The sequence below is a fragment of the Chlorocebus sabaeus genome, chromosome 23 (genome assembly GCF_047675955.1).
Source record: "Chlorocebus sabaeus isolate Y175 chromosome 23, mChlSab1.0.hap1, whole genome shotgun sequence".
Taxonomy (NCBI): Eukaryota; Metazoa; Chordata; class Mammalia; order Primates; family Cercopithecidae; genus Chlorocebus; species Chlorocebus sabaeus.
The window spans coordinates 24,447,756-24,510,771 of record NC_132926.1 but is presented as its reverse complement, the minus strand read 5'-3'; the positions used below and the strand labels follow the sequence as shown (position 1 = coordinate 24,510,771).

At 43.0% G+C, this 63,016-nt stretch overlaps 2 protein-coding genes across 4 annotated transcripts; both read left to right on the top strand.

The window, feature by feature from the left end:
- Positions 1 to 20,836: 20,836 nt before the first annotated feature.
- THG1L (tRNA-histidine guanylyltransferase 1 like) lies at positions 20,837 to 30,790 on the top strand. 3 transcript variants are annotated; one of them, XM_008015152.3, is made up of 6 exons: positions 20,837 to 21,061; positions 22,264 to 22,440; positions 23,976 to 24,145; positions 25,253 to 25,341; positions 27,271 to 27,378; positions 28,699 to 30,790. In XM_008015152.3, exons 1-6 carry the CDS (start codon positions 20,871 to 20,873, stop codon positions 28,858 to 28,860), a joined length of 897 nt encoding a protein of 298 aa, XP_008013343.1. In that variant the 5' UTR covers positions 20,837 to 20,870; the 3' UTR covers positions 28,861 to 30,790. The 3 variants fall into 3 exon arrangements, with proteins under 3 accessions (XP_008013343.1, XP_037861426.1, XP_037861418.1); XM_038005498.2 differs by having other exon boundaries at positions 20,935 to 21,061; positions 24,071 to 24,145; positions 28,699 to 29,144; XM_038005490.2 differs by lacking the exon at positions 20,837 to 21,061 and adding an exon at positions 21,502 to 21,586.
- A 2,227-nt stretch (positions 30,791 to 33,017) lies between these two features.
- On the top strand, positions 33,018 to 50,265 carry LSM11 (LSM11, U7 small nuclear RNA associated). The gene is made up of 4 exons (XM_008015154.3): positions 33,018 to 33,552; positions 40,948 to 41,087; positions 43,535 to 43,618; positions 44,380 to 50,265. The coding sequence occupies exons 1-4, from the start codon at positions 33,105 to 33,107 to the stop codon at positions 44,788 to 44,790; spliced, it is 1,083 nt and encodes a 360-aa protein (XP_008013345.1). The 5' UTR covers positions 33,018 to 33,104; the 3' UTR covers positions 44,791 to 50,265.
- The last annotated feature ends 12,751 nt before the right edge of the window (positions 50,266 to 63,016 follow it).

The window sequence follows — 63,016 nt, the reverse complement described above, 5'->3', positions numbered from 1 at the left end:
TGAGATTACTGGCGTGAGAAACTGCGCCTGCTAATCAATCTTGAACACAAAGAGCAGAACATTTTTCTACCTGGGAAGTTGTGGGATCTGCTCAATATTCTAGGTTTTTGTGTTTGGGGTTTTTTTTGGGGGGGCGGGGGTTGGGGGCGGCAGGGAGAGACGGGATTCTCGCCACATTGTCCAGGCTGGTCTCAAACTCCTGGGTTCAAGCAATCTGTCCACCTCAGCCTCCCAAAGTGTTGGGATTACAGGTGTGAGCCACCGTGCCTAGCCATGCTCCAAGGAAATTGTTAAACAGTAAGAAAGGAGAACATGAGAGAACAGTTACTGGGAAAAATAAAGTTACTTTTCATTTATACTCCCCAATGAATTGAGACTTCCAGCAAACCAGTTACATATACAAAAAACAAAACCAAAAAAGGAATTTATCAGCTCAGTTATCCAACAGATATTTATTGATTGCTTCCCTTGTGTCAGGCACTGTTCTAAGCATGAGGGATTCAGCTTTGAAAAATATTAAGCAAAGTTCCCCTCTCCAGGAACTTGTGAGTCCAGGGGTAGCACTGGCTCCAAGTGTGGTGCTCAGTGTTATCATAGTTTTTGTCTCCATCTGTCCTATTTTCTTTCCTTTCTGTAAACGGAAATCTTGGGTGGTCCTTCTTGAAGGTAACGTGGCCACCAGTGTAACAATTCTAATGGGAAGAGAGCCTGTCTTTCCTGGTCATCCTAGCAAAGGGCCAGACTGTCTCACTGACCTGGCTTGGGTCACATGCACATCTCGTAACCTAACTGGCTAGGTCTCATTCATTAGTAAGGCCACAGATATTTGTGCAGGTTGTTCATTGCAAAAAGGACAAGCAAGGGCTGAAATCCAGCGAGGGCCGCATTCAGCAAGCCTTTATCCTGGTGCAGGACTGTGTGTGGCAGGAGAGAGGAATCTTTATCCAGTTCACACTAGGACTTGACAGTGGTCTTGGCCGTGTGCTCACCCTGGAGCAAGAGGTGAGGAGGGATTATCTCCACCTGGACTACATGGCCTGAAGGTGGGGAAAGGACAGTTGGGCTTCCCTGACCCAAAGTCAGAAAAAAGAAATGCTGGGCAGGCAAAGACAACAGCTATCTACTTCATTCCTTACAAGCATGGAAAGGCAAGGTGGCAGAGTGGAGGGGACCTTGGACTTGGTGTCAAAAGGCCTGGGTTCTAATCCTACTTTGGGAAGTTTTTGGACATTGGGCAAATCACTTAACTAATTCCCACAGCATTTCTTTCCTTTGTTATAAAATGGAGAAAATTGTTGTCTTACCTCCCCTACAGACTCATTGAGAGAGGAAAACAATGAATAACGTGTGAGAATATGGTTTGGAATAATTTTATTATACCCAGAAGGTATTATTATTATCAATTATATCCTCCTAGTCAGTACCTATGGACACAAAGTTCTTTTTTTTTTCTTTTGTCTATCTCTTCCATTCAATCAGTCCTGGATATCTGAAAAATCAGAATAGATTCTCAGTTGGCCCAGACACCTCACACATTGTCCAGTGCCCTCACACATTGAAGGGGCTCAATCAGTGTTTATTAATTGGCTGACCCATGATATAGAAATTCACACTACTCAGGGTTCCTTTCCAAAATCTTACACAAGCAAAATATTGTGGCAAAATGTTCACCCAACATTAAAATTCAAGGATTCCAGAAACCTGTAAGCCAGCTGTCTTGTGATCTCATTACTGGGTCTCAATGTAAGTACTGCTTCCTCAGGGGAAACTTCATGGACTATCCCCAGCCACACCCGCCCCCTGCCCCAGGTCTCCAGCCTGATTCACAACACTTCACTCAATTGTCTGTCCTCAGGTCTGTCTTTCCCAACTGACTGCAAACCCCACGGGGCAGGCAGCATGGCTGTCTGGTTTGCTGTTGCGTGATAGCCGTGGTGCGTGGTACATAAAAATAAATCAAGAAATACTTGTTAAATGAATGAGTACATTTGTGGAATTAAAGGGAACAAGGTCAAGTGGGACTACGCAACATACATTTAATTTCCTCTTTCTCTTTTCCTAACGTCTTTTTCTAAGCCCTCCATCAACCACTTCCTCATGAATTCTGGAACCCCTGTTAAGTAGAGAAAGAATCAGTAGTTAACTTGAATGTGTCCTTTTAAGGACACACAATCAATGACTCTTTAGAAATAAAATCCATTCCCCCTGACCTATGTAAGCAATGCCTCAAAAATGCAGGACAAATATAAGAATTACAACTCCCTATAATCATAAACTTATTTTGGAATAAAAGTTCTAAATTTTATATCCTTGTATATCCTGGTATGTCCTAATGCTTATACCTGCCTCAAAACCAAGACAGACCTAGGCAGTCATTCCTGGAAGCATATACATTACTCCAAGCCAGAAATTAGATTAGAGTGGTTCAGAGGAGAAAGGAAATTTTAGAGACAAATTATTTCTTCTTCTTTCCCCTCCTCACCATCCATTATGTAAATTTCATTTACATAATGCAGCTTTTAGCACAAACCAAATGAGTCAGCATCAGGTCAAATGAAATATGACTTTAATGCCAAAGGAAATTATTTTTCTTTGTGTCAGCCTGCAGTGAGCAAGTGATCTTCTAAGTAACAGAAAATTTAAAAAATAAAAATAGAGGCCAGTGTCCAGTTAGGTCATAAATACCTGTTGTGTGCAGATTTTTAATTTATTTTTAATTATGCTAAGATACACAGAATATAAAATTTACCATCTTAACCATTTTGAGTATACAATCCAGTAGTGTTAACTACATTCACATTGTTATGAATCAATCTGCAGAACCCTTTTCACCCTATAAAATGGAAACTTTGTACACATCAAGTAACAACTGCCTATTCCCTTCTCCCCATCCCCCTTGCAACCACCCTCGTACTTTCTGCCTCTATGAATTTGACTACTGTAGGCACCTCATATAAGTGCGATCACACAGCATTTGTCTTTTTGTGACTGGCTCATTTCACGGAGCATAATGTCCTCAAGATTCATTCATGTTGTAGCGTGTGTCAGAATTTCATCCCTTGTTAAGGCTGAATAATATTTCATTGTGTAGACATGCCACATCTTGCTTATTTACTCATTCATTAATGGACACTTAGGCTCCTTCCTCATTTTAGCTATTGTGGATAAAGTTGCTATGAACATGGCTGTACAAATATCTCTTTGAGACTCTGTTTTCAATTCTTTTGACTGTCTACCCAGAAGTGAAATTGCAGGATCAATGGTAATTTGATTTTTTGTTTGTTTGTTTGAGACGGAGTCTTGCCCTGTCGCCCAGGCTGGAGTGCAGTGGGGCGATTTTGGTTCACTGCCACCTCTGCCTCCCGGGTTCGAGTGATTCTCCTGCCCCAGTCTCCCGAGTAGCTGGGATTACAGGCACGAGCCACCGCACCCAGCTAATTTTTGCATTTTTAGTAGAAACGGGGTTTCACTATGTTCGTCAGGCTGGTCTCAACTCTAGACCTCGTGATCCGCCCACCTCAGACTCCCAAAGTGCTGGGATTATAGGCATGAGCCACTGCGCCCAGCGGTTGTTTTTGTTTTTGTTTTTGTTTTTTAGAGATGCGGTCTTGCTATGTTACCCAGGCTGGTCTTGAATTCCTGGGCTCAAGTAATCTTCCACACCCGGCCTCCCAAAGCACTGGAATTACAGGTGTGAGCCACCATGCTCAGCCCTATATTTAATTTTTTGAGGTGCTGCTAAACTGTTTTCCATAGCAGCTACACCATTTTAAAATCCCTGTGTGCAGAATTTTACAAAACGGTTTGTGAGTTTCAAAGAAATTTAGGGTTTACTTTTCCCCTTCAGTAACATTCTTCCTGGGGATTCTCACGGTGCTTTGTCTGTGGGAACTCTATGACACCCAGCATGTTTTCCCTTGTAGTATAGTCATCTAATCTTCTCCACCTGTCAGGACCCTGAGAGTAGGTAGGATCTAGGTAGAATTCATCTCTAAAGACAGTGACCTGGATGAGTCTCCCAGCCTCCCTGATTCCCCGTATATAGTAGTGCAGGAAGTTATTGTATCTCTTGTAGGTATCTGATAAGTAAGGAGAATAATGCCTGTCAACAAGACGGCTGAGAGGATGGGTCTAGATAATGTATCCTGAGTGCTTAGCACAGCACCAGGGACATGGTATGTGCTAAGTATTTTATGAAGCAGGAGAGTGTTGTGGCTAAAAGTGCAGATTTTTACTCCCTATAAGCCTCTGTTTGTTTTCTCATTTGTAAAACGGATTATTCTGAAGATGAAAAAGGATCACCTATACAAGGTTTATGCAGCATTACATGGCAATTTGTGAGTGCTCAAAAAAATGGCAGTTATCTTTATTGGAGCCACTTTCTTGATTCATCTTAGTTCAGTATTGATCTACTATGTTTCTTCTATCAGTTCATTCAAATATGCCCTGTCAAATCTTTCTGGTTCATCCCTTACCAACATTTGGCAGATTTCCTAATCTTCCTATCACTTTGATAATTTAAAGCTCAGTTTCTGTAGTCCAAATCTGTGATCTCAATTACTATTATTATTATTATTATTTTCAGACAGAGACTTACCCTGTCACCCAGGCTGGAATGTGGTGGCACCATCTCGGCTCACTGCAACCTCCACCTCCCAAGCTCAAGTGATTCTCCTGCCTCAGCCTTGTCAAGGACAATCCTTGACCTTTCTTGGCTTGTAGATGCATCACTCCAATCTCTGCTTCCTTCTTCAGGTGCTATTCTTCCTCTCTGTGTGTCTCTGTTTTCTTATAAGAAAACCAGTCACACTGGACTAAAGGCCCACCCTAATGACCCCATTTTAATTACTTACAGTAGCCAAGAGGGCAAAGACCCTACTTCCACATAAACTGACATCCACAGGTATATGGGTTAGGACTTCAACATATATTAGGGGAGTCACAATTCCACCCATAATGTGTAGAAAAGTTAAAAAAAAAATAATGAATACCCATAAAACCACCACTAGACTCAATAGTTAACATTTTGCCACTTTTGCTTTTACTACCAATCTACTCTTTTACTGTTACTATCTCATCCCTAAATACTTCTTAATGTGTCTCCTAAGATTAGTCTTTTACACATTACATTATCATACCTGTAAAATTAACAATTCCCTAGTATCCACTAGTAAAGAGTGGCAATAGATCGTATTATTACTCAAAATTATTCGCTTTCCTCTTCTTTATGGGAAGATGACACACTCCTGCCCTGTAATCTTAGCATTTGGCCATATTGCTTCAGCAAACATACTGTGAGCAGCAAGATGCACACTGTGCCGTGTAGAAGCTTTTCTAATCATTTCCTGGGTTTTGGGATAAGACACAGGGATCAAAACAGCTATCAGGAATATACCCATAGTCAACTGGCAGTACAAGTGACTTGAACAGGAAATAAACTTTTGTTTTACAAACCACTAAAACCTAGGATTGTTTGTAATTGCAGATTTCTCCAGTGAATTTAGAGCTGTTTTTAATGGTTTTTAGGCCAGTATCCAGTCAAGAGTTTTGCATTGTATTTGGTTGTTATGTCTCTTAAATCTCTTATGCTGGAACAGTCCCCACTTACCTTTTCTTTCTTTCTTTTTTTTTTGTGAGGGGAGACAGTCTTGCTCTCTTGGCCAGGCTGGAGTGCAGTGGCACAATCTTGGCTTGCTGCAAACTCTGCCTCCCAGGTTCAAGCAATTCTGCTCCCTCAGCCTCTTGAGTAGCTGGGATTACAGACATGAGCCACCATGCTGGCTAATTTTTATATTTTTAGTGGAAACAGGGTTTCCTCATGATGGCCAGGCTTGTCTCCAACTCCTGACCTCAAGTGATGTGCCCAACTTGGCCTCCCGAAGTGCTAGGATTACAGACGTGAGTCACCGTGCCAAGCCCTCCACTTACCTTTTCTTTCCTTCCTTGTTTCTCCTCCTTTCTCATTTTCTTCTTTTTTTTCTCCTAGGACACATGTTCAAATATATTGTTCTTCTTGATAAAATTTACTTTTTGAAGAAGCCAAGACAGTGATCTTATATAATATCCCACATTCTGAATATGTCTGATTATGTTCTTTTGGTGTGTGTTTTTTGTTTTGTTTTGTTTTTTTAAGACGGAGTTTCACTCTTGTCACCCAGGCTGGAGTGCAATGGCGCTATCTTGGCTCACTGCAACCTCTGCCTCCCGGGTTCAAACTATTCTCCTGCCTCAGCCTCCCGAGTAGCTAAGATTACAGGCACCTGCCACCACTCCCAGCTAATTTTCGTATTTTTAGTAGAGACGGGGTTTCACCACGTTGGCCAGGCTGGTCTCGAACTCCTGACCTCAGGTGATCCCCCCACCTTCGCCTCCCAAAATGCTGGGATTACAGGCATGAGACACTGTGCCTAGCCCTTTTGGTGTGTTTTAACATCTTCCTCTAAGCCAGTACTTCTTGATCTTGGTTGTATCTTGACATCACTTTGGGATCTTGAACAAAACACTAATGCCTAGATCCCACCTGCAGAGGTTCTAATTTAATTAGCTTGGGTGTAGCCTGGGAATGGGGAGCTTTAAAATGCCCTGAATTTATTTTAATGTGGGGAGAAGGTTGCGACTCATTGATCTAATGATTAGATCAGTCTTAACCCATGATTCTGTACCTGCCACACGGCAGGACATCAGGTGTTCTGCAGACTTAGGTTACATCGCTGTTTGTGATACTAAATTTGACAACCAGCTTAAAGTAGTGACAGACCTCTCCTTGTAACTGTATGTGTTTCTCTCTGTAAATTAGCAAATAATCTGTGGGGCAATATCATAACATTGGGGAATGTCCTGTTTCCCATTAATTTTTTAAGTGCTGCTTTTGGCATCCATTAGTGATCCTTGCTTGAATCAATTATTTCATAATATTTACAAAAAGCTGACTTTCTAAGTCTATCATTCTGCATTTTAAACTAGCCAACATTCTTTTTTGTTTTCTTTTGTTTTTTGTTTGTTTTTGAGATGGAGTTTCGCTCTTTCACCCAGGCTGGAGTATAATGGCGGGATCTCAGCTCACTGCAATGTCCATCTCCCGGGTTCAAGCGATTCTCCTGCCTCAGCCTCCCAAGTAGCTGGGATTATAGGCGCCTGCCACCACAACTGGCTAATTTTTGTATTTTTAGTAGAGACGGGGTTTTGCCATGTTGGCCGGGCTGATCTTGAACTCCTGACCTCAGGTGATCCACCCGCCTCGGCCTCCCGCCATCACACCCAGCTGCCAGTATGCTTATGTACAGAGTTTCCTTAATCAATTGAGGATTAACTATAATTCTCCATAAAAAGGCAAGGTAGGCCAAGCATGCTGGCTGGCCAGGCTTGGTGGCTCATGCCTGTAATCCCAGCACTTTAGGAGGCCAAGGTGGTTGAATCACTTGATGTCAGGAGTTTGAGACCAGCCTCACCAAAATGGTAAAACCCTTGTCTTTATGAAAAACATACAAAAATTAGCCAGTTGTGGTGGAGAGGGCCTGTAATCCCAGCTACTCAGGAGGCTGAGGCAGGAGAATCACTTGAACCCAGGACACAGAGGTTGCAGTGAGCCGAGATTGTGCCACTACACTCCAGCCTGGGCAACTGAGGGAGACCCTGTCTGAAAAAGAAAAAAGGAAGGAAGGAAGGAAGGAAGGAAGGAAGGAAGGAAGGAAGGAAGGAAGGGAGGGAGGGAGGGAGGGAGGGAGGAAGGATATTGCCTAATTCTTTCCCCTTATTCACCAGTTTTTACAATAACAACTTAGTGTAATAATCATCTCCAGCGGTGGCAAATGAGATTTTTTTTTCTGAGTATCGTTATGGACTTGGCGGATTTTTATTTATCTGATGTATTGCAGTCAATTGTAGTTACTACTTTTATCAATGCTCAAATTATCTCATATTTGGCCAGTGGGAACCCCTTAAAGCTGGTGCATCTTTTTTGAGATACACTCATGAGTCTGAGCATTTCCTTCCTTTCTGGGACAACACAATGTCCCAGGCTCGCCCAGAATTTTCTCTGCCACAATATGGAGGCAGCAATTTCTTCAAATAGTTCATTTTTATTTTCATGGGGAATGGTAATTAGAAATTAAGATCTGGATGCTTATTGCTTCTGGAGTGTCATTTCATCTCCACCCAATGGACAGAGCTGGGAAATACACTTTATTTTTTTGAGACATTATCTGGATCCGTTGTCCAGGCTGGAATGCAGTGGTGAGATCTCAGCTAACTGCAACCTCCGCCTCCCTGGTTCAACTGATTCTCATGCCTCAGTCTCCCGAGCAGCTGGGATTTACAAGCATGCCCCACCATGCCAGGCTAATTTTTGTATTTTAAGCTCAGTCATAGTGTCACCACATTGGCCAGGGTGGTTTCAATTTCCTGGCCTCAAGCAATCTGCTGGCCTTGGCCTCCCAAAGTGCTGGGGTTACAGGTGTGAGCCACTGCACTGGACCTGGAAAATACATTTTTTAAAATCATGAATTCAGGGCCAGGCACAGTGGCTCACACCTGTAATTCCAGCACTTTGGCATGTGGATAGCTTGAGCCTACAAGTTGAAGAGCAGCCTGGTTAACATGGGGAACTCCTGTTTTTTTCTTTTGCTTCTAAGGAGCAGAGAGTTTAATAGGCCAGAAGGAAGGGGGAAGACGGAAGAAAGAAGCTCTCCCATGCAGAGACACAGTGAAGGGACTCCAAAGCCGAAAGAGGATGTCCCCACCTGGCAGGGATACCAGCCAGGTATACATGCAGAGGCTGGAGGAGGTGGTGTTTGATTTGCACAGGGCTCAGGGGATTGGTTTGACTAGGCATGACATTCACGTAGCTTGTGAAAACGCTGGCCCTCCCACACTAGCCTTTTAATATGCAAATGTAGGACACCATGATGGTCTACACTCCTGGGGATATGTGGGGTAGCCATGTTGCCAGGAACATGTGGGGAAAGGGCAGGAAGGCCACAGGAATCTCCATGTTTGGGTGGGCCCACTTCCTAATGGTCTGTATTTGCATATCAAAGGTTGCTTGGCTGGCTCTAAGAGGGGCTTTACAAGAAACTTTTCTGGAGATGCTTTAAAAAACAAAAACTTCCCAAGGACTTCTCTTCCTACAACATTCCCCCTGTGGAGAGGCCACACTAATTGCTTAGAGGGTTTTGGGTGAACATTCTTTCTGGCTACTTCCTGCTGAAAAGGGGAGTCAAATGGGGAACAGCAGCTAGCGCTCCTCCTGGGGTGGATCTAAGGGGCCTCTGAAGGATGGTATCTCTATGTGTGTTTCAGTTTACAGCACCATTTTGAGTTTGATTGCTTCTAGGTGAGAAGAAACAATTTGAGTTATAGTATTGAGTATATAGGCTCCAAATATCAATACACGACATACAAGCAAGAGAGTGCTTAAAAAGGGGGTTAACCAATTCCATAAAGAAGACTGGAATTTATTAAAAAGGGATTGCAGCCACTTGGAGCTGAAGCTGTCATTGTTCCTGAGCCTGTCAACAATTATGATTTGATTTTTCTTTTTTTTTTTTTTCTGAGATGGAGTTTCACTCCTCTTACCCAGGCTGGAGTACAATGGCGTGATCTCAGCTCACTGCAACCTCCACCTCCCGGGTTCAAGCGATTCTCCTGCCTCAACCTCCTGAGTAGCTGGGATTACAGGCACGTGCCATAATGCCCAGCTAATTTTTTGTACTTTTAGTGGAGATGGGGTTTTGCCATGTTGGTCAGGCTGGTCTCGAACTCCTGACTTCAGGTGATCTGTTTGCCTCAGCCTCCCAAAGTACTGGGATTACAGGCATGAGCTGCCGTGCCTGGCTGATTTGACTTTTAAGTAACTGTAGATTTTCCTCTACTTTATTAGAGGTGTTAATCCAAAAGCAGCATGTTTAATTTAAAACTGCATTACTAAACCCAATAAAAAGTCCTAGCAGACTCTGTGATGGTGAAACTTTCATGCTTCCTTTTTGTCAACTATTATCCCTACTATAAAGATAATAATTAAGCAAAATACTACAACAATGGAAACTCCCTGTCCAATATTTCAGTTAAAAGGTGCTGGGAGGTCTGTTCCAAGATGGCTGAATAGGAACAGCTCCGGTCTGCAGCTCCCAGCGTGATTGACATGGAAGACAGTTGATTTCTGCATTTCCAACTGAGGTACGTGGTTCATCTCTTTGGGACTGGTTGGACAGTGGGTGCAGCCCATGGAGGGTGAGCCAAAGCAGGGCGGGGCATCACCTCACCCAGGAAGCACAAGGGGTTGGGGGATTTCCCTTTCCTAGCCAAGGGAAGCCATAACAGACTGTACCTGGAAAAACAGGACACTTCCGCCCAAATACTGGGCTCTTCCCACGGTCTTAGCAGCTGGCAGACCAGGAGATTCTCTCCCATGCCTGCCTCAGTGGGTCCCATGCCCATGGAGCCTTGCTCACTGCTAGTGCAACAGTCTGAGATTGACCTGCCAGAGGGAGGGACGTCTGCAATTGCTGAGGCTTGAATAGGTAAACAAAGTCACTGGGAAGCTCGAACTGCATGGAGCCCACCACAGCTCAGCAAGGCCTACTGCCTCTATAGACTCCACCTCTGTGGGCAGGGCATAGCTGAAAAAAAGGCAGCAGAAACTTCTGCAGGCTTAAATGTTCCTGTCTGACAGCTCTAAAGAGAGCAGTAGTTCTCCCACTATGGTGTTTGAGCTCTGAGAACAGAAAGACTGCCTCCTTGAGTGGGTCCCTGACCCCTGTGTAGCCTAACTGGGAGACACCTCCCAGTAGGGGCCAACAGACTCCTTATACAGGCGGGTGACCCTCTGGGATGAAGCTTCCAGAGGAAGGATCAGGCAGCCATATTTGCTGTTCTGCAGCCTCTGCTGGTGATACCTAGGCAAACAGGTCTGGAGCGGACCTCCAGCAAAATCCAACAGACCTGCAGTTGAGTGACCTAACCATTAGAAGGAAAACTAACTAACAGACAGGAATAGCATCAATGTCAACAAAAAGGACATCTACACCCAAACTCCATTTGTAGATCACCAATATCAAAGACGAAAGGTAGATAAAACCACAAAGATGGGGAGAAACCAGAGCAGAAAAGCTGAAAATTCTAAAAACCAGAGTGCCTCTTCTCCTCCGAAGGATTGCAGCTCCTCGCCAGCAATGGAACAAAGCTGGATAGAGAATGACTTTGATGAGCTGACAGAAGTAGGCTTCAGAAGGTCAGTAATAACAAACTTCTCTGAGCTAAAGGAGCATGTTCTAACCCATTGCAAGGAAGCTAAAAACCTTGAAAAAAGGTTAGACAAATGGCTAACTAGAATAAACAGTGTAAAGAAGACCTTAAATGAGCTGATGGAGCTGAAAACGATGGCACAAGAACTTTGTGATGCATGCACAAGCTTCAATAGCTGATTTGATTAATTGGAAGAAAACATATTAGTGATTGAAGATCAAATTAATGAAATAAAGTTAGCAGACAAGATTAGAGAAAGAGGAGTAAAAAGAAATGAATAAAGCCTCCAAGAAATGTGGGACTATGTGAAAAGGCCAAATCTTGTTTAATTGGTGTACCTGAAAGTGATGGGGAGAATGGAACCAAGTTGGAAAACACTCTTCAGGATATTATCCAGGATAATTTCCCCAACCTAGCAAAGGAGGCCAACATTCAAATTCAGGAAATACAGAGAACAGCACAAAGATACTCCTCGAGAAGAGTAACCCAAAGACACATAATTGTCAGATTCCCCAAGGTTGAAATGAAGGAAGAAATGTTAAAGGCAGCCAGAGAGAAAGGCTTGGTTACCCACAAAGGGAAGCCCAGCAGAGTAACAGTGGATCTCTTGGCAGAAACCCTACAAGCCAGAAAAGAATGGGGGCCAATATTCAACATTCTTAAAGAAAAGAATTTTCAACCCAGAATTTCATATCCAGCCAAACTAAGGCTTCATAAGTGAAGGAGAAATAAAATCCTTTATAGACAAGCAAATGCTGAGAGACTTTGTCACCACCAGGCCTGCTTTACAAGAGCTCCTGAAGGAAGCACTAAACATAGAAAAGAACAACTGGTACCAGCCACTGCAAAAACATGCCAAATTGTAAAGACCCTCGATGCTATGAACAAACTGCATCAATTAATGGGCAAAATAACCAGCTAACATCATAATGACAGGATCAAATTCACACATAACTCTATATATATATATACACACACACACACACACATATACACATACACACACACACACACATATATATATATTATATATATATATTTTTTAGAAGGAGTCTCGCTCTGTCACCCAGGCTGGAGTGCAGTAGCACAATCTCGGCTCATGAAAGCTCTGCCTCCTGGGTGCACACCATACTCCTGCCTCAGCCTTCTGAGTAGCTGGGAATACAGGCACCCACCACCACACCTGGCTAATTTTTTTGTGTTTTTGGTAGAGACAGGGTTTCACCATTTTAGCCATGATGCTCTCGATCTCCTGACCTTGTGATCCACCCGTCTTAGCCTCCCAAAGTGCTGGGATTACAGGCATGAGCCAACATGCCCGGCCCACACATAACAATATTAACCTTAAATGTAAATGTGCTAAATGCCCCAGTTAAAAGACACAAACTGGCAAACTGAATGAAGAGTCAAGACCCATCAGTGTGCTGTATTCAAGAGACCCATCTCATGTGCAGAGACACAAAAAGGCTCAAAATAAAGAGATGGAGGATGATCTACCAAGCAAATGGAAAGTGAAAAAAACAGCAGGGGTTGCAAACCTAGCCTCTGATAAAACAGACTTTAAGCCAACAAAGATCAAAAGAGACAAAGAAGGCCATTACATAATGGTAAAGGGATCAATTCAACAAGAAAAGCTAACTATCCTAAATATATATGCACCCAATACAGGAGCACCCAGATTCATAAAGCAAGTCCTTAGAGACCTACAAAGAGACTTAGACTCCCATACAATAATAATGGGAGATTTTAACACCCCACTGCCAATATTAAACAGATCAACGAGACAGAAGGTTAACAAGGATATCCAGGACTTGAACTCAACTCTGCACCAAGCTGACCTAATAGACATCTGTAGAACTCTCCACCCCAAATCAACAGAATATACATTGTTCTCAGCACCACATTACATTTATTCTAAAATTGACCACACAATTGGAAGTAAAGCACTCCTCAGCCAATGTAAAAGAACAGAAATCACAACAAACTGTCTCTCAGACCACAGTACAATCACATTAGAACTCAGGATTAAGAAACTCACTCAAAACCACTCAACTACATGGAAACTGAACAACTTGCTCCTGAATGACTACTGGGTAAATAACGAAATGAAGGCAGAAATAAAGATGTTCTTTGAGGCCAGTGAGAATACAGACAAAACGTACCAGAATCTCTGGGACACAAAGCAGTGTGTAGAGGGAAACTTATAGCACAAAATGCCCATAAGAGAAAGCAGGGAAGATAAAAAATCAACACCCTAAAATCATAATTAAAAGAACGAGAGAAGCAAGAGCAAACAAATTCAAAAGCTAGCAGAAGGCAAGAAATAACTAAGATCAGAGCAGAACTGAAGGAGATAGAAACACAAAAAACCCGTCAAAAAATCAATGAATCCAGGAGCTGGTTTTTTTTAAAAGATTCACAAAATTGATAGACCACTAGCAAGACTAATAAAGAAAAAAAGAGAGAAGAATCAAATAGATGCAATAAAAAATGATAAACGGGATATCACCACTGATCCCACAGAAATACAAGCTATCATCAGAGAATACTATAAACACCTCTACTCAAATAAACTAGAAAACCTAGAAGAAATGGATAAATTCCTGGACACATACACCCTCCCAAGACTAAACCAGGAAGAAGTTGAATCTCTGAATAGACCAATAACAGGCTCTGAAATGGAGGCAATAATTAATAGCCTACCAACCAAAAAAAGTCCAGGACCAGACGGATTCAGAGCTGAATTCTACCAGAGGTACAAAGAGGAGCTGCTACCATTCCTTCTGAAACTATTCTGATCAACAGAAAAAGAGGGAATCCTCCCTAACTCATTTTGTGAGGCCATCATCATCCTGATATCACAGCCTGGCAGAGACACAACAAAAAAAGAGAATTTTAGGCTAATATACCTGATGAACATCAATGCAAAAATCCTCAATAAAATACTGGCAAACCAAATCCAGCAGCACATCAAAAAGCTTATCCACCACGATCAAGTTGGCTTCATTCCTGGGATGCAAGGCTTGTTCAACATATGCAGATCAATAAACATAATCCATCACATAAACAGAACCAATGACAAAAACCACATGAATATCTCAATAGACGCAGAAAAGGCCTTCAATAAAATTCAACAGCCCTTCATGCTAAAAAGCTCTCAATAAATTAGGTATTAATGGAACATATCTCAAAATAATAAGAGTTATTTATGACAAACCCACAGCCAATATCATACTGAGTGGGCAAAAACTGGAAGCATTCCCTTTGAAAACTGGTACAAGACAAGGATAACCTCTCTCACCACTCCTATTCAACATAGTGTTGGAAGTTTGGGCCAGGGCAATCAGACAAGAGAAAGAAATAAAGGTATTCAATTAGGAAAAGAGGAAGTCAAATTGTCCCTGTTTTCAGATGACATGACTGTATATTTAGAAAACCCCATTGTCTCAGCCCAAAATCTCCTTAAGCTGGGAAGCAACTTCAGCAAAGTCTCAGGATACAAAATCAATGTGTAAAAATCACAAGCATTTCTATACACCAATAACAAACAGAGAGCCAACTCATGAGTGAACTCTCATTCACAATTGCTACAAAGAGAATAAGATACCTAGGAATCTAGCTTACAAGGGATGTGAAGGACCTCTTCAAGGAGAACTACAAATCACTGCTCAGCGAAATAAAAGAGGACACAAACAAATGGAAGAACATTCCATACTCCTGGATAGCAAGAATCAATATTGTGAAAATGGCCATACTGCCCAAGGTAATTTATAGATTCAATGCCATCCCCATCAAGCTACCAATGACTTTCTTCACAGAATTGGAAAAAACTACTTTAAAGTTCATATGGAACCAAAAAAGAGCCTGCATAGCCAAGACAATCCTAAGCAAAAAGAATAAAGCTGGAGGCATCATGCTACCTGACTTCAAACTACACTACAAAGCTACAGTAACCAAAACAGCATGGTACTGGTATCAAAACAGATACATAGACCAATGGAACAGAACAGAGGCCTCACAAATAACACCACACATCTACAACCATCTGATCTTTGACAAACCTGACCAGAAACAAGAAATGTGGAAAGGATTCCCTATTTAATGAATTGTGCTGGGAAAACTGGTTAGCCATATGTAGAAAGCTGAAAAATTAATTCAAGGTGGATTAAAGACTTAAATGTTAAATGTAAAACCATAAAAACCCTAGAAGAAAACCTAGGCAATACCATTCAGGGCATAGTCATGGGCAAGGATTTCATGACTGAAACACCAAAAGCAATGGCAACGAAAGCCAAAATTGACAAATGGGATCTAATTAAACTAAAGAGCTTTTGCACGGCAAAAGCAACTGCCATCAGAGTGAACAGACAATCTACAGAATACGAGAAAAATTTTGCAATCTCCCCATCTGACAAAGGGCTAATATCCAGAATCTACAAAGAACTTAAACAAACAACCTCATCAAAAAGTAGGCAAAGGATATGAACAGACACTTCTCAAAAGAAGACATTCATGCAGCCAACAGACACATGAAAAAATGCTCATCATCACTGGTCATCAGAGAAACGTAAATCAAAACCACAATCAGATACATCTCACGCCAGTTAGAATGGCAATCATTAAAAAGTCAGGAAACAACAGATGCTGGAGAGAATGTGGAAAAACAGGAATGCTTTTACACAGTTGGTGGGAGTGTAAATTAGTCCAACCATTGTGGAAGACAGTGTGGCGATTCCTCAAGGATCTAGAACTAGAAATACCATTTGACCCAGAGATCCCATTACTGGATATCCACCCAAAGGATTATAAATCATGCTACTATAAAGACACATGCACACGTATGTTTATTGTGGCACTATTCACAATAGCAAATACTTGAAACCAACCCAAATGTCCATCAGTGATAGACTGGATTAAGAAAATGTGGCACATTTACACCATAGAATACTATGCAGCCATAAAAAAGATGAGTTCATGTCCTTTGCAGGGACATGGATGAAGCTGGAAACCATCATTCTCAGCAAACTAACACAAGGACAGAAAACCAAACACCATATGTTCTTACTCATAGGTGGAACTAAACAATGAGAACACTTGGACACAGGGAGGGGAACATCACACACTGGGGCCTGTTGGTGGGTGGGGACCTGGGGAAGGGATAGCATTAGGAGAAATACCTAATGTAAATGATGAGTTGATGGATGCAGCAAACCAACGTGGCACATGTATACCTATGTAACAAACCTGCACATTGTGCACATGTACCCTAGAACTTAAAGTGTAATAATTTTTAAAAAAACTATCAGAATGATCAGTTAAAATTAAAAAAAAAAAAAAAAAAAGGAAGGTGCTACCATGTATAACCCTATTGCAAATAGTAGAGAGAGGACAGCAATTCCCACAAGTGTGGTGTGGCAGGTAATTTCCATCTAAAATTTTACTTGCCAAGATATAGAATTCCCCTTTGGAGGTCTATGAAGTTCCTTGATTTTATTTTCCCAACAAAGAAACCTCCATGTTATGGGCACATCACTCACTTTCATTACCTGGCAGAATTTGCAAGATAATTGCCCAGAACTAGCATATTGATTCACATTTTTATGTTACCCATCCCCCCCTTTTTTCCCCAAGCTGCAGAAGATTACCACTTGATTCACAAGAATAAGCAGGGTTAGTCTAAAACGTAGGCAAAAAGCTTAATAACAATAATGAGATTAGGATTTAATGACAAATGTATGATAAGCTTTGGAGCAAAATTTTTCCCTCTAGTCCTCATTTTTGGTAAAAACTAACTATGAATAAACTTTAGTCATATACTTGGCCTGATTATTTGCATAAAGTGCAGCAGGTTATTTTGACACAGGCCTTTTAGATTGGCTTTGATGAAACTGTTTCCCAAGGAATTTTAGGTAAGATCTTTTTTTTTTTTTTTGAGATGAAGTCTCGTTCTGTCACCCAGGCTGGAGTGCAGTGGCGCAGTCTCAGCTCACTATAACCTCCTCCTCCTGGGTTCAAGCGATTCTTCTGCCTCAGCCTCCCATGTAGCTGGGACTACAGTCGCCTGCCACCATGCCTGGCTACTTTTTGTATTTTTACTAGAGACGGGGTTTCACCATATTCGCCAGGCTGGTCTTGAACTGCTGACCTCAGGTGATCTACCTGCCTCAGCTTCCCAAAGTGCTGGAATTACAAGCGTGAGCCACTGTGCCCGGCCTTCAGATAAGACTTTTAAAGTCGAGCCCAGCCATGGGTTTTTATCCCCTAATACCTGTGAGTTGGGTGATCCTCTCCTCTTGAGGTCCCAAGATAAACTCAGAGCTTCCAGACTGGTTAGAAAGTGACATTCTTTACTAACCACAGGTTAGGAACCCTGTGTGGGGACTGTGTAGGCAAGGTATGAGGCCAGTTTTCCCCAAGGGGTTTTTATTGGCTTTGCATGTCAAGCTTGATTCCTTAAAGGGAAACACACCCTTTCAGTCAAATTCCTGGTTAAATAACAAGTTTTTCCAATTTTGTCCTGTTGACAAAGAAAAATAGATTCTTATTGCACTGAGGTAAACAACTATATTGCCATAAGTTAAGAGTACTCACAGATAGTTTTCAAATTCTAGAGGAACCAGGCAGAGAAAAATAAACATGCTCCAAATTTTCTTCACATGAGTATAACTTACTCAATTATTAAAGGCCATAAATAGTTTAAAATAAATTTCTTTGACTCTAAAAGTCAAAACAAAGATCAGCAATATTCCAAGCAAAAGTTAAAAAGATTGCTTTAACTTTCTGAGTGTAGTCCACTTAGCTAACTTTGATTTTGCTTGATATTTGTCAACATGTCAGTTCTTTATGAGTCCCTACATTCTTTATTTCAATGTTACAATTTTTGAAGCTATTAAAAGAGTGCATTTGTGAACACCTGTTAAAATCCTTTATATAGCTTGATTATAAACCATCTTGTGAGAAGGAACAAAGCAAGACAACAATTGTCTGTGAATGACAAATTTCCATTTGTGAAAGACAAATTGTCTGTGAATGACAAATTTAACCATTTTTATGGTTAAAAATATGACTGACAGTTTATTTATCTTCATGGTTTATAATAACTTTACCTTTAATTATAATTGATAGCATATACTTAGACATTAGAATTTTAGAAATCCCACACAATTTTGTAACATATATTAGTATTATTCATCAAAATATAACTTAAAGAAGATTGGACATCATTTTGGTAATCTCATGTGACTAAACATGTCAAATGATCCTATTTACTTCTTTTCTAAATGTTTTGGAGTCCTCTGAACCAGCCAAAAAGCCAGGCATCAGGAAGGACAATTTCCAGATTGCCATAAATTATTTTGCCAAAATGATGACTCAAAAGGCAAAAACCTTTCATTAGCCTATACTATGACATGAAAATTTTGTTCAAAGCAAAATTTTACCCTTGCATTAGTTTATTAATGTTAACCCCAATTCATTTACATGAAACCTTATAGATTATTCCATTTAATCCTAACCAACTTGACCATGAGATGAAAACTTTACAAACCTTTTATAACCCTTTTACTAAAGGGCAGATTAGCATCTTAAGACCTCCTTGCTATGCTTTTATTTTAATGCTTAATTTATGTAACAAACATATAGATGCTATGGGAGAAGACGGTGTAGCACTTCTACTACGCATTTCACTGCAAAGCAACCCAAAGCCAATTGGCTTGTTTTATAATCAGTCCATCCCTGATGCGAGTCTCATCTCCCACTGTGGGGTGGGGATGGGGAAACCCCATTTCTACAAAAAAAAAAAATATACAAAAATTAGGTGGGCGTGGTGGCACGCACCTCTAGTCCCAGCTACTAGGAAGGGAGATGGGAGGTTCACCTGAACCCAAGAGGTCTAGGCTGCAGTGAGCTGAGATCATGCCACTGTAGTCCAGCCTGGGTGACAGAGTGAGACTCTGTCTCGAAAACATACAAATAAAAATTTTAAAAATCATGAATTCATGTTGATAAGTAATTTTGAAAAATTCACCTAATGAAAGTAGGGCTCCTAGAGGAGGTAAGACTTGGTTGTCTCCTGGTCAACTTGGAGAGAGGAGTTTGTGGAAGTAAAAGGCGAGGAATGATCACCTACAGAAAACTGACTTCACAGCAACAGAAACAAAGAAAAGATGCAGGATGTCATAATTTATGTCTTGGTCCTGCCACATATGTGACCTTATGTAAATTACTTTTTTCTCTTTGAGTCTCAGATTTCCCATTTGTAAAGGTGAAATCCCAGTTCCTCTTTTGCATCCCTCTGATGTTACTGTGAGCATCAAAGGAGATGATGACTGCCATTTGTGGTACTATTAAGAGGATATACACACATACTGATATAGATCCCTGCATGGATACACAAAAAACTGGTAACAGTTACTGCCTAAAGTATGTTGTTAAGAATCAGTGAAAGACTTTTCATTACATATAAAAGGATTTATATTGTCTGAATATTTTTATTTTTCTTTAGAGTCAGATTCTTGCTCTGTCGCCCAGGCTGGAGTGCTGTGGCTAATCATGGGTCACTGCAGTCTCGAAGTCCGGGCCTCAAGTATCTTCCCACGTCATCGTCCCCTAGCTAGGACTACAGGCATGGGCTACCACGCCTGGATCATTTTTTTCTTTTTTGTAGGAACAGGGGTCTTGCTACTTTGCCAAGGTTGGTATGAATCTCCTGAGCTCAAGCAATCCTCCTGCCTCTGCCTCCCAAAGTGCTGGGATTACAGGCGTGAGCCACCGTGCCTGGCCTGAATATCTTTCCTGAGGATGAAAAAAAAAAAAAAAAAGCAAGTAGGTAATGAATTTGAAAATGCCTTGTAAATCCCAAAATATGACACAAATATTAGGATGTTATTGTTACTATTATCCACCAGCAACAAGATATCAAACACTGGTTCTGTGATTATTTAATGGTGAAAAAGTTGAATAAATGTAGTATACCCGTATGTTGGAATATTGAGTTCATTTTTCTTTTAAAAATCACACTTTGGAATAATTGGTATTGGCAAATGCTCAAGCTGAGTGGAAAACATATAAACATTGTATAGACGAATAATTCCAATCTTGTGTATTTCGTGTGTAAACCTACATATACAAAAACAAAAAAGACTGAAAGGAATCATCCACAATGCTTTGAGAGGGAAGATGGAGAAACAAAGTATTAATTTTCTTAGCTGTACTTTTCGTGTATTCCAGATTTTCTACAACGAATTAATAAATGCCACTAAGAAAAGGGGATATATCACAGCTACACCCTCAAACGTCAGAAAAAGAACTTTTTTTTTTTCTTAGGTAGGGGTATGATTTTGATCTGGGCACTAACGGGGACACTGATTGCTTTCGCTAGTGAGTCAAGACCAGCAGATAAAAAATAATTTTTAAAAACCTCGTGAGAGTGATTTGCCGCAGGACGGGAGGAGGAAGAAGCAGGCGTGGGAAGCGCTACCGGAGGAACCTAAACCTCCACCCTCTTCCCCCGGGAGGTTAAGAACTACAGGGAGAGGCGAGAGAGACTATGACCGCCGTATGGCTAGAGCGGCCGCGAAGAGAACACTTCCGGGGCGGGGCTATCTGGCTCTTTCCCTTCCGCGTGGAGAATGTGGGCAGCCTGTAAAGTTAAGGTTCACGATTACTTGGCCACCGCTTCCATCACTCTGAGACGGTGCCTGAGATTGGGGGCGACCATGGCAAAAAGCAAGTTCGAGTACGTGAGGGACTTCGAGGCTGACGACACCTGCCTGGCCCACTGCTGGGTGGTAGTGCGGCTGGACGGCAGAAATTTCCACCGGTGAGCGAGCTCGGCCCGGGGCGTCGCGGTGCGCCAGCGCTTCTGGGAAATCCGGCTTCTACCCTTCCAAACCCTCCCGGCCGCCCCAGTCACGGTTACCGGGGTAACGTGGTAGCCAATGAGTGCGCAGCATGGAGCATCGCCCCGCCCTGCGTGTTGGCTAGGATAGTGCTTGAACGCTGGCTGTTAGCGTAATTGAATGGGCGACGTGCTCCCCTGATGAGGATCTGGCTTGGAGTGCCCGTGTTAAGTGAACAGAGACCTGTTAGCAAGGACATGTTGTTAAAAGTCACTCTCATGCACAGTATTTAAGCTCTTAAGCGAATCGCCTAGCCTTCTGTTTGATATCTTTGAATGCTGACTGTTCAGAAGTCTGTGTAAGCCTTGCTTGTGGGCAATACTTATGTCTGTGCTTCATTATCAGTAACAGGCCACATGGACTATTTTCAACAGAAAGTCTGAAAAACAGAGAAGGCTGGGCGCGGAAGGCAGGAGGATCACTAAAGGCCAGGAGTTGGAGACCAGGTTTTTGTTGTTGTTGTTTCTGAAACTCCACCACTACAAAAACAGAGAGCGAGAGAAAGAAAGAAAAGCAAGAGAGAAAGAAAGAAAAATAAAAAAAATTTAATTTGCCGGGCGCAGTGGTGCACACCTATAGTCCCAGCTACTCGGGAGGCTGAGGTGGGAGGATCGCTTGAGCCTGGGAGGTCAAGGCTGCAGTGAGCGGTGATGGCACCATTGCACTCCAGCTTGGGTGACAGAGCAAGACCCTGTCTAAGGAAAAGAGAGAGGGGGAGAAAGAAATATAACAGAAAGGTGGTAATTTAATTTTTTAAAAGGGCTGCATTATTAATGATCATTATAACTAACATTTATTGAGCACTTACTAGGAGCTAGGTATGATTGCTTTTATCTTCCCCCTAATCTTCAGGACAACCCAATGAGGTAAATATTCTTTTATTCCCATTTCACAGAAAGGAGAGTTGAGGCTTAGCATTTATGTCTGTTTTTCTCAATTTCAGGGCAGGAAAAAAACTAAGTTCTTAAGGAAATGGATCAGGTTGTGGCTGGTTGAGCATTTGGGTTCACAGTGCTGTTACATTATCTTCCTCCAAACAGCCTCTGTTATCTAGCAACAGAGCTTGTTGTTAATGACAGGCTTCCATCCATGCTTTCTTCCCTTTTCTCTTCCCCCTACGAAGGTTTGCTGAGAAGCACAACTTTGCAAAACCTAATGACAGCCGTGCTCTCCACCTGATGACCAAATGTGCCCAGACTGTGATGGAAGAACTAGAGGATATTGTGATTGCATATGGACAGAGTGATGAGTACAGCTTTGTGTTCAAGCGGAAAACCAATTGGTTTAAAAGAAGAGCCAGGTAATTCCAGGACCTTCCTCCTTTCTTCAGAATATTTCCTACCAGCATTTGGTTTTGTTTATCTTAATCGCAGACTTACAGGCTACAGATGATGTCTGCAGTATTTGTAACTGCAGAGTGCATGTATATTTCCTGTTTAGATTGTTGTACTTCCATCTGATAGCCAAGCATTCTGTGTACCTCTTTATCTGATTCTTCCCCCTCATGCCCCATAAGACTAGTTTCTAGACTGACCTGGCATTGAACATTAAGATTAGAAGCAGAGAGCATAAGAATGTAATATTCACAATTCATAGGTTGGCTTTGGCCAGTGATAGTCTCTACATACATTGCATTACACTGTTCCTTAAGGGGGATCTCATTATAAAATAGACAAATCTGATATTTGATTTGGCAGTATTTTGAAATGCTGTATGGGAAATAAATCATACAATGAATTGGTTTTTTCTTTCTTTTTTTAATAGAGGTGGGGTCTCTCTGTGTTGCCCAGGCTGGTCTCAAACTCCTGGCCTCAAGCAATTCTCCTGCCTTGGCCTCTCGAAGTGCTGAGATTACAGACGTGAGCCACCATGCCCAGCCTGAATTGGCATTTTTTTTACAACAATGGTTTCCGTCCTTCCATGACTGTAAACACAAACAGGTCAAGCATGGTAGCTCACGCCTGTAATCTGAACACTTTGAGAGGGCGAGGGAGAGGATTACTTGAGCCCAGAAGGTTGAAACCAGCCTGGGCAAGATGGTGAGACCTCATCTCTACAAAAAATTTAAAAATTAGCTAGGCTCAGTGGCATGTGCTTATATTCCCAGCTACTCAAGAGGTTGAGGCAGAAGGATCCGTTGAGCCAAGGAATTTGAGGCAGCAGTGTGCTATGATTGTGCCAATGCACCCCAGCCTGGGGGACGGAGAGATTCCATCTTTTAAAAAATAAAATAAAATAAAATAAAAAGATACCCCTTGAATTATAAATTCATATCACATCCTGTAGGGAAAAATTTAGTATTGGTAGATTACTTAATAGAACTGGAAGGAGAGGCAGGCTGCATTTAAAATATGTAACTGGCGGGTGTGATGACTCACATCTGTAATCCCAGCACTTTGGGAGGCCGAGGCGGGCAGATGACTTGAGGTCAGAAGTTTGAGACCAGCTTGGCCAACATGGTGAAACTCCATCCCTACTAAAAATACAAAAATTAGCTGGGCGTAGAGGCCTGCGCCTGTAATCCCAGCTACTTGGGAGTCTGAGGCAGTAGAATCACTTGAACCCAGGAGGCGGAGGTTGCAGTGAGCCAAGATGGCACCATTGCACTCCAGCCCAGGCAACAGAGCAAGACTCTGTCCCAAAAAAAGAAAAAAAAAAAAAATACAGAACCAAGGTATTAAAATGGTGTTTCTTAGCCAAATGCATTTTATCTCCTGGCTTTCTGGGCAGTTTGTGTTATCTCTCTGTGGTACCCACAGGTCTTATCAGGGTGTTGAATTAATTCCATGTATCTTTCTTTTTCTTGCTCCACCCAATGTGCGTTACATTTTCAAGTAAGTTCATGACTCATGTGGCCTCCCAGTTCGCCTCCAGCTATGTGTTTTATTGGCGGGATTACTTTGAGGACCAGCCCCTTCTGTATCCCCCAGGCTTTGATGGAAGAGTCGTGGTGTATCCCAGCAACCAGACTTTAAAGGACTACCTCAGCTGGCGACAAGCAGATTGTGAGTGGCACCAAATAAACACGTGTAGTTAAACCACCAATTCCATGCCTTACAGGTGTTGATCTGATACAGGATTGGCTCACATATACTTTGTTTTGACATATACTTTGTATAGAATGCAGTATGTATGTTTTCAATTAGTTAAAAGTGTTTGAAAAATTAAATTTTATGTAAAAACTCCTTATCTCTCTTTTTTTTTTTTTTTTTTTAAAGACAGAGTTTCGCTCTTGTTGCCCAGGCTGGAGTGCAGTGGTGCGATCTCGGCTCACTGCATCCTCCACCTCCTGGGTTCATGAGATTCTTCTGTCTCAGCCTCCTGAGTAGCTGGGATTACAGGCATGTGCGACCATGCCCTGCTAATTTTGTATTTTTTAGTAGAAATGGGGTTTCTCCATGTTGGTCAGGTTGGTCTTGAACTCCTGACCTCAGGTGATCCGCCCACCTTGGCCTCCCAAAGTGCTGGGATTATAGGCACGAGCCACCACACCCGGCCGCCTTACCTCTATTTTTTAAAAAGATCAGATGTGGCAATACTGGATCTGCATTCTTAGTACTGGACAGAGCCTGTGCAGTGGCAGCTACCTTTACACACACATGCACACGCACACACACACACAAATGCTAGTGTGCCATAGTCTCTGCCATTCCCTGTTGTTCCTCTGGGGTCACCCACTGCTTTACACATTTATGTTCATACCAGTCTCAGTGGGTATTTGAATTGTGACCCTTGCCTTATGTGACTGTGATGATGTTTGTGAGACTTTCACTTGCTTGTTGTAGTTTGATTTTTCCAGAAGAACTGGAAAAGAGATTGGAATAATATAAATCAAGTAACTTCTAAAGTATTCCTAGGATTAACACACAAGTTAACAGATTTGTATAATGTATAACTAAAATGACCAAATAAAACTGTTGCTAGGGAGGAAGTTTTTTTCCTCCTGCTCCTTCCCTCCATGTTCCCTGTGTAGGACTTCGGGCAAGTCAGTAAATGTCTCAGATCTCTTTACTTTGAAAGAGGAGAGGGTCAGGGCTCTAGTATTCCTTGAAGAATGAATATTGAATAAAGATTTTATGTATATAAAAGTTACTATTTTGTTCTCCTCACAGGTCACATCAATAATCTTTATAATACAGTTTTCTGGGCACTTATACAACAATCTGGACTAACACCAGTACAAGCCCAAGGGAGATTACAGGTATAAAGATCTTACTACATTAATACTTAACTGGAGACAGTTCGCTGTAGGCTCTCCCATAACTTTTTTTATGTTAACTTTACGTTTTTTCTTTTTTTTTAAGATCCCTTTACAGCTTTGTTTTGAAAGGATGTAAAAATCATAATAGGAGCAGTTCTGCTGCCTGCTTGATCTGTAATCCTGGATGAATTACTGCTTCTCCCTGAGCCTTTGTGTTCTTGGTGGAAATGGAATTGACGACACTGGCTCTGCATGTGCTAACACTTGCCTAGAGCTGTTTATGACTGTATGACTGCGTGACTGCCGTCTTTAGTACCGACTTTTTTTTTTTTGAGACACAGATTCACTCTGTTGCCCAGGCTGGAGTACAGTGGTGTGATCTCAGCTCACTGCAACCTCTGCCTCCTGTGCTCAAACGATTCTCCTGCCTCAGCCTCCTGAGTAGCTGGGATTATAGGTGCACACCACCACAGCCAGCTAATTTTTGTATTTTTAGTAGAGACGAGGTTTCACCATGTTGGCCAGGCTGGTCTCGAACTCCTGACCTCAAGTGATCTGCCTGCCTGGGCCTCCCAGAGTGCTGGGATTATAGGCGTGAACCACCACACCCGGCCAGCACTGACTTTTTGTCAGTCCCACCAGGCCTCTTCCCTCATTGCAATTTTCCCTGCTGGGCACCTGTAGTTTCTTGGGTTTATGACCTCTGTGTATGGGAAGAGTTCGTGCTGAGTTTGTTACTTTCATAAATGTCATGACAACTACACACATCATGCTTCTGTGTAATTTTATCCTTTCTGCCTCAGTTCTTTATAGGTAAAATGTAGAAAATAGTAGTTTCTACCTCATAGGTTTATGGTGAGAATTAAATGGCATGATGCATGTAAAACAGGATATTATGAAGCACCTTGTAAGTGCTTAATAAATACTGGTTTTTGTTATAACAGTGCTACTTGTAGGATGACTGTGAAATGAGGTAATGTGTTGTAACATCTTTTATATGTATTTTATTTTATCTATTTATTTATTTTTTGATGTGGGTTCTTGCTATTTTCCCCAGGCTCGTCTTGAACTCCTGGACTCCAGCAGTCCTCCCACCTCAGCTTCCCAAGTAGCTGGGATTACAGGTGCATGCCACTGTGCCCAGCTCTAACAGTTACTAATACAATGCCTGGTACATTATGATTGCTCAGTAAATGGTTGTCATTTTTAATAATAGTAATGATAGAGATTTGTATATAGCAATAATAGGAATACTGGGGCCTGGCGTGGTGGTTCACACCTGTAATCCCAGCACTTTGAGGAGGCCAAGGTGGGCGGATCACCTGATGTCAGGAGTTCGAGACCAGCCTGGCCAACATGGTGAGACTGCTTCTCTACAAAAATTAGCCGAGTGTGGTGGCACACGCCTGTAATCCAGTGACTCAGGAGGCTGAGGCACGAGAATCTTGAACCTGGGAGGTGGAGGTTGCAGTGAGCTGAGATTGTGCCACTGCTCTCCAGTCTGGGCAACAGAGTGAGACTTTGTCTCAAAAAAAAGGCATACTGGTAGGTATATCCAGGTTTGGAAGAGTTAAGTTCAGATTTTGATTCTTTGTAGAAGAATAAGGACAACCTTTTAACTTTGGGCAATTTATATAACCTTTCTAAATTTTACTGGACCAAATATATAATATGTACTCAGTTAGTATCACTTCCCCCCACTCCCTTTCAGTCTTGACTTGTGAAGCCAGTGTTTGGTATAGGAGAGAATTTTATCTAAATAAGATCATAATTGCCCTTAAGATGAAAATTCACTAGTAACTATAAGATGTTTGATAAAATCCTTCCACTTCTTGATTGTGGAAGTTTAGGTTGTGGGTCTAATGGATAGTAGCATTAGGGGAGAAAGAAGACATGCAGAGCTTTTAATATCTATTTTTATTTCCTCAGGGAACTCTTGCAGCAGACAAGAATGAGATTTTGTTTTCTGAATTCAACATCAACTATAATAATGAGCCGCTGATGTATAGGAAAGGGACTGTGTTGATATGGCAGAAGGTAATGCTGTTATGTTCAAAGAAAAATGGAAGTCAGGAAAAAAGAGCCGGTGCCCATTCCAAGCTGTCCCCTCTTTGCTGCCTGTATGCTGATGTGACTCCAGTTGCTAACGCAAACCAGATCCTTTCCAAGAGGAGAGGCCATAGATTCTTATTTTTAATTACATTTTGTCAGTCAGTAGTGGTCCAAAATCTCCCATACATAAGTAGAATCACAGAATTTTAGAATTAGTGCCTTTATTTTTCTGTGTTATAAGCTTTCCTTGTATCCAATAAAATCCTTTTAAAAGGATACAGTACAGGTATGAGGATTTGTACATTCATAAAATACTTAAAAAATACTTTCACACTGGATAATACCATTAAATGGTCTCTCCATCCCACAACAACTATAATATGAGGCACTAAGAGACGATGTATATGAGGGTTTGTTATTTTCATAAATGTCATGAGATTCCTTTGACATTCATACTTAATATTCTGTAATAAGTCTGTACATTTACCTATATCCTTAATTTTACCAATATTTTCTCTCTGTACCAGCTGTGAGGCATAATGATTTCTCTAAATTTATTTCCTTCCATGTGAAGTTTTTTTCTTTTTCTTTTTTTTTCCTGAAATGAATGTTTTCAAGTACCAAGGAGTACCTTGAGAGCTAGTCATTCCACTGGCAACTCCAGCTCTTTGAGTTTTTCAAAACATTTGTTCTTTGGTACAGACTTGGATACCTCTTAATGCAGGTGGAAGGTAAGAAACACCTTTAATTCTATAGTTATTGCTAATGAGGAACATGGAATCCTTTCTTTGTTCCTAAGATCACTTCACTATAGTATAACCTTTTTTGTTTTTTTTAGACAGTCTTGCTCTGTTGCTCAGGCTGGAGTACAGTGGTGCCATCTCAGCTCACTACAACTTTCGCCTCCTGGGTTCAAATGATTTCTGGCTAATTTTTGTATTTTTAGTAGAGGCAAGGTTTCACCATGTTGGCCAGGCTCATCTTGAACTCCTGACCTCAAGTGATCTGCATGCCTCAGCCTCCCAAAGTGCTGAGATTACAGGCGTGAGCCACCATGCTCGGGTAACATAACCTTTTTAAAACTATTTTTAATTATAAAGAACTTCAAGCATACTGAGATTATATATATATGTATATATACACACATACATATATGCGCATATATATACACATATTTATATCTATATATATCTCAAATCTGGCAGTCAGAAGTATATGAAGATAAGAAGTTAACTATCCCCACATCTTTTCTCTCCCAAACCCACTCCTGAGTTAACAATGTCACTACTTTATTTTTACTTGTAGGTGGATGAAGTGATGACAAAAGAAATTAAGCTGCCAACAGAAATGGAAGGAAAAAAGATGGCAGTAACCCGGACCAGGACAAAGCCAGTGCCCTTGCACTGCGATATCATTGGGGATGCTTTCTGGAAGGAACATCCAGATATTCTAGATGAAGACAGCTGAGCCTTTGCGCTTCAGTTCTGGTGTGCTTAACCATGCAAGCCCTCCCACCTCCCAGGGCTCCTTGCCTTAGGTGGCTGTATCCCTACCACCCAGAACACTGGTGTGAATTACACGGCTCAAGTTGGGAGGGGAACAGGGAAGGAAGGGATGGATGGGGGTGGTGTATCTTGTTCTGTTTAAGCAGAACACCTTGTTTGCAGTGTTGGAACATGGTTCCTTTGGCAGAAGTGCTTTTTTTTTTTAATCGCAGTACTATTTTTATAAAGCAAGAACTATTTCATGCCTTGGAGAATGAATCATTTTTAGATTGTGACATAAATCTTGTAAAAACCTGTCAGTTCTTTTCACCCATGAGAGAAGAGGAGCCCAAACTCTCGCCCACCTGTTCTTAACCAGAAAACCCACTGACTGAAAATCTCACCTCTGCCACCCATCTACTTGCATTCATCTTTAGCAGGCCTCAAGATAAATATGGGTTAATGCCTGCATGATGCCTCTGAATTCAGGAATTGCAGGGAAGACTTGGGGCTTTGTGCCAATTGCCAAGTTGACAACTTTGGCTGAACAAATGAGTAGTGACTTCAGTGTCCTTGCGTACACATTCTGTGGACTGATTTAATGGAGTTGTCAGCATGATTATCATCTAGCCAGGGGCATAGTTTCCAAGGCCATTTACCTCTTTCTAAGAAGAAACAAGTATGTGTATATATGAGAGAAATAAGAATGAGTGAATGAGGATGAAGAAACATTTACCCCATGTACTCAAGATATTTCAGTTTTAAAAGTCACTTTCCTATTAGACTTCCTGAAAAAGATTCTCACGTAGCCTCTATGTAATCAGAAAAATAACATTGGTTTCAAGAGCAGAGGGGTAAACATGCTCCTGCTAATCAACAGGTAGCAGGTGTCAGGGGAGTCGTAATGTTAGTAGCGCCACCTTCTGTTGGGTCAGTGGAGATGGGTGAGGAGCAGCAGAGAGCTGCAAGGATCATCACATGCAGCCAAACTTGGCCTCTGAAGCGGGAAGGTAGTGGGAATAGGTGAGAGAACTCACATTTTTCTCTTGTCCTGGTTTTATATTTTGGAGGGAAAGGATTATTTGGCCCTATTGAGAATCAAGAGGCCGGGTGCGGTGGCTCATGTATGTAATCCCAGCAACTTGGGAGGCCCAAGCAGGCAGATCACCTGAGGTTGGGAGTTCGAGACCAGCCTGACCAATGGGGAGAAACCCCGTCTCTACTAAAAATACAAAAAATTAGCTGGGCATGGTGGCGCATGCCTGCAATTCCAGTTACTCGGGAGGTTGAGGCAGGAGAATCATTTGAACCCAGGAGGCGGAAGTTGAGGTAAGCCAAGATTGTGCCGTTGCACTTCAGCCTGGGCAACAAGAGCGAAACTCCATCTCAAAAAAAAAAAAAAAAAGACATGGCTGGGCACGGTGACTCACACCTGTAATCCCAGCACTTTGGGAGGCTGAGGCGGGTAGATCACCACCACCAACATGGCAAAACCCCGTCTGTACTAAAAATAGAAAAATTAGACGGGCGTAGTGGCACGTGCCTGTAATACCAGCTACTCAGAAGGCTGGAGCAGGATAATGGCTTGAACCTGGTAGGTGGATTTTGCAGTGAGCTGAGATCATGCCGCTGCACTCCAGCCTGAGTGACAGCAAAACTATCTTTAAAAAAAAAAAAAAAAGTAAGCGACAACCCATGTCCCAGTGCCTCGTCTTGCACTGCAGAATTTACATCTGAGAAGAAAACGTATTTTTGAAAGGGCGATTGCTGGCCTCATCCCTCACTAATTGACAACCCATCTGTTGATGCCATTTTTTCCCTTCCTGTTCTCACTCCACAGAAAGAGGAGATACGGTTCTTGTTTGGTAATTGCTAAAATCTCTTTGAGGAAAGAAATAAAGATGTCAACTCCTTTGGCTTGCTTTTTCATTTATTTTTCTTAGACAAATAGACTATATGATATCTAACTTTTGTGTATATCTTCGGGTAGCCCAGGATACACATACCCTCATCATACCAGTGGTTCACAAACTTTTGGATGCAAAAAAAAAAAAAAAAAAAATTACTTGGAATGCTTGTTTAAAATGCACGTTTTTGGCTCCTCCCAGCCCCCAGGAAGGTTTGAAGCTCAACAATCTGATTTTTTTTTTTTTTTTTTTTTTAAATTTGGAGTCTCACTCTGTCAGCTCACTGCAATCTCTGCCTCTCGGGTTCAAGTGATTCTCCTGCCTTAGCCTCCTGAGTAGCTGGGACTACAGGCACGCACCACTACGCCTGGCTAATTTTTGTATTTTCAGTAGAGACGGGGGTTTTCACCACATTGGCCAGGCTGGTCTCGAACTCCTGACCTCGTGATCCACCCGCCTCAGCTTCCCAAAGTGCTGGGATTACAGGCAGGAACCACTGCACCTAGCCAGTAATCCGATTTTTAGCCCCAAAGGCTTCTGATATGTATGGTTGTCAATATACAGCACCTTGGGCAGCAAGGCCCTCGGTATACTGTGATAGGCTGGGTGGGAAGTAAGATAATGTAGCTCTTGATTGGCAATTTTAACTTAATGGTAAGTCGACAGCATTTTATATCAAAATACAGAAAAGTAGGCATTAGAGTACAAATTTTCAAGAAAACCACCTAGAGAAACGTGCTTTCTGTGGGTCTTAAATGACATGATAAAGGCTATCACTCAGTGTTGTTATATGATGTGGGGATGAGCACTCATTTGTTGAATTGCCAGCAGTTCTGCAGCTTCGAGTTTTTTATTCAGGCAGGGGGTTCTGAATAAAGTGATAAGCTGCGTTCAAAACCTGTGCCATAAAGAAACCTGTACTGCTACTAATTAGAAGCCACTGCTTGATTTTTTTTTTTCTTTTTTGAGACGGAGTCTCGCTCTGGCACCCAGGCTGGAGTGCAGTGGCGCGATCTCGGCTCACTGCAACCTCCGCTCCTCCAGGTTTAAGCAACTCTCTCCCTCAGCCTCCGGAGTAGCCGGGATTATAGGCGCGTGCCACCATGCCCGGCTAGTTTTTTGTATTTTTAGTAGAGATGGGGTACCACCATCTTGGCCAGGCTGGTCTTGAACTCCTGACCTCGTGATCTACCTGCCTCGGCCTCCCAAAGTGCTGGGATTACGGGCGTGAGCCACCGCGCCCAGCCTGCTTGATGGTTTTATCTTTGCAGTAGAATGCATTCATCCCAAGGTATACTTCACAGTTGTATATTAATTTTCATCTTGCTGTCTAAGGTACTCTCCAGTATTCTCTTGGAGACATCCTCTCTAAGTCTTAAGGAAACTGAAATGTACACAAAGCAACTAGTACAGAGAACACTAGTTGATGGCAGTTGAAGAATGTGGTGATGGGCAAGTGATGTGTGGCCTGTAGGTGAGTGGAAACATTTTGGCTCTGATGGATGAGAAGGTTGTATCTGGGCCTTCCGTGTAGAGTAGACTGTCATTTTAAAATCAACCAAAAAATATTTTGCCGAACTGAGACTATAAAGTAGCAAGTGGTATGATCAGGTCTTGTGAATTTTCCATAGTTTCCTCCAAGAGCTGGATCCTCGTTTCTTCCAGTTGCTTAGCAATGCTTAGAAAGACAGTGATATAATGAATTTTCTTTGATACTAAGCGCAAATTTGTTTATGCACAGTGTATAGGAAATGGAGGACAGACATACCCAGTATTGGCTGACATGCATCTATTATGAGCTCTGTAGGCAGTATCTCCCCATCCTGAGGTCAGTTCTATAAGGTAGGTACTATTTATGTCATATTTCAGATGAGAAAGATGCTAAATACTTTGAGCCCAGGTAGGCTATTCTTCCCACCCCATCAGTAGTACTCAGCATGGAAGCAAATTGAGACATTCTTTGCCTTCCTCCAGACGTTTCCTGCAGCTCAAGCTAGGATGCGATCCCGAGCTCATTCCCGGGGAACCCGGAGTATTAACAAACACCCTAAGTGGTAATGATATAGACAGGGAAACTGCATTGGAGCAGGTCAAGCAGCAGCCTACAGCTTTAACCTGTCAGCCGAGGGCGGAGGCGGTGCGAGGCGCGGGCTGGTCGGAGCCGCGCACCACGCCCCCCGGCCGGGGTGGAACGAGGACAGGTGCTGCCCTCCGGCGGCCGCGTCGGCGCAGTGCAACCCCGCGCCGCGGCTGCGCAGTGCCGCCCTCTGGCGGCTCCGCTCCTTCTTCCCATCGGCCTCAGCTTGCGGGCCTTTCAAACATGGAGGAGCGGGAGCGGGGGGCGAGGTCGGCTCGCGCCGCGAGTCCCGCGCGCCCGCCCAGCCCGCGGCTGGATGTTAGCTCTGACAGCTTCGACCCGCTGCTGGCGCTGTACGCGCCCCGCCTGCCTCCCATCCCCTACCCCAATGCCCCCTGCTTCAACAACGTGGCGGAGTACGAGAGCTTCCTCAGGACCGGGGTCCGGGGCGGCGGGCGCGGGCGCGGGCGGGCTCGGGGCGCGGCCGCGGGCTCGGGGGTTCCCTCCGCGCCCGGGCCCTCAGGCAGGACTCGCCGCCGCCCGGACGCGCCCGCCCCGGACCCCGAGCGCATCCAGCGTCTACGCCGTCTCATGGTGGCCAAAGAGGAAGGGGACGGAGCCGCAGGAGCGGGCCGGAGGGGTCCCGGTCGAAGCAGGAAGGCGCCACGCAACGTGCTCACGCGAATGCCCTGTGAGTCCGCGGGCCGGGCGGGAAGCGGGGCTGCCGCCGTCCGGAAGCTGGCGGCCGAGGGGGCGTCTGCGGGGCGGCGGTGGCCGGGCGCGGGTCTGCGCGGATTGTGGGAGCGCCTCGGTGGAGATTTGCGGGGATCATCAGCGACTGTGGGGTGGAACTGCTTGAGTAATGTGGGTAATGACGGCGTGGGGAGGGTCCCTCTGAGTAAGAAAAGGGGCTGTAGGAGCACCAGAGGGAGAGTGGTGAGGCTGTAGTGGTGATAAGCCGTGGGAAAGGTCTGTAGAGGTAATCGGGGCTCATGGAAGGGTCGGAGGTGATGAGCCTGCGGAGAGGGTCTACAGGATTGATGGAGTAGCTGGAGAGGTGGCGGGGGCTACAGAGTTTGGGGGACATCATAGGGACGTCTGCAGAGGTGATGAGAGGTCTTAGAGACCACAGTGAGAGGTAAGGTGGGGCGGAAAAGGAGACGTGGGGGGAGAGCACAGCCAATATTAGGGGAAGGAGAGTATTTGGTCAGTGGGATTTGAGGATGATCAGATGGAGTGTGGGGAGATCTGTTCAGACAGCACAGGCGCATAATCCCATAACCCCTGTACATTGACAGCTCCTCCTTGAGTGCGATAAGCAGAAGGGCTGCAGGGTCTTGATACACATATGTTCACATTACTAAGTCACAAGTGCTGAAATGCAGCAGGCACAGAATGCCACTAAAACACAGACGCTGTTTTACAGCCACTCTGCCTGGCTAGGTGCAGAACTGTGTCTGTCAGGCTTATATTACCATATGTGCAGATTATTTTAAGTTCTAAAGGTGTAAATGGCACAAGGGAATTTCTTGGAGCCTCCTAATAGATCCTTAGAGTAAAGCTGTAAACAGCAGAGGCTCTAATGTGTGAGTTAAATCTTGTATAAATGGAATAAAAACAGCCTAGGGTTATCTCTTTTGTCATCTGGCAAGCAGTTCTGACATCTGCCCTGTGAACACAATGACCTACTTAGCCATTCAAAGCATCTGTATCCTGGTAATTCAATTGTTACCTTATTAAGTCACTGCCTTTTGGATGGAGAGGTGTGCCAAGCAAGGTACTGATTTTCTTCCTTCCTAGAAATTTGTTTATTAAGAGAGAAACATCCTGAAACGCTGTGTGCTGTTATGTGTGCCTTTGCTGGATGTCTTACCATGCCACAGCATCCCTGCCCAAGCTAGGATTTACCCCGGCTTGCTTGCCCGGCTGTAACACAAAGACAGTATGCATGTTCCCAAAACGAGAGCAGTTTGGGGTACCTTAATTTGCCTATGCAATTTGCCACCATTAGCTAGTTGAAATGCACTCCAAGTCTCATTGCAACATTTATTTCTATTTTACCAGTTATTGCGTTGCTACCAAGATTATCAAGGGAAAGGAATATTCCTGTGTATTGCTATGTGGTGGGTGGTTTTGGCTTTCCCTGTAGAGCACTTCACTCTAATGATATGACAGTGTGTGAAGACCAGCTTTGTCAGCTTCTTGTGATTAAGTATACCCCTGGAATTAAGATCTCAGAGAATGTGTCCTACATACTGAAAATTTTCACCATGGCACTGCAGACAGTTGGGTGTACATGAGAGACAGGTGTTGACGTCACACAGAGTTGACCTTCAGAAAGCAAGAAAACAACAGAAACATTGGTGAGGATTGGATTTATTCAAGAAAGAGTTCCTACTTGAGGGTGAAGGGTGGGAGGGGGGTGAGAATCAGAAAACTACCTATCGGGTACTATGGTCACTACCTGGGTGACAAAATAATTTGTGCGCCAGACCCCAGTGACACACGATTTACACATGCAGCAAACTTTTCATGTACCTCCTGATCCAAAAACAAAAGTTGGAAGGGAAAAAGAAAAGAACTAGGTATATTTTATATGTATGCCACAGTTTTAATTAAAAAAAAAAAAATTATATATATGCCTACTCTAAACCCTGATTGGATATAGTTGCTCAGAAAAATCAAAATATAGATACCAGTAAGATAAAACTATTTGTGGACATATACAAATGCTTTCTGGAAAAAAATGGCTATGCATTTGAGAATGCTTAATTCTTTGCAAAATATTTACATAAAATGTAAGTTACATCAGGCCGTAACAGCAAACAGAAGCTTTGTTAGGTCATATCATCAATGAAACATAATGAAGAATACAGGAGGAGCTACATTTTGTTGCTGACTTTAAAATGCTGTATTTCATCAATTCAGATCCAAGTTACCCATCCAAGTTCACAGACAGGACAGTGTGGAAGGAGTGCAAAATTAAGTGTAATGGTGTTTTAACCATAAAATGTTTCACTTTGTATCTCTGTCATAGAATCTCTTTGAATTCCCTTGTGGAGCAGTCCTATTCTTTTCCTTGCAGTAATAAAATTTTAAAAGTAGCCAAGCACAGTGGCTCACACCTGTAATCCCAGCACTTTGGGAGGCTGAGGTGGGCAGATCACTTTAGGCCAGGAGTTCAAGACCAGCCTGGCCAACATGGTCAAACCCTGTCTCTACTAAAAATAAAAAAATTAGTTGGGCGTGGCAGCATCTGTCTCTAGTTCCAGCTGCTCAGGAGGATGAGGCACGAGAATCGCTTGAACCCTGGGGGTGGAAGCTGCAGTGAGCTGAGATCATAGGGACATCATAGGGATGTCTACAGAGGTGATAAGAGGTCTCAAAAAAAAGTAATAATAAAAGTATAGGAGGCTGTTGCAATACTGGGAATACTAAAGAAAAAAAGAAAAAGCATAGGAGGAAAGGTTTTTCATAATCATTAAGCCTAAGCCATCATTGATTCCACATTTTCTCCATGTAAAGAACTCAAGCACAAGCTCTACTTGCAAGTGGAATGTAATTGCTTTTCCTCCTTTTTAATATTGAGGTGCCTATAGAGAACGGTAAGACAAGACTAAAGAGCATTATCATCCTCTTTTCCACATAATTCTAGTGTCTATATTTCTCCTTAGTATCGCAGCACCATACCTGATCCACAGTGGTTCTGGTTTATAATTATGCTTCAAGCAAGCGTTTTCTAGGTATATCTGTCACTGTGAAACGAACTGGTGTATTCAAGCTAACATCTTGACATTATAAAGCTGTGAGAAAAAGTGTTATCATTACTTTGTTTTAGCTACAAGTGTGTTGGTGTGCAGCATGTGCCGGTATGAACAAGTGTGTGTGGTCAATCCAAAATGCATGTGACATGCAGGATTTGACTTCTAGACCACTGTCTAGGTGAATGGCTTGTCTCCAGTTCCAAATTCAGTTCTCCTGCAGGGAGCCTACACACTCCTTTTACTCGCACACATCCTGCTGAGAAGGATTTCAAAACAAACCTGATTTATTGGGCCTCTGATATAATATCACGATTGGAAATTTGTTCGAGTCCTGTTGTTGTAGTTTACTTTGATTGCTGAAATAATTTCCCACAATATGGTGTCTTGATGTTTTCATTTTAATAAAGTGATATTCTTTGGATAACTTTGATTTCACTACCTGCAAATAAAGAGCAAGAAAATAAGCAAAATCAAGAACATCTGAGCCCTGCATACGGCAGTAAAGTGAACTCTCAAATTTGAACAGCATCTTTGTTACACAGAGGTTGCCAAAAGTGCATGAGTATGACTTACATAAAACCAAGAACAGGGGTACTTAGGCTTCAAAAAAGGCCAAGCTTAAAATTCAACCTTGTCACTTTTCTCAGCTCATTGCAGCTGTCTCCAGTGCAGCTAAAGAATAGCCTCAGATGATTTCTGCACCACACTGCTGTGTGTGTGTGTGTGTGTGTGTGTGTGTGTAGGCCAGTTTGACATAGCATCACAATAGGGAAGACACTGGTGTGCCTTTGCCAGGTAACTGATTCAAACATTGTGCTTTAAATCTGTCATGGCACCCTTCTATAGAATGGCAACTAAAACTATTTTCAGAGAAAAGAAAAAATATTTTTCTATTGCAGACTCATAAGGTGACTGTTACAGTTTGTGGTTTCATTTCTCTGGGCCCTTAATAGGTTATGGAATCTGAGGAGCTGCCTATGCCCTATTGAGCTAATAACTTTGTATATTTGGAGATATATATGTAGATACAGTTTTGTCCTTACATTTTCTTTGAATAGGTGGTTGTGGAGGCTAAAGCAGCTCCATCTTGAATGCTAATCCACCATGTTGATTTCTGATTAAACCCAATTCTGGGAAGGCCTCTAAGATTTCCAATTTATCTGTTGTTCATTGCGTAAGAGCATGTACTTACTGTAGCTCCTGTCCTTACGTGAGAACAACCTTGATGTTATCTTACTTCAATTGTCGTACACATCCCTTCTGAATCACCCTTTCCCTATAGCATATAAGCCCTGCATCTGGGGGTCATGGCACGGGGATCCACCATCTTGTTTTGCCGCCACCTGAGACACAGACATGGCTTCTCTTCCTACGTTCCTATTAAATATTTCTAAGGAAAACAAGAGTTCCCGTAAGAGGTAAGTTTTAGGTCTTTAAAGAAGGGCATGATTGAGAACAGTTATTTTAAAATCAGGCTGTGATGGTATAATTTACATGTAGCAGGAGAAGGAAGAGTGGAGCTGAAAATGACCTGGATCTGGAAGGGTGTGGCAGTAGAGAAGGGGATTGGAAGAATAACTTTCTCCAAAGATAAGGCATGTGCTTTTTTGTTATATTTTGTCATAGAAACCGGACACATCCATTTGGAGCTTGCCACAGAGACGGCTGGAAAGAGAGTATGCACTCTGATTCAGAATGGGGAGCTCATTTTTGCCTTGGCGGTTTGCTCTGATAGGTGGTGCTAGTGTTGTACTTTTGATCACACACAAGGAGAACAATGCTTCCTGAAATTACACCTTATTAAATCTTTGGAAGAAAAAAATTAAAGCTACACATTTGAGAAAGACCAATTGAAAGACCTGAATTTGCCATCTATTTAATTAGAATAAGAGACTGTTGCTAAGATACTTGATTGCCCTTTCTCTCTGCTTTGGAGGTGTGGGAAAGAAGTAATGTCCCTGTTTTTTTCCAAGTTAGAAAAAAAATAGTCTTTCCATTCTTTGTGTAAACACATACATCTGTAGGGCAGTGGGCAGTGTATATGTATGTGTAGAAAAGGAAATAATGCAGGCATGTGATCAGTTTCTAAGAAATTGAATTATTGGGACTTAGTCCTAAAATAAATCTACAAGTTAACTATCTTAACCTCATTTTATGAATGAGGAAATTTGGACCTTAAAGAAAAAGTTATTCACCAGGGTCACGCAACTAGTTATAATGACCTGAAAGTTGCTTACAATGCTTGATTTAATACGGCCTATAACACATATGCACACACACACCCCCCCTTAGCTAGCAAATGTACAAAGGACTTTAAAATACTGCTAGAAGAGAGGTAAATGGTGATGGTCAGACCAAAATTCTCATGGTCTTTTCCGAGGTCACTGTTTCATGTTGCTTCCAACTCTGACTTATTCCCAAACCTGTAATCTGGGATAAACTCCTCCTGCTAGTCTGCTAAGTCATTTTCTTCTAAGAATCTTTTATTAATTTATCACAGCCGTCGTTTATAAACCAATCTACGACAGAGGGATAAGATGGCTTCAGGAGGAACCAATTTAGTTATCCAAACTGAAGTGCAGGGCTGTTGTTCTTTATGCCACTAGAAACAAAGCAGGAGAGATTTTTCATTTGTTTACTGTCAGTGCCAAAACTCTATATATCCAGACTTCTAAGACCTGACCAAAAACAAATAAACTTTCTACAGAATTTTGCCTTGCAAACTTGGGAAAGACTGAGACTATGTATGCACGAGAAAGAGAGATTGGGGGTGCGTAGTGCGTGCCTGTAGTCCCACCTACTCAGTAGGCTGAGGTGGGGAAGCGCTTGAGCCGAGGAGGTCAAGGCTGCAGTGAGCCGTGATTGTGCCATTGCACTCCAGCCTGGGTGACATAGTGAGACCCTGTCTCAGGAAAAAAAGAAGAATGTGTATGGTTTTCTTTGGGGAGGTTTTATATACCATAGCCAGCATATTGTGAGAGCTAACATGAAATAATAAAAATAAAATTCATCTTTGCTCCCACGCTCTGAGAAGAGAATCCTTCATAATAAAAGCTGAAATTTATAGTCCCAGTATTCTTCCCATAAATCCTTATCCTGCTCTTTTCATGTGATGCTTATTAGTAGTGTCATAGGAGCCAGATACTCAGCAGGTGCCTTTTACACCGTCAGGGCTTGGGCTACAACCAGGGCTTTTCCTCCCAGAAACACTAGTGACTCCAGAGAGCTTGTGCGTGGAGTAGCTTTGGTGGCGTCAAAGGCCTTTCTTTCTGACAGGATTGCACGTGTTTAAGGGCAGAGTGCAGTTTGTTTCCTTTGAACATGTAAACAAAGCTTTTGGTTTTTTGGAAGACTCAAGCTGGGTATGTGATTCATGAATTGTCTTAAGGCACAGAATTGAGAAGGATCTCGCTGTTGATACATACATTTTGTGTGTGTGTGTTTCTCGAGACAGAGTCTTGCTCTGTCGCCCAGGCTGGAATGCATTGGCACGATCTCGGCTCACTGCAACCTCCACCTCCTGGGTTCAAGCCTCCTGAGTAGCTGGGATTACGGGCATGGGCCACCACTCCCAGCTAATTTTTTTGTATTTTTAGTAGAAACGGGGTTTCACCATGTTGGCCAGGATGGTGTCAAACTCCTGACCTTGTGATCTGCCCGCCTCAGCCTCCCAAAGTGCTGGGATTACAAGTGTGAGCCACCGTGCCCGGCCTTTTTTTTTTTTTTTTTTTTTTTAATGACAGTCTTACTCTGCTGCCCAGGCTGGAGTGCAGTGGCAGGATCTCGGCTCACTGCAACCTCCACCTCTGGGTTCAAGCCATTCTCCTGCCTCAGCCTCCTGAGTAGCTGGGATTACAAGTATGGGCCACCATGCCTGGCTAATTGTTGTATTTTTAGTAGAGCCGGGGTTTCACCATGTTGGCCAGGCTGATCTCGAACTCCTGACCTCAGGTGATCCGCCCACCTCAGCCTCCCAAAGTGCTGGGATTACAGGTGTGAGCCACTGCGCCCAGCCCACCCAAGAAGTTTTTAAGTGATAGTTCATCTTAGAATCAGCGACATCGTAGAATAAAAGATATACTGGTAGTGAAACATTTGGCTGATATCAATACATATGGTTTATCCTCATTCTGTTGGAATCTAGTCTCATGTCAGTGTGTGTTGACTGCACAAGCCATGTTGCCCACTGGACCTTCCTGTTCCAATAGTGAGATTGTCACTCTGCCATGGGCCTCATGTTGCTGGCTGAAGTTGGGTGGTCTTGGCTTAATTCTGGGAATAAGGGCAGATGTTAAAACTGTCCTGATCTTCTCTTGTTTCAGTGCACGAAGGCAGCCCTCTGGGTGAACTCCATCGCTGTATCCGCGAGGGGGTGAAGGTGAATGTTCACATCCGCACTTTCAAGGGACTTCGGGGCGTCTGTACAGGCTTCCTTGTTGCATTTGACAAGTTCTGGAATATGGTAATTAAGCCTTTCTCACAGGGCTGGAGAGCCTCCTACAGATAACATCTTCTATATATTTAAAGGACCTGAGTAACTGCATTAAGCAAAACCCAAAAAATAACTTGTCAGAAGAACTAGAATTTTTGCATGCTTTTGGGCAACAACAGAAAAAGGTCTTTTTATTGCTTCCTTCTCCTTAAGGCAGTGGCTCTTAACCAAGGTGATTTTGTTCTTCCTTCACTCCCGGGAACATTTGTCAATATTTGGAGACATTTTATTGTCACCACTGTAGGAGGGGATACTACTGGCATCTAATAGGTAGAGGCCAGGGTTGCTGCTAAACAGTCTGCAGTACACAAGATAGTCCCTCAACAACAAATAATTATCCAGTCTGAAAAGTCATTAGTGCCAAGGTTGAGAAACCCAGCCTTCAGGACCAGTTATTTTATTGGTTTAGTAATTTTTAGTTGATTTTCTACCAACCATTCTTTCATTAATTTAAAAACATTTATTGACTTCCCACTTTGGCTGAACCCCATGCTAGGTGCAAAAGCTTCAGAAAGGAACTTGCACTCTACAGTACATGGGAAAGTAAATAAGGATAGAGGTGAAGCAGACATCAGTAAACAAAGCGTTTTGCATGATGTCTTTTTTTTTTTTGAGACAGAGTTTCACTCTTGTCGCCCAGGCTGGAGTGCAATGGCGCAATCTTGGCTCACTGCAACCTCCGCCTCCTGAGTAGCTGGGATTACAGGCGCCTGCCACCATGCCCAGCTGATTTTTGTATTTTTAGTAGAGATGGGGTTTCACCATGTTGGCCAGGCTGGTCTTGAACTCCAGACCTCAGGTGATCTGCCTGCCTCAGCCTCCCAAAGTGCTGGGATTACAGGCATGAGCCACTGCGCCCGGCTGCATGGTGGTTTTATAATGAGGGAGTGTGCCACACTTCCTAGCCTTCTAGAGACTTACTGTCTTTTTTTCTAGACATTTGTAGGAGAGAAGCGATATGTAATAGCACAACTATAATTTGAGGTGGTTAAGAACCACCAGGCCACGTGCGGTGGCTCACGCCTGTAATCCCAGCACTTTGGAAGGCCGAGGCAGGCAGATCACCTGAGGTCAGGAGTTTGAGACCAGCCTGGTCAACACAGGGAAACCCCATCTCTCTAAAAATACAAAATTAGCCAGGCTTGGTGGCACGCACCTGTAATCCCAGCTACTCAGGAGGCTGAGGCAGGAGAACTGCTTGAAGCTGGGAGGCGGAGGTTGCAGTGAGCCAAGATCGTGCCACTACACTCTAGCCTGGGTGACACAGCAAGACTCTGTCAAAAAAAAAAAAAACCTCCAGAGCTTTCTGGTGTTTCTTTTCCATTTGGTCTTCTGTCTCCAACTTTCCTTTTCCCTATGCTTCATCCCCATCCATGCATCCTCCTGGAAAAGAACAGTAGCTGCTGACATATATTGAGTTCCTGCTGTGTGCCAGATACTATACTGAGGGCTTCATATGTTACCTCAGTGAATGAGTTGTTCCATTTCACAAATGAAGAAATTGAGTCTAGAGAGATTGGAATATTGCTCACAGATCACACCGTTAGTAAGTGGAAGTGTCAAACTTTTTCCTCGGTCTTTCTAACTCCTAAAACCATGTTTTCAACCATTATGGAATTTGAATCCTAGCTTCACCACTTGGTAACTGTGTGACTGTAAGCAAGATAATTTCTCTGAGCCTCAGTTTTCTCATTTCCAAAATGTAGGGAAAAATGTTTTATTATGATAATTTTACCTTTGAAGGAAAGAATTGAAGAGAATGTATTAGGCGATAGTGGTGATTATAACAGTACTGTCAACTTGTATTTGTAGGGTGATTTACACTTTTCAAAGGAATTAGTCTTATACATCTCATTTGGTCCTAACAGCTGTCCTGTGAGGTTGCTCTCGGTGATGAGAACTCACCAGCAAGCCTGTGTGTAGCCCTGGTTAATTTCTGTTAATCGCTTTCATAAGACATAGACACTGAAGAGGGTAAAGAAGCAGTAGTGTTCCTCAAAGTGGGGTCCGAAGCCTCCTGCATCAGAATCACCTGGGGCTTCTGGCTGAAACAAAAGGTTCCTGGGCTTCATCCCAGACCTACCAAAACAGAATCTCCAGCAGAATAGCTTTGGGTTCGTATTTTAATAAACCTCCTAGATATTCTTGCACACTGAAATTTAAGACCTTCTACCACGCAGTGATAAAGACCCTTACCATCCGTAGGTGAAACCCATCTTATATGGTGATAGCAGCTTAAAAATACTACACAGAAGGTACCAGGTGTCACCATTTTCTTCTGCCTAGGAGCTGAGTCACCTGTTAAGTGTAGTTCTACTCTGAATAGATGTTATTCTGCCTTTTTTTCCCCCTGAAAAAGCTATACAAAAAAATTTTTAATTCTGTCTAATGTTTTTCCTTTTGGGCTGTTCCTCTAGGCACTTACTGATGTGGACGAGACCTACCGAAAACCTGTCCTAGGCAAAGCATATGAACGGGATTCATCACTGACTCTCACTAGGGTAGGCAGTTTCACCCTGACCTCCTGAGTAGCCATCATGCTTTCCAGCTTAGGAATTGAGATCCCTGAGCCCAGTGACTAGGATTTCCTAGAGAGAAATCTCTGTTGCTATAAACCAGCTGTGCCTGTACCAAGGTCTTCCTTAGTTTCTCTTTTCATGCTTCCAGTGAATCTCAAGTGAGTCTGTGCTTGTAACCTGCATATTATTTGAGGAGCAAGTTGTCTCTTACAACACTTGAAAGTCTTTGAGCTTTATACCACAGAAATAAGCCTTTTCTCTTGACATATGTATTATCTGCACTATAGTTAGAAATAGGAAGTTTATGGCCAGGCGTGGTGGCTCATACCTGTAATCCCAGCACTTTGGGAGGCTGAGGCGGGTGAATCATGAGGTCAGGAGATCGAGACCATCCTGGCTAACACGGTGAAACCCCGTCTCTACTAAAAATACAAAAATTAGTCGGGCAGGGTGGCAGGTGCCTGTAATCCCAGCTGCTTGGGAGGCTGAGGCAGGAGAATCGCTTGAACCTGGGAGGCAGAGGTTGCACTAAGCTGAGATCATGCCACTGCACTCCAGCCTCGGTGACAGAGTGAGACTCTGTCTCCAAAAAAAAGAAAGGAGATTTATTACTAACTTTTAAAAAATTGCAAAGCAAGGAATCTACAGAACATAATTAAAGAATTTGGTCTTTTTCTGTATGTTGAAAAGAGGGTGATGAAGGCTAAAGAGAAGACTAATATTTATCATTGTTTTCTTTATAGCTATTTGATCGACTGAAACTTCAAGATTCCTCCAAGAAGGAAGCAGATTCTAAGTCTGCAGTTGAAGATTCCACTCTGTCTAGATACTCACAGACATCCACTTGGAAGTTGGCTTCAGTGTGGGGAAGAGGAGACACTGACCGGGGCTCACACAAGCGTTCCCGCTCTGTCCCTTCTTCCCTGCAGGCCTCTGCAAGGGAGGAGTCCAGGTCAGAGCTGTCAGGGAGGACTACACGGACCGAAGGCTCCAGTGTGGGAGGTACCTTTTCCAGGGCTACCACCCTTTCCAGAGGCCAGTCCCGTAAGAAAAAGCGAAAGCCCAAAGTGGATTACCAGCAGGTATTCACTCGACACATAAATCAGATTTTCATTCGAGGCGAGAATGTCCTGCTGGTTCATCTTGCACAGTGACCAGCTCAGCCTGGGCTTTGGTTTTTAGAAATAAAATGCATGAATTGCTGCTATGCTGTATCCTAGTATCCCAGTGAAACTCTGAGTTGGAATGATTCCCTCTGGTCCTGCATAAGCAGAGGACAGAGCAGGCTCAGCCCCCTGGAAGGTGAGCTCAAGGGGAGGACAGGCCTTGGGAGGGCGGGCATTTGCATTAATATCAAGGCAAAAAGCATACATAGATACATGCATCTGATTTGGTGTCGTGATTTACTTCAGACCCTGAAACCAAGTATCTGATCTTCCATTAGACTTAGGGGTCACAATATGAGTGGAACTTACTTTTTAGAGACTATAGGGGAAAGAAAAGCCTCAAAAAGAAGTATTGCATGTCTAAAAGCTAGTGCCCTGAGGACTCATGAATTCGATTCCAAGAGTAGCAATGTAAATTGCCTTGGAGCCCTGCGTTCACATCTTGTAACTTTTGCCTGACATGATTCTCTCTTGATGAAGAAATGAAATGTATTGTCTTTGAATATCTACAAGATCTAGGAAAGTTACCAACTTATGTAGGGGTGGAATTTGGATAGGTGGTATGCCCATAGCAGCCAGCAACGAGTGTTCTGTTTTGATCCTCCTTCTTCTTATGGAAAGGAATACACGACCTCTTCAGTCTTCCCCTTACCAGAGGTAGCCTCTGCAAATGGCATACCAGATGGGACTCTAAGATGCTTGTGTGGTGGCTTCTTGTCCTTCTCTTTGACTTCTGTGGCATGGTGCTAGTGCATGTACCCTGTGGTATTGCCCCTCTGTCCGTAGTGTGAACTGTCCTGTGAACTTTATGTCAGGAGACTGTGACCTTCATGTCCAGCTTCAAAGAGTTCTTCATGAACTCAGTAATACACATCACATGGCTGAGAGTCCGCTTTCCAGGGCCAGCATGTGTAGAATATCTTTCAGAATGTTCACCATGAAACAGGGGTGGTAGATGTATTCCCTTGTGTCAGGCCAAAGAAGTTCTTACAAAGTACAGTGGGTGGTGTCTAAAGGGACACTTTACTCACAGCCTGGCTTGAGTAACAGGAACACCATAGCACCCGCAAATACTTCTACTTGAATCATATTCTGTGCTTTTTCAATCACTAGTGCAGAATAGGCTGCATCTTGACACAGACTGTTAGGCAATATTGATTTTTTTGTTTTGTTTTTATTTGGTTTTATCTGAGATAACTCATGTTCAAGGTAGGAATAAGAAATAGCCAACTAGTTAAAATGTATGAAAAGAAAACTTTCCCCTGCTGTATTTGTTGTGTAACATAAATAAACCTGAGAAGCAGGGTGAATAAAGTTTAGGGAGCTGGGACACCTGGTCCTTCTGCTAGCTGGACCACTGGCTCATCATGCAATGAAAGGTGAGCAGATTTAACCCCTCTGTGCCTCAGCTTTTTCCCCACAGACACCTACCTCACAGGGGCATTGAGACAAAAATTAAAGAAAGGCATTTTACAGTCTCTAAACATGTTTAAGTGCCATGAGCAATTTTTCCTGACTCTGTTTCATAGCTTTGTAAGAATTCTGTGTCTTATAAGCAAGGCAGGTGCTACATAAAAAAGTAAATCTTAGTTGGGCGCAGTGGCTCACTCCTGTAATCCCAGCACTGTGGGAGGCCGAGGCAGGTAGATCACGAGGTCAGGAATTCGAGGGCATCCTGGCTAACACGGTGAAACCCCGTCTCTACTAAAAATACAAAAATTAGCTGGGTGTGGTGGCGGGCGCCTGTAGTCCCAGCTACTCAGGAGGCTGAGGCAGGAGAATGGCGTGAACCCGGGAGGCGGAGGTTGCAGTGAGCCGACATGACGCCTCTGCACTCCAGCGTGGACGACAGAGCGAGACTCCGTCTCAAAAAACAAAATAATCTTAGGGGTCATAGTTATGATCCTGTTGTAACTATCTTCAGAAGGCAACGATATCTTCTGGAACTGTTCCATATTCTGTTCCTTCCGCCTAAGGGGCAGTGGAAGTTCTCAGAAGAGTATCTTCAGGAAGAGGAGAGTAACTTTTTTTTTTGCTGCTCCTGCTGTAATCCCAGACCTCACCCTTTTCTGATCGTTATCAGAAAGAATCCCCTACACTTTTCAAGGGGTTTATATGTAGCACCAAATGGAGAATGAGCATCTAAAAATGACACATCCCAAAAGGGCAGTCTGTGGAAGTTTGTTGTTTGTTTACTTGTTTTTATTTTTAAATGCATTGTAAAGTATACTCTAGAGCCAGATCAGATGCACTAAAGTTTATGGAGGTTCCAGGTTACAAACTCAAGTGAACAGTAATCTTTGGAAGCTGCCAGTCTAAATTCTAAATAGTGTATCTGAAATCTCAGTTCCCAAAATAGTTGTCTTGTTTAATCATCAGGCAACACTGCATATACCTGTGTGGCTATCCTCATCTGCCTGCCCTCTCCCTCAGCTAGAATGATGTACTCTACTTTCCCAATAAGGTAGAAATTTGGAATCCAAAGGAATATAATCAGTTTTCATTCATTCCACTGCCTAGTTAAATCTAACCTGATTTAAACATATGCCGTTTTTATGTTTACATGTAATTTTCATACAGCCATATAAGGGTTGATTTACCATTTTTTGCCCAGCATGACAATTATGGCTATGAAAATTATGTTTGAACTGTGTATGATCTATTTTATGTGCTATATGTTCCCATTTGTTTGTTTGGTCTGGATAGTGGTTCTGCAATGAATTCTATCTAGTAAATGTGCTGTTTTTTATAAAGCATGATAATTACTTTTTAACAAAAGTTCATTTTTACAGATTACTCCCTTTTCTTTCTCTCTCTTTCTCTCTTTCTTTCTGTCTCCTTCTCTCTTTCTCTCTCTTTCTTTCCTTTTTTTTTTTTTTTTTTTTTTGGTGACAGAGTTTCGCTCTTGTTGCCCAGGCTAAAGTGCAGTGGCACGATCTCGGCTCACTGCAACCTCTGCCTCCCAGGTTCAAGCGATTCTCCTGCCTCAGCCTCCTGAGTAACTGGGTCAGCCACCATAGCTGACTAATTTTTTGTATTTTTAGTAGAGAAGGGGTTTCACCATGTTAGTCAGGCTGGTCTCGAACTCCTGACATCAGGTGATCCACCCACCTCGGCCTCCCAAAGTGCTGGAATTACAGGTGTGAGCTACCCTGCCCAGCCCCCTTTTCTTTATTATTGAAGATATTGTTGAAAAGAAAGAAAAAATAGGTCGCAATAGTATATGTTCTACTCAAGAAATGTGATCATTTAGGACATTATCACAAGCTGCTATGGAAATAACTGAAGGCTTCCTCAGGAGAAGGAAAGAAAATGAGGAAAGTAATGGAGTCCGCGAACTCCCACCAGCTCACCTGAGGGGAGCTCAATGCAGCTGAAATACTGAATACTGAAATACCAGAAACCAACAAAACTGGTTTCTAGTATTCTCCAGGGATTTGGGCTTGGGAAACTTGGTAAGAATAGTATTTATTTTTGAACATTCAACTTTGGCTCTTCAAAGTAATCTTTAAATGTGGGAATATGTTTTCAAGACAATTCACAGGACATACTTAGGTAGTTGGTGAGGTCTTCTCAAAAGTATCTACCTTTGTTAGATAATAACAGGTGATTAAGGAAGGGGAGATATGGTTTTATGCTCGTAACAATTTCATGTGCCATTCTTTGTATACAGAGGTGAGTCTTTTACTCTCCCATTAGTAGAACTTGCACTTTGGGCTGTCTGCTCTAGTATTTGGGAAGTGTTTATGCTTCCTTCCAGAGACCATCTTATGATCAGAGGCAGGATGTCTGTGAGATGATTAGCCAGAGTTAGCAGTGTCCGGGGAGAGTGGCTTTAGACCAGTCAGTACCTTGCTGTTTGTGCATTGTGCATGGCGCATGTCAAGTCAGGAAGCCAAGAAACCGTTGGCATTAAGATCTAGATGCGTAGAGATCCTTGCTATGAGTTGTGGATAGGAGTGGCTCCATCTATCCTCGTGGTGAAAAAGTCCAGGAGCTCCTTTAGAGATTGTCAAGTCATGAGCGATGAGCTGCCCTTAATCCTCAGAAGCCTTACAAAAATTGAGAGGTACCACTTCTACCCTTTGAGAAAAAAGAAATAGAAACTTACTTGCTGCAGAATGGATATTTATATTTCTGCTTGCACCATTTCCATAGCAGCTGACAAAGGCAAAATCATGAAATAGAATCAGTTCTATAAATTGCTTCTTTAAATTTTCTCTAAATTTTGCCTCTAGGAAAAAATTAAAACTATTCAATGACAGCTAGCTGTCACTGGTGCTACCCCAAAGCTTTCCAATCTTTTATGTATTTTTTATGAATGAAACTTGCTGTAGGAAAGTCAAGGTTCATGTAAGAGTATCGTGGTGTAAATATAATGGTTTCACAGCTGTTTGAATTTTTCTTTTCCTGTACCAGATATAGAATGCAGTCAACCCTTTTTCAGTAACTTATGTTCACCAGTCTGTGCTTTTCTTCTCCCAGAAGGCTTTTCTTAGTGGTTGTAAATGCAGGAATCCTGGGCCTGTGTTGCAAAGGTGGGTGGTCTGTCAGCACTTTCTTGCAAATTGAGTTGATGGATTTAAGATAAGCCTTTGGGGTTCCTGTCAGTTTTCTGGGCTCTGAGGAAGGGTTGGGCCTCCTTCACTCTCAGTATTTTGAGTATTTTTCAAATGTTTGTATGTTATCTTGCACTGCTGTAATAAAAATGAAAGCTCTCTGTCAATAAATGGTTTTGGATGGTTCCAAGATCTGGGGGAAGAAAAATAAGTACACCTGAGACCTTCAGTTAGTCTTTTATTTATTTAGAATAAAAAATAGTTTGATAACCTACCAGAGTTAGTGCTTCTTTAAAAACACTCCCGGGAAAGATGGGGACTGTCCCTTAGGAAAGCCATAAAAGTGATTCCCAATACTTTGCAATTGCTTTTGATTTTTAGTCCTTTGGAACAAATGTGTGATGTTATGTCTGATGTTGTGTTTTTAGAGCTGTGAAAAGTCTGAGAAATTTCAAGGGGTATTATTTAAATGATGATTATTTGGCTGAATTATGTGTGAGCTAGAATCTAGGGTAGCTGTCCACTTCTTTTTCTGTTGTCCTGACAGTAAAGCAAATAGTAAGCCATGTCTTGAAAGTGGTTTGCTTGTTTCATACTGACATCTAAAGACATCAGCCTTCTCTTTGGCAACCCTGGGGATACTCCTCTGCACCATAACTTATTAATGTTTTTTTTAGACAAGGCTAAACCGAATAACTCTACCTATCTATACTTTCACTGCTCATATACCAGCTGCTACAAGAAAAACATGATTTGTAAGTTTGTCTTTACTCCTAATTGCTAAATTAACTGAAACCCTTCCTGTCTAGGGAGAATTGCTGCTAGTAACGTCAGTTTGCAATGTTCAGCTTTAGATATGTGTCGTGTGGGAGTCTGAAAACTGTAATAAACTGTATTCATATCCTGGCTGCTTTGTCCGCTGCTTTTGGGGGGTGGCAGAGAGGAGGCAGGGGAGTCTGTTACCAAGTGAAGACACCTGTCTAGAAAGTTAAAACATCTCAAGCCTTCTGCATTTGCATTATTGTAACCTTGTACCTTTTCTTTACCAAAGCCCACACATCTACATCACCACTCTTGCTGGGCACGGTGGATCACGCCTATAATCCCAGCACTTTGGGAGGCCGAGGCAGGTGGATCACCTGAGGTTGGGAGTTCAAGAACAGCCTGGCCAACATGGTGAAACCCTGTCTCTACTAAAAATACAAAAAGTAGCCAGGTGTGGTGGCGAAGTAATCCTGGCTGCTCGGAAGGCTGAAGCAGGAGAATCGCCTGAACCCGGGAGGTGGAAGTTGCAGTGAGCTGAAATCACGCCACTGCACCCGGGGTTGGGCCACAGAGCAACACTCTGTTGAAAAGAAAAGAAAAGAAAGAAAGAAAAACAAAATTAGCCGGGCGTGGTGGCATGCACCTGTAGTCCCAGCTACTCAGGAGGCTGAGGCAGGAGAATCGCTTGAACCCGGAAGGCAAAGGTTGCAGTGAGCTGAGATCGCACCACTGCACTCCACCCTGGACAATAGAGCAAGGCTCCGTCTCAAAAAATAAAAATAAATAAAATAAAAATAAATCACCACTCTTGAGGTAGCTTTTTTCTTTCAAGTACTTGAAGTTCATGCCTAGGATAGGAACTTGGCCCACATTCTGAATTCTCTCTTCTAAGCTGCAAGCAGTGGTCATTGCCCTGTGAATTTATTCTACCTAATAGCTCACAGGGACTGGTTCATTCTGTTGGTGATCTGCGGAAATCACCATTCATCCTGCTCCCCTCTGAGTGTTTCACCACATTTGGCAAATCGATCTTCACGTTCTTCCAGCAATGTTTGAATTTGCCACCAGCTTTCCACTGTGCATGTACAGGAAGGTGTGCTGCCCCAGATTTGCCGCATTGATTACTTGATCTCTTCTGTGTGCTTCCAAAACTGAATCGCCTGGTAAGGAAGACAATAAAAGTCACACTTATTCTTAGAGGGTGAAACCTCAAGTTAACTGTTAAGACCCAGCTTCTCACTTTAAAGGATCCGGTAACTTGAGACCGGCTGACACACATGAAATTTCTAACCGCTGCAGTGGAGAGGGAGGCAGGACCCATGTACTCTATGTCTAGTCCTTGCTTGTTTGTTTTAAATCTCAGATACTTCTGATTAAATGAGAATGTCCTCATTAATCAAAATAATGACAGAAGAGTCAGCTAGCTTGACATTGTAAATGTACAGTGACAGTTAAATGTTGGCAGAGAGTGGAGGCCAGTGGAAAGAGACACATCGATCACTCTCCCTGTGCTTCCAAGATAGGAGTGGCAAGCAGAAAAAAAATGCCAACCGTTCTCTTCTTGGTTATAGATGAAGAGTTTTCAGTCTGCTCAGTTACCACTAGGTGGCAGTGGGTTAAAGAAAACTGCTTACCTAGAGGTCCCAGAAGGACCTAAGTCTCTAGGTCTGCAGTCACTGCTACAATTTATCCTTAAATGCTCACCAGTCAGGACTGAGTTAATTAAGGAAAAACAAGCTATAATCAACCCAAGTGGCAATATAAACGTTTCTTTTCAATATTGAATTTACCTGATTCGAAGCTCGGGAAGCCTGCCTGATGGCGTTCAGGTAGTTAATGTGCTTAGGGAAGAGTGGCAAAGAGGGATTTCTCAGTGTCTGCTGTTTTAAGGGGTCTCTCACTACTCTTCCATCCTGAGACGACTCATCTCAGAAACTCAACTCCAGCCAGCCTCTTCCCACCTGCTGGCAGGGGACTGCCCTGGGAAGCCTCTCTTAAAGCCCTTGTTTCTTAGCAACTGTCTCACTTTGAAACAATTCAGTTCCACCCAATGTTGCCTGAAAGCCCATTTGTGAGAAAGGTTGCAGCTCTCTTATGATTCTATGGCCAGAATTGAGCCTCCACTCCAAGATCGTACGCAAATATGCTCTTGAGCCAGAGGGAATTTTATAATAAACAGAGGAAAACCTGTTTTAGGTTGAGATACTGGGGGGCAGAAGTGGGGGGTGGGCAGTGCTAGCCAGACTTCCGGCACATCACACCAAGACCTTCAAAAAGGCTTTCCCTCCCTACCTCAAGCATAATTTATCCGCAGCCTATTCCTGTGGTGTAGAGGAATACAGTATGTGAGATAATAAATAGATACTGGTCTTCAAATGTTTAACTAAAAATAAGGTTATAATAAAGAGCCACTTTGATCCTTGGCAACTTGCACCACATTTCACTTAGTCATGCTGTGTGAAGGGGCAGAAACAGATCATGCGATAAGAGATACCGTCTGTTTATAACATTTCAGCCCTGCATTAAGCATATTACATGCATTAGCTTGTTCAGATACCACCATGAGAGGAAGACTCTATCCCCTTGATATATGTGAGGAAACCAAAGCTCAGAGAGGTTATGTAACTTGCTAAAATCTCTCTGCTAATAAATAGTGAATTCAGCAGTCTATCTAGGTCTCACTGACTCTTAAGTTTATTGCCAGCCAATTGCACATTTAAAATATTAGATTTTTCAGACATCAGCCAGAAAATTTTGAGAGTAAGCTGAGCCATCTCCCTAAACTAATCAGAAATCAGAGAGCTGAATTAAAATGCAGCGTGACTGGGTGCAGTGGCTCATGCCTGTAATCCCAGCGCTTTGAGAGGCCAAGGCGAGCAGATCACAAAGTCAAGAGTTCAAAACCAGCCTGGCCAACATGGTGAAACCCCTGTCTCTACTAAAAAATACCCACCCCCCCCTAAAAAAAAAGTAGCCTGGCGTGGTGGTGCATGCCTGTAATCCCAGCTACTCGGGAGGCTGAGGCAGGAGAGTTGCTTGAATGTGGGAGGCGGAGGTTGCAGTGAGCCGAGATCATCCCACTGCACTCCAGCCTGGGCGACAGAGCAAGACCGTCTCGGAAAATAAAATGCAGTGTGGTGGTTTACTACAAGTGTCTAGTCCCTTCTAATTCACGCTGCTCTTTGGCTGGGAGTGGGCACGTGCACCCAGGGCTTCCTGGCTTCTTGATAGAACCAGGGAGGTGAGCACCGCCAGGGGCAGCAGGCCAGCTGCGGCTCTCGGAAGAGTGGCTGCGAAGCGAGTGCTAGGAGGCCTTTGCACACTTGTTAGTTTGGTCCTGGAAGGGGTGTTGATCCCATAGTCTTGTTGAAAAGAAGATGAAGTGACTGGTGGTCTCCCCAGCTCTTCAGTATGCATTGAGAAACGCACTCACCATCCCTTTCCGATCTTCCCCAACACTTGGGAAGGATGCTTTGTCCCAGCCTTGACTATAAAATAGTCTAATTAAAGAAACTCTTCTCAAGGCTAAACTCTGGAAGTGCCTAAAGCTACAGAAAAAAAAAAAAATTATTACTTGAACGACTGTGTCTTTCTCCTAAGAGCTAAAGGAGGCATTTGGCAAGCTGTCTGTCCAGCTTGTAAAATTGCCCTTCAACTTGTATTAATTTCCAAAGGAGGGGAATCCTGGGAGAATCCCGAGCTCTTTCACTTACTGCCTCAGGAAACTCCTGATCCGTAATATAGGGATAGTACCACCTTCTTCATAGGTTTGTTGGTATAAAGTACTCAGCCCATACAGCAATCACCTAGTATCATTTAGGCTTGATGAACACGCTGTGCCATGCTCACGGCTTTCTTAACTTCCCTGTGCTTCCATTCTGCGTCCTGAGACCAGACCTGGCAAACAGATGGACACAGCTGGATGTTTTCCTCCTTTTTTCCCAGCAGGCAGATGTTTGAAAGATTGTTTCTAGGCTTCCTGGGTTCTCCGTGTTTCCTCAGTTGGCTCTCCCTGGGTTAAAACTTCAGAATGTTACCAACTTCTCCACTGCTGGGAGAGCTGTGTGTTCCCCCAGGAACCACGTTAGGCTCCACAGGACATTCATTAGTTGGGGTTATGAGGGGGTCACAGGGCACTGGAATGGTAATTTCCTACATGGGACCCCAGTGACCCAGAGTGAGCTAGCTCAGCTGGTCTGAGCATGTGGCTAATGAGGACAGGGTCATGGTTTCTCTCCTGTGTGGGCCAATTAGTGTCACGTGGAAGGCACGCTCCCGGGGCATCAGGCAGCAGCGTTACACATGTGGCACTGGTCACTAGGATGGCTTAGTGTAGCTATCATCACTATCACAAACCCAACACAAAGCCTACATCTTCTTATTACATAGCCCATTGTTCCAAAACTTGGGTCATTGACAGAGCACCTTCATGATTTTTGCCTTATCCTAAGCAGACCAGTGCATTTTTATATATTCAAGATTGTTCAATAAATTCTATAAATTGACTCACTCTTAAAAAGTTACCAGTTTTAAAAGTGACTCACTTTTCAAAGTAACCAGTGCCACACGTGTAAGGCTGCTGCCTCACTTACAAGGAAGCTGTACATCACTACCGTCAATGGAAAATTGGGGAACTTGCCCTAAATGAAAGTCCACGTTAAAATAAATATGTAACTATTGAAATTAAAATGTCTTTATGCCATCTGCAAACAGTTTCTGGACCACTGTGATCAATGCAGTGCGTGTTAATAAATGTTGCATGTATATAATCTGCATATGTTACATAATATTCACACTGGCAATAAAATGGTGCCATCCACAAAAACAATATTATAAAACATCTGCTTTAGTGGGAAGAGCTGGGATCAGTGACTGGGAGTTTCACACTTGAAGCGACGAAATTATTATTCTTAAAGCAATTTCAATACCAAAAACCTTTCGACTAGCCATAAATGTGTAGCTATAAAAACTAAACTCTGAACAAAATCCAGGGTTTAATTTATCTCTCGCTTTTGCTCAACATCCATGGCTTTTGTTCACACCCTCCACTGGCACTCATTAACACGGTGCTTCTTACATGTCCTATCATTATCTTATGTTTTATGATAAACAAAGCACAAACATGCAAAGCAGATGTTGACTGCACAACATCTTTGTTCTCCTTCAGTCATAAGCCAGTTGACGCTCATCTCCCCTGGTCGGCCAGTTCCTTATGGAGATCAAGATATAACCAAGAGTGGTGTTGGTAATAAAAATGTATTCCCTAATTAACTGGGCATGTTACATCCAATCCCGTTATGAAAATGTGCCCTGGAAGATGAATAAACGTGAAAACACAGACACGAGGTTGAGAGACAGCCTAGCCACTTCCATTATTTCAGATTTCCAATACATTAAAAAATGAAGACACGTCAGAGCAGAGTTGTAAAAGTTCTGGTGTATTTTTAAAATCCAGCTGGAACAATGGACAGCGTTCAGTCCTCTCTGCGTGTGTGTGACTGGTGTGCAGCCTCATTTGGAGCTGAGCCACAGTCTGCATATGAGGTCCCAAGGGTCCTCCCCTCCCCACCGCAGGCCCAGAGATGAACCCTGCCAGGAGCTTTGCCTCCCATAAAGATCTGGGCTCGAATATTCCATAAGACAGAACATTTGGCAAGAAACACAAAGTGATCTGGGAAGTAGAAAGGCCAGAAGGTGAATAGCTCCACTTTCCTTCTTGCGTCTCCCCTATCTTATGATTCCCACCACAGCTACTCCTCTTATTATCCCACTTTTAGAGCTTTCTCATCATCCTTGAAAAGCCACTAATTGGTAGCAAGAGGGCCAGGCTATTTTATAAGTGCCAGAAGGACTTACGTAGACTAGAAAATCAGAATGTTAAGAGGTGGGAAAGTAGTCATAGCTTTTCTTCCTTTGCTCATGAACCCAATGACTACTTTAACCACAAGAGCTTCCGTAAAGAATTGCACGCATGAATGCGCATGTGAACACATACATACGCATGTGCGCGCACACACACACAGAGATATGCACACATGTATGCACAAGCACACACACGCAATACATATGCACACGCACATACATACGCACACTCACACATACACATGCCCACACACATGAGCACACATACACACAAAAACACATATATACACACACACACACACAGGCACACACAGTGAAGACCAGGCAAAGGACCCCATGATGTTAACATCTACAAAGTTCTCTTGCATGATACTTGCTGGAACAGTAAGATTGTGTAATCAGGGAGCATTGTGTATAAATATATGTAAAATAGTAGAAAAATAGTGTTGATTGAAAAATAATCTATGAGGGTTCTGTTGGTATGGCTTTGTGCTAAGACTGATGCATACTTCTGATCTTTGCCTCTGAAGGCAGAAAGTGATGAGCTAATTTGGTATTCTGGGGGAAGAATCTGGGGTCCAGTGCTACAGCCTCTTATCTACTGTTGTCAGGTCCAGTTATGCCTCAGCCAAGTCCTCTTGCCCCTGTCTCCTTGCCTGTCCCCAGAGCCAATCTGAGCACATCTGTTGCTCCATGCAAAGTATTTTAGCAGAAGCTGCCCTCCCCTGTGCTGGGAGTCATTTGTCTTCACTGGCTTGGAACTGTTTTTGCTTGTATTTAAATAATGTAGGTTGAAAATATACATATATATATGTCTGTATATAATAGAGACCAAAGTGAAGTTATGACACCAACCTACGAATAATATAAGATATTCCAACTCAAACAAATATTTAAAAGAAACTGTTTTAACCCCCCACATGCCAGATGAAGAACCCAGAAGGATTCTAAACATTTCCTTCCAGCATTGCCTTTCATTTCAGTCCTCAGCTAGAACCCTCAGGGATCATGTCTCATATCCAGCCTCTCTTGGGTGGAGTAGGTATTCAAAATCAATACTTAGTCTCCATTTTGAAACACACTGTAGCAAGGACTCAGTAGACCTATCTCAGGTCACAGAGATCTTAAGTAACATACTTGGGGATGCATCCTACACGGGATGGTCCAAATGGCAAGTCGGTGCACCGTGGGGTATGATATTGATGTCTCGCCTCTTGGGGCAGCTGGAACCTCTGGGTCAGTTATTTCCAGCCACAAGAATCAACAGCTACATCAGGGTCCCTTGAAGGTGGCCAAATGGAGGAAGGTACAAAGGTGTGGCCCACGGTCCTGTGAAGATGGAACCTGCAGAGCCTGATGACATCCACATTGTTATGCTCCATGTCAATGAGTTGAATGCAGCGGCTAAGAAGTTGCTTCACCTGTGGTAGCACATGCCACTGCCCATCATGAGCAAGGGCGCAGGGTAGCTACTGAAGGAGCTCGTATTCCAGTTGCCCAAGATGCCAGGCATCAGCTACACAAACTGCAGAGCCCAGTGAAAAAGGAAAATGCAGGGCCCCTTGTTCAAAAATTATTAAGAATTTCAAGATGGCGGCATCAGAACATTAAACTAAGCATAGGGTCTTTCCAAGCACAGGGTCCTGTGCAGCTGTCTAGGTTGCAAGTCAGTGAAGCTGGCCTTACAAGAAGCACAGCATTAGGCCAACGTGGAACCAGTTGGAAGTTCAACTGTGCCAGGGATGGGGACACTTTTTGGCAGGCACAGCATTGAACCTGTCACCACATATATCAGATTCTTTCAGCTGTTTGTGACTGGCGTGCCCTTTCTGTGGTGTCCAAACTGGCTGTGCTTAGTAACTATGTGTGAGTGGTCCACACATTAAAGCATTGTCATGATTTTGAAATACTTTCAGAAAGTTCTATTAGATTTGAAAGTCATTCACATGATTGCAGGAATTTCAACACTGCAGTTGTCAATGAAAGAAAAGGAAGAACTATCTGTTTCTTAAAATATGACTCAGATGTTGTAAAATTTGGGATGATTTCAAAAAATGTTTTACTTTTTTTACATGACTTACTTGTGTGAACAAAGTTTATCTTAGTGGTGACTACCAAGAGCTTGAAGAGACCATTGTTAAAAAGTCTTGATGGGATTAAAAGAAGTCTGTTTAGGAATTGCTGTTTTAAACATAAAATCAGATATTAAAAAGCTATGTGCTGGTGCAGTGGCTCACGCCTGTAATCCCAGCACTTTGGGAGGCCAAGGCAGGCGGATCACTTGAGGTCAAGAGTTCGAGACCAGCCTGGCCAACATGGTGAAACCCTGTCTCTACTAAAAACACAAAAATTAGCCAGGCATGGTGGTGAGTGTGCCCATAGTCCCAGCTACTCTGGAGGCTGAGGCAGGAGAATCACTTGAACCTGGGAGGCGGAGGTTGCAGTGAGTTGAGATCATTGAGATCATGCCACTCACTCCAGCCTTGGTGACAGAGCAAGACTCCATCTTAAAAAGAAAAAAAAAAAAAAAAAAAGCTATGTTCATAAAAGCAAATGCAAGCCGGGTGTGGTAGCTCACGCCTGTAATCCCAAAACTTTGGGAGGCCGAGGTGGGCGGATCACAAGGTCAGGAGATTGAGCCTATCCTGGCTAACACGGTAAAACCCCGTCTCCGCGCCCGGCCTGTAATCCCAGCACTTTGGGAGGCCGAGACGGGCGGATCACGAGGTCAGGAGATCGAGACCATCCTGGCTAACACAGTGAAACCCCGTCTCTACTAAAAACACAAAAAACTAGCCGGGCGAGGTGGCGGGCCCCTGTAGTCCCCGCTACTCGGGAGGCTGAGGCAGGAGAATGGCGTAAACCCGGGAGGCGGAGCTTGCAGTGAGCTGAGATCCGGCCACTGCACTCCAGCCCGGGTGACAGAGCAAGACTCCGTCTCAAAAAAAAAACAAAAAAAAAAAACCAAAAAAACAAACAAAAAAAAACCCCGTCTCTACTAAAAATACAAAAACTTAGCTGGGCATGGTGGTGCGCGCCTATATTCCCAGCTACTCGGGAGGCTGAGGCAGGAGAATCGCTTGAACCCGGGAGGCGGAGGTTGCAGTGAGCCGAGATCACACCACTGCACTCCAACCTGATGACAGAGCAAGACTCCGTCTCAAAAATAATAATAATAAATTAAATTAAAGTAAATGCAAATTTCTTGTTAAAAATTGAAGAGGTTATTTTGGGGAGATTTTGTAAAACTTTAGTGTTTAATGTGTCCTTTACATTTTGAGCTTTATTTTCTTTTTTTTCTTTTTTTTTTTTTTTTTTTTGAGACGGAGTCTCGCTCTGTCGCCCAGGCTGGAGTGCAGTGACCGGATCTCAGCTCACTGCAAGCTCCGCCTCCCGGGTTCACGCCATTCTCCTGCCTCAGCCTCCCGAGTAGCTGGGACTACAGGCGCCTGCCACCTCGCCCGGCTAGTTTTTTGTATTTTTTTAGTAGAGACGGGGTTTCACCATGTTAGCCAGGATGGTCTTGATCTCCTGACCTCGTGATCCGCCCGTCTCGGCCTCCCGAAGTGCTGGGATTACAGGCTTGAGCCACCGCGCCCGGCTTGAGCTTTCTTATATAGTGAAGGCTTTTGCCAAGTCCCATATAGATACCCCAAGTCCTCTTCAATTTATTCCAGTGTGTGGCTTAAAATGTTGTTATTTTCCATGTGAAGCAAAAAATGTTGACAGCGGTACTCTAGCCAGCAGCTGTCTCAGGAAATCTGAAGACTATGGAGAAACTCATCTGCTTTTGCCCACTGGTGGTAGGAGAGGCTACTGGGGTTTGATTTGGGAAATCAAGCCATGACAAAACCAGAATTCAATCATGGTGACAATGAGTAGTACTTTATAGAGCTGTTGAAATGATTCCATGAGACGCTGAATTGAAAAGCACTCAGAATGATGCTTGGCATGTAGGAAATACTCGGTGAATGAGAGTTGCTATTACCTGGTACCCTGATAGCTAAAGCGGCAAATTCTGTTGATTCTGTGTCCATGATGCCTTAGCTCTGCTCTTAACTTGACTTTCCATTCCTTCTGTCCAACCCCACCATAATTTATTATTTTACTACTGCTCACCTGGACAATTATATGAGCCTCTTAATTTGTCTTTTAGCTTCTTGAGTCTTTTTTTTTTTAAGTGACTTAAAGAAGAAGTTAGAGTCTTCATTTTTGTCCTATCTGGTTCAGTTGAGATGCTTTAGGCTTCAAGAAACAGAGTACCCAACTAAAACTTACTATTTCATACATTAAGACATCCAAAGTTGTCGTAGTTGGTTCAGCAACCAAACAATATCAAGGCTCAGGTTTAGGGAATGTGTGTGTGTGGCGCGGGGCGGGGAGGGCGAGGGTTGTTTTCTTGTTCTTTTTTTAGACAGAGTCTTGCTCTGTCACCCAGGCTGGAATGCAGTGGTGCAATCACGGCTCACTGCAGCCTCTGCCTCTCAGGCACCAGTGATCCTCCTGCCTCAGCCTCCCAAGTAGCTGCTACTGTAAGCATACACCACCATGCCTGGCTAATTTTTGTATTTTTTGTAGAGTCAGGGGTCTGGCCATGTTGCCAGGCTGGCCTCGAAGTCCTGGACTCAAGCAATCTGCCTGCTTTGGCCTCACAAAGTGCTGGGATTACAGGTGTGAGCCACTGCACCCAGCTGGGTGTGGCATTTTGTTTGTTTGTTTTGTCTTCCCCTTCATGGTCTCAATAAGGCCACCATCGCTCCAGTCATCACCTTCACTCATGATAACATCCAAAGGTATGGAAGAAAGGAGTGTCCTCCCTGTGTATCTCTTTTTTACCAGGAAGGGAAATTATTCCACAAAGCCTCTTAGATTTCCCGGAATACATCCACCTTAAAGCAGCCACAGGCAAAGAGGAATGGGATTAAAATAACTGGTAAGAGCATTCATCATTCATCCCTGGGCCTCAGCCTACATTCCCTAGGCATAGCCCTGCCCTAGCCCTGCCCCTGTACCCAAACAAAACTGGGAATCCCGTAGGCGGGAAGGCATGATGGCTGTTGGTAAGAAACTACTCCAGCCAGTCCTTCCTACACCTTCTTGGCAGATTCATCAAGCATTTCCTGCTTGAACAAGAGTCCTCTACTGTGTAAAGTCCCAGTCCCCTCGACTGAAATTAAGTGTTCGGTTCCTAATCTATCAGACAAGGTCATATTTTCCCAGAAAAATCCTCTTGAAGAATCTGACACTTTTTTTCACAACCCCTCATTGCCTTTTTTGTAATTATGCATGAATTTGGGGACTACACGACTAGTGTCTCTGCCCAACCAGTTCCAAAATGCAACCTCCACAAGGATTGTGTCTGTTTTTCTCGCTGTTCTACCCGATACCTAGCACAGTTACTTGAGCATGAAAGGTTTTCACTGATATTTGTTGTTGGATGAATGAATGTACATACCTGTCGAAGGGAACAAGAAGCAATTTCAACAGTTAGATATGTAATTTGGCAAAAGCAGATTTCTATTTAGCTATCAAAAGAGGTTGAAAGAATTTGGTACCTCGACATCACCAACATTTTGTTAAAGGACTAATTGCCAAGCCCCGTGTACACGTGGGGCCATTAGTAATTCTGTAGCTATGTAAATTAAAACAGTGATGTATGATTTATAGCTTTAATAACATTCTGAAGGCTCTTAAATTTTAATCACTTGCAACATCCTTTTTAATATTCAATTACTTTATTAACTAATTAGGTCACTTGCTGAAAAAGCACATAAGGCTGGTGCTATTTTAATATCAGCTGAGCCTCACAAAATACCTTTGAAATGGTGCAAATGGTTTATTTATTTTAAACAGCTCATTAAGATGCTATAATTAATAAACCAATTACCAAAAAAAAAAAGGCCCAGTAGTGATAGATGCACAAATACAATAGCAATGTGCAATGGATTAGTCATTTTTATATACAAACATCAAGGAGCAAAAATTAAATGAAAATCCCCTGTAAAGAGTGCTTTCCTAAATAATTAATTTTGCAATGACTGATAACCCTATCACAGCAAAGCTAACTTGAGGTTCGTTCATTACCCAAACCTGTAATGTGTACTTTCGTTTTATCTAATGACACTCTGGATGGAAAATCCACAGCAAGCAAAACTTGGTCTTCCTTGATTACTTACAAGAGCCCTAATTTGCAGACAGAGTTGGGCACTTCACTACTTATCAGTGTGTTGGAGTAAGGTGAGCCTCCCACAGGAGACTCAGAAGGAGACACATAACGGGGCAGCAGCATCCCTGCTTATTGATTTCTCAGCACCGAGTTAAGGTCTTCAAAGCAAACAATGCGAACAAAGACAGCCAGGGCCAACACTGCAGGGATTTTCCACCAATATTCTCAAAGGAGACTGTGGATCGCAGCACAAGCCCTGTATTGCTAATGCAGAGAGCTGCTGGGACTATTGCTAGGGGTGGGACTGGGGCAGCTTTCAGGCTCACAGTAGAATTTTATTTCTGGGATCGGGGTTAAGTAAGACGAACCAAATCCTTGTGTTGAGTTGGGAAAGAACACTGTCAAATTCTGAGGCCAGGTCATTTTTCTGGCTCAGAATAATATATATATATTTTTTTTTAAAGACAGAATCTCACTCTTGTCGCCCAGGCTGGAGTACACTGGCACAATCTCCAACCTCCGCCTCCCGGGTTCAAGCAATTCTCCTGCCTCAGCCTCCTGAGTAGCTGGGATTACAGGCATGCGCCACCATACCTGGCTAATTTTTGTATTTTTAGTAGAGACGGAGTTTCACCATGTTGGCCAGGCTGGTCTTGAACCCCTGACCTCAGGTGATCTGCCTGCCTTGGCCTCTTAAAGTGCTGGAAATACGGGCATGAGCCACCGCACGTGGCCACATAATAAATTTTTTGAAACATGATAACCAGCCGGGTGTAGAGGCTCATGCCCATAATTCCAGTGCTTTGGGAGGTTGAGGGGGGAGGATCACTTGAGGCCAGGAGTTCAAGACTAACCTGGACAA

Coding starts and splice junctions, on each gene's coding strand:
- THG1L (XM_008015152.3), top strand. CDS start 20,871: ATGTGGGCAGCCTGTAAAGTTAAGGTTCACGATTACTTGGCCACCGCT. Junction 21,062..22,263: donor GACGGCAGAAATTTCCACCG/GTGAGCGAGCTC, acceptor CCCCCTACGAAG/GTTTGCTGAGAAGCACAACT. Junction 25,342..27,270: donor AAGCCCAAGGGAGATTACAG/GTATAAAGATCT, acceptor TTATTTCCTCAG/GGAACTCTTGCAGCAGACAA.
- LSM11 (XM_008015154.3), top strand. CDS start 33,105: ATGGAGGAGCGGGAGCGGGGGGCGAGGTCGGCTCGCGCCGCGAGTCCC. Junction 33,553..40,947: donor CGTGCTCACGCGAATGCCCT/GTGAGTCCGCGG, acceptor CTCTTGTTTCAG/TGCACGAAGGCAGCCCTCTG. Junction 41,088..43,534: donor TTGACAAGTTCTGGAATATG/GTAATTAAGCCT, acceptor CTGTTCCTCTAG/GCACTTACTGATGTGGACGA.